The following is a 70,684-nucleotide window of genomic DNA, read 5'->3' on the forward strand; positions in this document are numbered from 1 at the left end:
CTCAGAGATGCTGCTGAAGGGAAGAGGGAGGGATCACCAGTCCCAAACCTGTGGTGGGAGATGGCGAAGAGTGAAGCGAAGGCTGGGAAGGGGTGGGAGGTGATGTGAAAGGGAGATGGGGCAGGTGGGGAGGCAGCTTCTTAATATACTGGCGAGCTTTATGGTTTTTATTTGACCTTTTATAGTTTTCATGTCACCTGTTGGCTGTGTGACAGCCAAGCTGAGCGGTGTTGAGCCTGGAGATCTCCTGGCTGTGATATTTTTTTGTGTGTGTGTGTGAATCCTCAAAAAGGAGCAGACAGCAGCCCTGGGATCTTGTGGGCAACCAAGTGTGGAGGAAGTCTAGCAAAAATTACAGATGGTGGCTGGTTTGCATCTTTCTCTGGCTGGAAGCCAGCAGGGTTGTGAGCCCACTGCAGCGTCCCCTCTGCCACCCGCTCCCCTCTGTGGCGGGGGAAAAGCTGATGGAGCAGGCTTTCACGTCAACCCTCTCTAAAAAGGCCTCGCTGTTATTAGGACAGGGTGACCTGGAGACACCCAAAGCCTCCCAAAGGTTTAAAATAATGCTCACCACCAAGAAATAAACTTGGACTCCAATCAAGCTTAAGGAAAAAAAAAATCCCCACCCGCAATAAAAAGTGGCTTCAATGCCCAACCCTCCCTCTGCCCCTGACTCCTCTCTGCACACAGACCCCATAAACCAGTCCAAAGTGGAGCGAAGCCTCCAGGGACACAGTCCCCACCATCGATTTTTCATGGAAGGTGCCCAGAAGGGCCGGTGATGGACTGCGGGGGCCACAACCCCCCAACCGCAGCAACCGGTGCCGGGGGGAGATGAGCGGGATCCGCCGGGAAAGGGCTGCCACTTCATCATGGTTGTGGCTGTCGGAGCCAGGACCGGGCTAGAGAAAAAAGCAAGCGGAAGCCATCAAGGTGGAGAAGAGGAAGAAGAAGGGCCGAAGGACTCGGGCGAAGCAGCCATTAGGAAAGTGCTGATGCGGAGATTCTCTGGTGTCTACGGGCAGAGTTGGAGGAGTTGCTGTTCACGGACAAAGGCGGTAGGAGGGAGTGGAGCTTTGTAGAAGCCGGAGCTTGTCTCACTGGGTGTCTGTGTTTCATTCCCTGTCAAAAAGGCTGGGAACTGAGGCGGGGGGGGGGGAGTGGTGGAAAGAAAAAAGGCAGGGAAGCGGCGAGCTGCAGCGCTCGCTCCGGATCAGATAGCGAGAAAACCAATAGCAGCGAGAAAAAAAAAATAGAAAACCAACCCACACCAACCAACCCACCCACCCACCCTCCACGCTGAGCTGAAACAGGCAGGTCCCTGCCAACTCCACCGCAGGCAGCCAGCCGGGAAGACGCGCACCCTCCCCGGGCAGGAGCGGAGTTGAGCCCCGAGGATATTTGATGACACTTTGGCGACAATGGGTCCCCCAGCATCTTCCAGAGCCCATTTGAGGGTGAAGGCTCTGAAAGCGCAGAGGGAGTTTGAAGCTAAATTCACCTGAGTCTGGATCTCTTGGTCACTGGGATTTATCTATTTTTTTTTTGCTTCAGGAGGAAACTGAACCAAGAAAAAAAAGGTGTTGGGTTTGGTCCTTTTTTTTCTTTTTTTTTTTTCCAAACTCCCCCCCCTTTTTTTTTTTAATTTGTATTTTATTTCTTTTGGAAGAAGATATATTTTTTCCCTGTGGTTGAAATGGAGGGGTTGGGTCTGTGCCTAAGAAGCAGCAGCCGAACGTCGGTCCTGGGAGAAACCCGAATGGATCTGGGGTCCCTCGCCAGCTAACTCTCCAGGACCCGCAGCCCCACGGCCGGGGGGGGGCTGGATGCAGTGAGAGGTAAGTGACGGCACCACAGCTTCTCCGGCTCCGTCTTAATCCCAAGTCAGAGGCAAAAACAGCAGTCTCATAGTGAGTCAATCACTTCCACCTATTGCAGCCCTAATGGAGAAATAAGACGGGGAAGTTTCGCAGCAGCAGCTTTGCTGTTGAAGTTCCCCCCCACCCTCAGCCCTGCACCCGAAATGCCAGGTTTGGTGGGGGGTGGATTTTGCAAAGCTGACCGGTGTCACCGTGCCAATGCCGTGGGTCCCCTCCCTGTGTGGCGAGGGTTTGCTGCTGCTTTTCGGGGAGCGCCGGTGCTGTGCGGGGCTCCCGCTCGCTTCCCCCAGCCCGCTCGCTTTCTTGGCCAAAACTTTCGCACATTGGATTTTTCTTCTGGCCATACCCATGCGGGGTTATGCCCCTATGCATGTGCATATATATGTATACACACCTGCGTGCGATGCACGCTTGTGTGACCTCCCCACCCCGATCCCCATCTGCCCGTACTATGGGTCATGCCTGGGCTGAGCCCGGGCACTTGTTGGGGTAAAATGTGCTTCGAAGGCAAACTGCAAAATGCAGGGGGGGGAAAAAGCGAAGCAAGCCGGAGCCGACAGCAGCAGCAGCAGCATAATTGCATCACTGTAATAGTATCGGCGCTGAGCGGGAGCCAGGCGAGTAAAAATTGTCCAGAAAATGAGCTGTACTAAAGTGCCTCCAGTTAGGAGCACCTGCATGCCTTCACTGGGTGCTGGAGGCTATTTGTATTTTTAGAAGTCTCTCTTAATTATAGAGCAAAGAGTGTTAGAGGGAAGATGGTGCGTATTTAGCAGCATTCGTTCCCGGACGGTTTTGCAGCAAATATGAGCACAAAATCACCAAAAATGGGTTTTTCTTCCCCCTGCTCTTGTGATTTTGAACCACCTGTTTTGCAGTGGTGTTGGCAATCGAGGGCTGGATCTTTTCTTTCCTGTTCTTAGAAAGCGTGGCGATGGTTTTGCTTGTGTCTAAGAAAAGATGGGAAGCGACCCATTGCCTTCCCACAGCCCCCCTCTGCACCCCAAATCTACCCCAATCTCATAAAGAGCTGAGAGACTTCCCAGCCTGGGAGTGACACCGGTGGGGACAGGGGACACGTGCTGGTGCTGGGTCTCCTGCAGGCACCAAAGAGCTGGGGTTGTTTCATAGCTCGCAATAGAAAAAACCCCAAAACCTATACAAAAAACCCCACCAAAACAAACCCTGCAACAGCGCGTTTTGCTTCTGTAAAGCTTCTTCCCCTCGTGCCCTTCTCTGCAAAACTTTCCGAGGCCTTTTGTTCTGAACAGCAGGTGAAATTCCCTTTGTGTGAGCACAAAGCAATGAAGCTACCAGAAAATAATGAAAACAAGACTTTACAAAAAAAAAATAATAATATTAGAAATCCTCGCCTGCTCCTTTCAGGCCTGGAATAACAGCGACTATGCCTGAACACACTGGAGAGGCTTAATGAAACAATGGTTTTGCTGGGGAAGGCACCTTAAAGGCCACTTTATTTCTTGCCTCTGATCGGTGACATACTTTGAAATCCTGTATTGCCTCTCTTGCTCTTTACCCGAAAGACTTGCTGTACCTGCGAAGTCAAGGAGGATTTTTTTCTGAGCCCTGAGATGACCCCGGGGGATACGGTGAGTCCCCTGGGACCCACCGGGGTGGGATGGCAGCGGTTCCCCGGCCGCATGGTGCCGTGATGCTTCGTGATGCTCCAGGCACGGCCGCTGTTTGCCGTGGGTTCCCCCCTCTCTCCCTGCTGTGGATAAACTTTGGAGGAGCTGTCAGGGAAACTGCATGGCGAGCTTAAACTTGACATTTTCTCCCCACTCAGCATCAGGTTTTGGGGTGTAAATGTGCTTGAGAGACACGGGAACCTCATCCAACCTCTGTGCCAGGGGGAAAAGGGGACGAGGTAGCAGTTTTTTGAGGATGCTGTCTCTACAAAGAGCAAGAGCGCCGTCGTGATGAAGGATTGCTGGGGGGATGGATCTGTCCCCCTTTCCTGTCACCACTCGGGTGTGTGACACATGGAGCGGGCACCTTATGTAAGCGATGTTGGCAGTTCTGGCCATGTCGCACTATCCTCCTCCGCCACCACCAGGCCCTGTGCGGCCTTGGCCACCTCCTTTAGCCCCCATTCTGGGGGTTCCCTCAGGGTGCAGGTGCTGTATCCCCATGGGGGGAGCAGAATCCTGCCCAACAGCCAGGGGGGCCAGACTGGTGAATGGCTCCAAGCCCAGAGGTTTGTCTGTGGTTTCTGCAGAGTTCACGGCTACATCTTTCCTGGTGCTGGTTTTAGGGTCCCCAGCCCTGGGGAGGTGGCACCTGGGCTCAAGCCCACCCATTTCCAGGCTCTTCTGTGCCCCTCAGCTGAGGCCCAACGTGGTTTGGGTTTGATAACACAGGGCAAGGGTTGGCTCTTGTGGGCGAGAAGGGGGAAACCAGCCCGGCTTGCACCCGTTCCTCTTGCTGCCAACTTGCTGCAGGAGCTGGGAATTATCCTCCAAGCGTGGGGATACTGACTGGTGAAGGACCTGTGTCCCTGTTTCAGACCATGAACCTGTTCCAGACCATGAACCTGTCCCTCTGTCCTTCCTGTGGGCCCCCAGGTACCCCAGTGCCCACCCATCTGGTTGCCCTGTACCCAACATGCCTGAAATGGAGGAAAGGTGAGAAAAAATGAGCATTAAGGGGCTCAGAGAGCCCCAGCGCCCTGAGGAGCAGAGCACAGTGGGTGTTTCACCACCCCAGCCCCATTTCTGAGTTGGGGTAGAAGGGAGAAAGATGGGGGAAACTGAGGCAGGGGCTGTGACTCCCTGTGGTGAGCAGGTACCAGGGTCTCTGGATGTGGATGAGGAGATGGGACATTACCAGCCCCTTGAATACCCCAGGTGACTGGGAGAGTGCTGGTGCTGCCCCCACAGCTATGGGTGACCATGGACCTGTCACCTTGCTGGGACTGCCCCTCTTTCCCCACTCCTGGCTTGTTCCATTGTTCTAGCTCCGTCCTTTGGTCCCAGCTCAATCCCGATTCCCAGCTCCCTCCCTCGTTCCCAGCTTGTGGCGAGGCAGGGCTGCCGGTGGGCGATGATTTTTTGCAAAGCTCGTTCAGATTCCCCCGTTGGACTTCTGAAGCATCTGCTATCACTATCTCAGTGTCATTATGAATTAATTAACATTAATTCCTTGTTCTGGTATCTCCTATTGCTGGGAGTCTTAGCCTGGGCTTTTTTTCTCCCCACCTCCAAATAGAAATGGCCAGATCCAGACTGTGCCTGGTAAAAAGCCAGAGAAAAGCCGTGTAGCTGGGGGGCCATGGGCTCTCCCCATTGCGGTCCCCATTCCCCATCGTGGCAGGGGATGCTGCCAGGCCCCTGGCAGTCCTTTAGCCAGGGTAGGGCTTGATCCTGCGGGCAGCCCCGGTGCTGCCAGCGCTGCCCACCCGCTTCTCGTGCCACTGGCACAGGTGATGCCGGCTGTGCTGTCCCTCACCTCCGCTTCCCTGCAGGGTTGTGGGGCAGGTGATGCTGGGGCTGTCCCTCAGGGGAAAGATGTGTTCTCAGCTCTGGGGAGCCCTGATCCTGGTTCCCTGGCCTGGGGGATGATGACCCAGGGATGCTGAACCTCTAGAGATGCAGGGATGGGGATGTAGCCGTGGCAGGTGGATCCAGGTTGGGAAAGGGGTTGGGATCTTTTCCCTGCCTGCGTTTATCCTGCTCCCTGAGTCACCCCAAGAGAGGCACAACCCAGGAGTCACCTGGCCACCCAACTCTGTCCCTGTGCTCTCACTTTGTGCGGTTGGGCCCTGGTAAAGTCACGGCTGAGGGCTCCAGAAGGACTCAGTGGGATGTGAATGCAGCATCTGCCACCTCTCAGCCCCATACCATGCCATTCCTGCCCCACTCCCTGTCCCACAGCAGCTCAACCCTCCTGCACATTTATGTCCCTCTGCTGCTGCCACATGCTACCACTGTCTGCCCCATGGCAGGGCCACAGCCACCCCCGGGGCCACCCCAAACCCCCCTGCGCCCCTTGCAGCGTGGGCTGGGTCAACGAGGGGTCCCCCCTCATACTCTGTGAGCTGTGGGGCCGAGTTGGGGTGGGGGTGGCGGCCCCTGTGTGGGATGGGGGGATAACCCCGGTGTCCTACATCCCCGGAGCCTGGTTCGGGCTTACGTAACGGCCGTGCTGCAGTCTGCTCTGCTCAGCCACCGGTGCCACCGGCAGAGCTGCAGCGCAGAGCCCAGCTCCCTGGATGTCTGCATTTTGGGGAGAAGGGGGAGGGAAGGGGACAGTTAGGGGACAGGTTAGTCCCAGGGGGTAGCCAAGACCTGGAGGGGATGGTTGGCAGGGTGGACTGGGTGTCTGCTCCCAGTCTGATTTGTCCAGTGACCTTGGGAGCTTAAATTCCCCTGGGGTGTCAGCGCCCTGTGGAAGGAAGTGTTGGGGCGGGGGAGCGGAGGGAACCCTGTCCCGACCGTAGATGAGAGGTCAGGTTAGAGACCCTGCTGGCACCGTCTGCCAACCACCCTCTCACCTCTACCCTCCTCGGAGGGCACAGCCCTGCTGTGAAGATGGGGAAACTGAGGCAGGGGCTGTGACTCCGCGTGGGGAGCAGGTACCAGGGTCCCACTGGATAGGGAGGAGAGATGGGACATTACCAGTCCCTCAAATAGCCCGCAGCTGGAGGTGCCCTGGCCCAGGTTGTGCTCTGCCCGCAGAGTCGGTGTCCCCGCTTGCGTCTGGCATGTGGGTACAGGGACTTGCTGGTGCTTGGTGCAGCATCCTTGCAGGGAGCTGCAACTCTGGAGCTTGTCCCACACGCCATGACCTGGTGACATGAGACGGGGGACAGCAGGCTGGGTGCAGCACCCTTCCTACCCCCAGCTTGAGTCCCCAGGGAAGCGCAGGGAGCCAGGGGTAGAGACCTCACTATCAGGTCGTGCTGAAGCTGTGGTCTGATGGGGAACCAGCATGTCACTATGCCTCCTTGTGAGTTCCCAGTGCAAAAAATGTGGTGTCACCCACCAGTGAGAGCCAGGACTCCTGGCAGGGTCCCTGAGACACCACTCTCCCTCTCCCCCTTTGCCCCTTGTTCCCAGGCTCGGCTGGTGTTTCTCCTGGGGCTGGGTGGGACAGAGCCCAGGGGGTGCCCAGCCACCCCTGGCATGTCACCAAGCCCACTGGGACCCCCCAGGCACCCCCACCAGCCCCAGCACCCGCGGTGCACGGCACAGGGACCCTGTACCCTGAAGCCGGGGAGAACCGAGGACACTGGTGAGCTCATCCCTCATCCCAGGCCGGGAAAATCATTGCATTGTGCTCACTGCGAGAGGCTCAAAGGCGTTTGGTTCCCTTCTAGGACACAGCTGGAAAGGAGCCACCGTAAAAAAATGCCAGGAAAAATGAGTCTTCAGTTGTGGCTACTTTCTTCATGGGTTTGGAGGGATCCGAATGCAGATCCCTCACTTTGGGGAGCCCTTTGGGGATCCCCCAGTGCTCAGCCTGAAGGGATAAGCCTGGGCTGAATCAAGCCCTTCTCTTCTGAAGTGCCAAATCTGGGTGATTCTGTTGTTTGAGGAAGGGGTGTTGAATGCTGCCCCATTTCCACAGAGGAGCCCTGACACCATGAGTACCCCCAGGACACCCAGCACGGTTGGGTCCTGCTCCCCAACCCTGGTAGCACAGTTCTAGGCTGGGCTGAGAACACCCTCCAACTCATTACACACAGGGGCCAGCTAATCTCCATCTGACAGCGAGTCATCCTTCCTACCGCGCTGACGGCTGTAATGACAATGTATTTAAAGGGGCTGATGAATTAAGTGCATCTTATAAATGCATCAGATATTAAAATTCCCGTATAATTACAGTGCGATGGATTATGTGTGGTGCTGAAGGGGAAGCAATTCAGTGAAGCAAAGGAATTACAGTCAGGAGAGCAAAGCATAATTACACACAGCTCTGCTCCGATGGTGCTGTAAAGCTGGTCTGGAGCGGCAGTGGGAGCGATGCCGAGCGGCACGGGGGCTGGTCCGGCTGCTGCAGGGGTGATGGGAAGAGAGTGGGACCTGAAGGGCTTTGTGGAGCGGGACATGGCTTTGCTCTGCCTTGGCCCTTCTTTTCTGGGGAGGAAAACACACAACACGGGCTGGCTCGGGGTCTGGGGGCTTTGTCCATCACTTGCCCCAGCTCATACAGAGTTGTGTGATACAGTCAGTGCTTGATCAGATCAAAGATGAAATAATGAAATTCCCTTTTCCCCTTTTTCCTTTTCCCCTTTTCCCTTTTCCCCTTTCCCTTTTCCCCTTTCCCCTTTTCCCTTTCCCCTTTTCTGTTTCCCTTTTTCCCTTTCCCTTTTTCCCTTTCCCTTTTTCCCTTTCTTTGTTTTCCCTCCTCTTTTCCTTTCTCTCCTTTTTCTTTTCCCTTTTTTTTTTTCCCTTTTCCTTTCTCTCCTTCTTCTATTTCCTTTCCATTTTTCCTTTCCTTTTTCCCTCTTGCCTGCTCGTCAGGGTCAGTGTTCCTCGGTGGTGAGTCCAGGCAGAGGCTGCTGTCTCACCCCACACCCCAACTGTCACCGAACAGGACAGCTGGACACTCGCATCCTCACTCCTCCATATCTTGGTGTAGTGGGGTCTCTCTGGTCCTTTTAACCCGCAACCCCAAGGGACCTGGGGGGAGAAATGTCCCCAGCACAATTTGGCTGTGGGGAGCAAAGGCTGCCGGAGCAAAGGCTTTTCTAGAATGAGTTGGTGCTGGTTTACCCATTAATTGCATGGAGCAGTGCCATCATTGGACAATTAAGCAGTGTTGTCCCAGCCTCTAATAAGGATGTGGAGAGAGTGGGACGTGGGACGCTGTGCGATGTCATGGTGCAGGGCTCATCGGGGGTTTGGGTGCTCTGTTGAGGTACCCACATGTGGGAACCAGCTGAAAACCTGTGAGCACCGTTTACCTGTCCTGCCACACCTGGCACTGTCATCTCCTCCTCCCCAAAAGGGCTGAGAGTCCCTTGGGACCACTGTCCCCATCATGTCCCCAGCTCACCCTCAGTGGGGACCCGGGGCCACGTGACACCTGCCATCGCTTTTGCAATGGTGCTTGTTTGCTAATTAGCAAAATCTGGCAATCTGCACCGTTCTCCCAGTCATTAATTATTATTAATTATTTGTTATGCAAATAAAGTTGAAGAGTGCAGCGCTGTAGGCAACACAAATGAAAACAGTCCCGGCTCCAGGCAACTTACGTAACGGCGGGTGAATGGGCAGCACAGGAGCCCCCAGGGCCATATGGTGTCCATACGCTGTCCCCTGTGTAGGGGCTGCTGCACGTCAGCGTCCCCTGAGATCTGGGGACACGTCGATGGCATCAATGGTGATGGGCGTTGTAGGGCTGGTGCTAGAGGGGACTACAGGGTCAAAGGATGTGGGATGTGATGGGGAAAATGGCACTTTTTAGGGTGATGGGGGATGAAGGCAATGGGGGGACCCATGAGTGCAGGGGGAGTATGTCAGCGATGGGTGACCGAGGTGGGTGCTGCTGGCAGAGGCAGGAAAGGTGGTTGCTGGGTGGGTTTTGGGGGTGCTATGGGGTTTCTGTTCCACCCCTTTCCCTGCTGCCTTTCCCAAGGGTGATGTCTGGGGAGAAACTGGGATGTTTCACTGAATGGTGCCATTTCAATAAGTGGCAGTTTCCTGCTTCCATCCTCCCAGGGTGGATGGGGCCAGGACCTGGCTGTGTGTCCCCCCACCCCGTTGTCTGGCTGCTGAGTTCCACATCAACCCCAAATGCAACCACCCATCATGTTCCCGTGTCATGGAGTGACAAAGCCTGTGGCACCGTGCCACAGGGACACAGGCTGGCAGTGGTGGGGCCTCTACCCAACCCCTACCTGAGCAATTGGAAAGGGAACCGAGAAAAAAATGGAAATTAAAGAGAGGAAAGAATTAATAAGGATCCTGCCGCGACCACAATTGCTTTGTTTAAGGAGAGCTGATACCGCACACTCACTAATGCTGTTCCTCAGAGGCCGTCGGGAAGCGGTGGGGTTTTGGCGATGCTCAGTGGGGTTTTGGCGATGCTTGGCTGCAATTTTGGTGTTACAGCTGTGCTTGGTCCCTGCCCAGCCAGTGATGTCCCCTGGTGTCTGGCTGCTGTCCCCAGCCAGGCTCTGCAGTGTGAGCAGTCGATGTTGTAAAGCAACAACCTGGCAGAGCGGAGGTTTGGGGTGAGAAATGTGTTTTCACAGGCTGATACCTCTCCTGCTGGGCATGGCTGTGGGGCGATACCCTAAAAGGCTGGCCAGGTTGGCAGGGGGGCTGCTCTCACTCCTCTGGTTAGGGGATAGATTAGAATCATAGGATCATTTTGGTTGAAAAAGACCTTTAAGATCATCAAGTCCATCCTATAGAGGCTATGCAGTGCACCCTGAATGCCCTGCGCACAAGACAACCTGCATACTTATAAAAATCCTCTTTTGCTGTACACAAAGCACCATGCAGTTTGCCTGCACATCCCTCCCCAGCACCTGGTGTTATTTGCTTTTTTGCACTTACTAGATCCCCCAGTTACAATCCCATAAACCTTGTTTAGAGAAGCTCTGTATTTCCTCCATCCAGGGGTACTTGTCACGGACAATTCTTCAGGGGGAATTCAAAGCAGAGAAGGGAGCCGGACTTTGCACAAGCCGATATCCCACAAAACTCTCCCGTTATTTCTGTGCACGATGTCCGCAGGGAGCTCGGGCTTTTTTCTTTTCCTTCTCCACTGCAGGAATCAGCTCCGTTTGCTGCCAGGGTTATCTCCATCCTCCAGCTTGCTGCACGCTCTGTTAGTTCACCATCCCTCCGAGGGCTGGGGCTCGACCCCAGCTGGGCAGCACGTGCCCCTGTGCAGGAGGATGAGGTCTTTATTTTCCCACCGCCAGTTTGGAGATTAAAAACCTGGAGAAACATTGGGAGTTTGTGGAGGTTCTCCGCCTGCTGCCACAGTTGCCTGGTTGCTTGTGTGTGCTCATCGCCCCATCCTGAGCCCAAGGCTGGGCTGGAGGGGCTGGGGCGCTATGCCTGTTTCTAATAAAGCTCAGCTCCTGCCGTGAGCTGCTCCAGGTGATAACAGCGGGGATGCTGGCGCTGGACGGACCTTGTGGTAAACACAGAAAGTGGCTGAAGGTGAAAGGATTGGGCTCCAGCTCTGCATCTGTGAGCTTGGCCAAAATCAGGATTCTCTAAGGAGCTGGAAAAAAAATCTCTTGCCCAGGACCTGTCCCCAGTGGGGGGGATGTGGGGGCACAGCAGGAAGGAAGCGCTCGATGAGGACACAGCCAGCACTGCGTGCGCGTCCTTCCATATGTGCTATTTTCAGCTCGACGGGGAGCAGTCCAAGTTCTCCAACAGATTGAGTTTGGAGCTGAAATCCTCCTCTCATCCTCCCAACATGCCCAGCACCCGCTGCCTGCAGGCATGGGGAGCCCGAGTGCGCCCAGGGCACCTCGCTCTTCCCCACTCGGTCTGTGTTCCCACTGGGGAGGTTCACCGGCGCTGCATGCATGATCCCAGCGCCAGCAAAACCACAGGATCTGACCCCGCTCAGGGCGGGCAGCGGCTCCAACTTCTCCCCTTCCCACTTTGTGCTGGTCCAGACACCGGCACCAGCATCCTCGCAAACCCATCTCTGCTCCATCATGGAGCTGCACCATCTCCTGCCTTCGGCTTCACACATTTGTGTGCACTCCCACCCGCTCTCTCCTTGTTTCGTTGGGGGTTTTTTTGCTGTATTTTGTTTTGTTTTGTTTTCCCAAGCAGAAAGTATCCCTCTTTCCTCCTCTCCCCAGATCCCTCCTCCTGCCATGTCCCTTCTCCCCCACCACTGTGACCCCTCCAGAAGTGCAGATGCTTTTGCAGCCGTGTCCTTGCCCTGCTTGAAATGCAAGAAAGAAATCCATGTGCAACTTACTGTCTCGGTACCCTGTAATCATTTTGTCAGCCAAAAAGCACTTTTGTCAAACCCCCACAGGCAAACTGGGAGGGGATGGATTGGGGAAAGGCACCTGACACCAATCTCTGTTTTCTTCCCTCCTCTGTTTTCATTCTGCATTTTGCTCTATGGGTGGGACGAGTGTTGGGTTTGTCTGTCCCTCTCTGGGTGCTTTGGTGACTGTCCAGAGTGAGTGAAAGGAATAAGGAAAATGTCACGGGAGAGCATTGAGGATGGAGAAAATGCATCGCCAGCGGCTGGGTTTGCTCAACAAAGTGCAATTACACAACGAGAGGAGAAAGCTGTTTGGCTTCAGAGGGTTTTCCAGCAGGAACTAATGGAGCCCCGGGCTCCGTCACCTGGGATGGCCCCAAGAATGGCCCTGGCCCCATTCAGGTGCTGGAGGACATTAAATGGCTCCTGTCCCATGCAAGAGCAGCTCTGTGGGATCTTTTCAGCGGGAGGTTAATGTCATCGGTCCTGAAAGGAGCTGAGCTGGACAGCAGCAGCTGCCCTGCCCAAACCTGGAGCGGTTCCTTTCTCCCGGGCTGGGTCACCGAACAGGACGTGGTTGCCCTTGCTGCTGACTCTTCTTCTCTTGAGAGGTCCCTTTCTCAGCCTCTTCAGCATCCCCACTGAGTGTCTGGGGTCACAGCAGTGTGTGACACCAGCCCTTGTCCTCCGGGAAAAGGGTAATGGAGCTGGGGAAGGGGCTGGAGCACAAGTGTGATGGGAGTGGCTGAGGGACCTGGGGGGTTCAGCTGGAGAACAGGAGCTGAGGGGAGACCTTCTGATCTCTGAACTGCCTGAAAGGAGCTTGGAGCCAGGGGGGTCGGGCTCTGCTCCCCAGGAACAAGCACCAGGAGCAGAGGAAACGGCCTCAAGTTGAGCCAGGGAGGTTGACGTTGGATGTGGGGAACAATTTCTTCCCCAAAGGGCTGTGGGGCATTGGAACAGGCTGCCCAGGGCAGTGCTGGAGTCACCATCCCTGGAGGGTTGGACAGACGGAGATGAGGTTCTCAGGGACATGGGCAGTGCCAGGGTTGGGGGAACAGGTGGGCTCAATGATGGTGAGAGTCTCTTCTAACCAAAATGATTCTCCCATTCTGCGACTCTTGGAGCAGACAGCTCATATGACCTCGAGGACAGACTCTGCTTTCCCCCACTGTGGGGTTCCCAGGGACAAGCAGATGGGGTGGGGCTCACAGGACCTCTGATTTTGGCATCCCGGCATGCAAACCAGGAGCATGGCTCCCCTGCCTTGCTTTCTCTTTCAGCTGGCCCTTGCCCGACCATTGGCTTGTATCACACAGGCACCTTGGTAATTTTGCATGGAGCTGATCCATTCTCCCCAGCCCTTCTACTAATGAGCAAGCGAATACCTGGGATGGCTGTGGCTCAGGAAGGTCAGAGACATCGCAGCCTGATGGCCCCATGGGCCCATCGTCCTCATGACTTTCCCATGTCCTTAGTGATGTTTTGGGGTGCAAAGAGGGCCTGGGAACAAGGTGCTCCATGGAAATATTGCGTCTGGGCTGGTACCGTCAGCTGGAAAAATGATCAGCCCTAAAGCAAAGAGCTCATGGATCTTTGCGTTCCAAACAGGCGGTCGTTAACTCTGCATGAAGTATTTGCAGGTCTCAAGCACAGAAAAAAACATTCCAAAAAACCACTTGCAAAATGCTACTTGGCTAATTAGGGTACAAGGAAAGACTCATCCATCCTTATGTGTCCGGTGTGTCCTCATCTACGCACGTGAAATTCAGGCCATCAAACACTCGCAGCAAGGCGCTCCCGTCCGGAGACAGGTCTTTAAATCATCCCTGAGCACTGGGAAAATTGCAGACAGCTCAAGAGCAGAAAATGAAAAGGCGAAACATTGTTCCTGGAGCTTTTGCCCTGAATTATTTGCTCAGTTTTAATAATAAGTTACACACAAGCAAAACTGAAGTGACTCAGATGATTGTCTGGGGAAAACTAGTGCAGTGGATGCTGTGGAGTGGTACCCGATGCCTTCAGGGATGGGAACCAATGGGCTCTGGGTCGATGGGCTGCGAGAAGAGGGAAAAAATAAACCCTCTTTAATATGTTTCGGTGCAGTATCCAGGCGTGGGAGCTGGGACTGAGGCTTTTTCATTTATTTTTTGGGAGGCAGAGGGGAAGGCAGTGGTGGGATGATCCTGCTCTTCCTCCTCTCCACTGGCCCCATCGCTTCCATGGGCTGATACCTGGGAGGCACCAGCAGGGCCAATCTGGGCTGTCTTCCCTGTCTTATTCTAGACTGGTTTGACTAAATCTAGCATGTTTACGATGAATCGCTCCAGCACTGCTGGTTGTGACCTGCTGGGCACTGTGCTTGCTGAGCCTCTACAGTTCCCCTTTCATTGGTAAAAATGAGAAGTTGCTTTTTTCTACATTTTTCTCCAGGATCACAGGCTGCAGATAATGATTGCCTTAAACATAGGCTGTTTCACAGCTTGCTGGCGCTCTCGGGGATGGCCTTGCTGGGTGTTCAGTACTGGTGACACCAGGAGCCAGGCCAGTCCTGTGTTGGTATGGTCCAATGGGTGCCTTAATTTAACTCGCCTTAATTTAACTCTTCCTTTTCTCCTTGTTATCTTTTTTTAGTGAAGCAGAGTAGATGAGGTCTTGCCACAAACTATGCGTTGTGTCCTGCCATACCCAAACCCACCTCCTTGGATTTATTGGTTTCTACTTGATGCTTTTCCTCCCGCTTCCTTCCCATGGGGTTACATATAGCTGGGCCAACTCTGCTCCTCATCCTCCCCTCCTACCTCCCCAGATGCTGCCTGGAGGAGGCAGGTACCTTGTTCCCAGCCGAGGATGCTGTCAGGGCTTTGCCCAAGGGCACAGGTATGAAACTTCCAGCAGGAACAAATTGCTGCAGAAATTATGCTGAACTAGCCCACTTGGGTGGTTTTCAGGGCAGCAACTGGGAATGCACTGAAACGATCTCCCTTGCTTGCTTCCAGTTTGATTCCGCAACCCAAAAATATTCACAAGGAAAATCTGAACTGCCGATCTTCGCCCTCTGGTATGGGACCTGGTTTTGGTGTTTCTGGCAACTGCAAAGCATCATGTTTTCCCCCAGCTCCTTCCCCACATGACTCCCATAAAACCCCCAAGGATTTTGCCAATGCTGCATCTCTGGAGACCTTGGAGGGTCTGGGCACTTGATGGTCTCTGGGAGCCTGGAGTGCGGCTCAGCATCTGCCTGGCTGCTGGCAAGATCCAGCAACCTTTTCCCCAAATGGAAAGCGAAGCGTGTTTTTAGGGTAAAAACAAAAATTAAAAAATCACAACGAAGTCAGTAGTTGCAATGTCATCTGCGTCTGTAGCATCGCAAGACAGGGACAAGCCGCCTGAGCAGGGGATGCTCTGCTATGATGGGGGGTATGAGCCTTCTTCCTCCCTTCCTCCCCCTCGGAGAGGAATGTCCTGCTTCTCTGGGGAACAACATATCTCCTTGGCATCTCTCTCTTTGGGAGCTTTGATTTCTTTTCCAACTGTGGCTCTTGGGCCTCAGCAGCATGTCTTGGATATTTTTTTCTCCCCACGGTCCCTGTCCCACCGATCCCAAGGGGGACGCTGGTTGGGAATCTCTCTGGCAGCCCTGGCTGGAGGGGATGGAGGGCTGGGGGCAGCGAGTTGCCAGTTCACTTGTTTTCCTCGATGGGGCTTCAAAAAGTGATGGGCTGATGGGTTTGGAGTCTCAGGGGGGCAATTTCCCTGGCAGCATCCAAGTTGTGTCACCTCTCTGCCTGGCTCTGTGACGACAGTGTTGATTTGAATTCTTCCAACTTAAGACTGATTTAAATGATGGTGAAGTTGGGGGGGTGGCGTGTGGGAGTAGAGCACTGAGTGCTATTCTTTTTCGGTTGTCATATGCCTCCATAAAGACTTCTGCCTTGGGGATTTGCATAGATCCGTGGTCCAGATTGCGCTATGAAAACCACCGGTGGTCTGCACAGCTTTAGCAACAGCTTCTGCGCCAGCTCCTGAATCAGACAAAGCTGGAAAGTTTATGTGTGTTTGCAAGTCTTTGTGCCACGGCCGTTCTTCTTTGGTTTGGAGGCTGCAGCCAGGACTCAGAGGGCAGTGGGGAAACCCTCCCCACTCCTGATGGCTGCATTCTATATTCTATTCTATTCTATTCTATTCTATTCTATTCTATTCTATTCTATTCTATTCTATTCTATTCTATTCTATTCTATTCTGTTCCGTTCCGTTCCGTTCCGTTCCGTTCCGTTCCGTTCCGTTCCGTTCTATCTTATTCCTATTCCTATTCCTATTCCTATTCCTATTCCTATTCCTATTCCTATTCCTATTCCTATTCCTATTCCTATTCTATCCTCCGCCAGCGTGTGCTGCTTTGCCAAGTGCTCCCAGCCTCGTGCTCGAGACCACTCTAATTTCATGGTGAGGTCAGGAAAAAAACCTGTTCTTGGAGCTTTTGTGAAAAATAGGTGTTTGGGTAACGACCTCATGGGGAGAGAGGCTGCGGAACGAGCTCGTCTCCTACCAGTGAAACCGCAGGAGGAGAAGGAGGGGGATTGTGCAAATGTCCCAGCCACGGGGAAAGCTTAATTTGGCAGTTGTAATTGCTGAGGACACGCACATCTGTAGGAAAGCAGGCTCCCTTCCTCGCCCTGCTCCCAGAAAGCCTTGTTTGTTTAATTTTATCTCGCTGAGAAAATTATAAAAGGGAAAAAAAAAAAGAAAAGGCAAAGCACCACGCTGTGGTTTTGCTCAGCTGCAACACAAAAACAGCCCAGCGGAGCCCAGAGAGCAGCAGGGACTGCATCCCTCCCCTGCGCCTGGGTGTTTCCATCGGTGCAAGGGGCAGCAAGGGGACCATGCCCTCCTGGGACCCCCCTGGCCCCCACCCCAGGGCCGGGCAGGATGGACTTGGCTGCAGCAATCACCAGATCTGGAGAAATCCAGACATCGCGCTTGCCATCCTCCCCACTTTCCACATCGTGCCCATCGAAACCTTGTCACCTAGAGCAGCCGTAACCGTCAAAGAGGGAGATGTCTGCCCTTTGTGGGGCTGGAGGAGGCTTGGGAGACCCAGCACAGCAGCCTGGCTTGCCCAGGTACCAGCAATGCACTTTTGGACCAAGTAGAGTGGACAAGGTTGCATTTTGGGGCAAAAAGTTGAGATCTTTGAGGTGGTCAAGCTGTCATCTAAACGGTCATGGCTAATCGGGGCTGGTGCGGCTGGGTAACGTGGGAGCACATGTGCTCTGTTTTCAGCTCATTTTCTCCATTGTCATTAGTTTAAATTTCTGAGGGAGTCCGGACTTGGCATCAGACGCTGACATCCTTTAATTTAGCAAATGTAAAAATGGGACATTTTCCAACCGGAGCGATTAGAAATGTCCTGCTCTGTTCCCCAGCGGCGGTGTCGGGCGCTGGCCAGGCTGTCACCCCGCACTGTCAGCCGTCCTGTCCCCCCCACCCCCGTCGCTGTGACTGCGGCTGAGACCTCCCACACTTGTCACACGGGTGTGACAACCTGTCACCACCGTCCCTGCCCGCTGCTCAGTGCTGCCAGGAGCAGCCGATGGTCCCGGCTGGCAAAGAGCAATGGAAGGGCTGGATGCAGGAGGGGAGCTTTTTGGGGGGAGGGATGGAGCTGTGCCCCCCTGTGACACCCCCCGCAGCACCTGCTGAAATCCCATCCCTGCAGTAACACCCCTTTGCCCTGACAAGGGCCTTCTCAACCTCCGGGTTTGCGTATAACGGTGCGTGTCCCCCCCTAAGCTGCTTAATGAGGATTAAGAGGCTAACGGGCTTATTACCAGCAATTATTTCCACAGCCCTGCAGGTGTCCCTGAAAACGGCCCTGTGCCCCCCAGGAACATCCTGCTGGCATCGCTGCCAGCCTGGGGTGCCATGAGCTTGTCGGTGCTCAGCCGAACTCAAATCAGTGGCTGTTTTCAGGGTGTTTTTACACTGTTACAACCATGCAGGCTGTGGTTTTGTTATGGGAGGGCGTGGGGGGGTGGCATCCCTATGGATACCTCCCCCGGCCCTGGTCCCTCTTGCTCTGCCTCCGGAGCGGCTCTGCAGCATCCCCGGGCGGTCGCCTGGAGACGGCCGTGGCGGGTTGCCACAGCGACGATGCCTTCGCTCAGCATCCCTCCAACTCCGCTGCCTTGGTCAAAGTTGTGTGACAGAAAAATATCCCAGGGAGGGGGCACTAAAAACCCCCTCCCCAGGCAGCAGGAGCAGGCTGGGGAAACTGAGGCATGTCTGGTGGAGTTGGAGGCAGCTGCGAGGTAATGGACAAGGTTTTGGAAGCTGCATGTGGGTGTGATGGAGCAAAAAGTGGGGGAAATGGGACTGATGGAGGGGAGGGGGCACCTGCAGTCGCTGGGGGGTGTCAGTGTTTTGTGGGGGCAGGTGCTGGTGCAGCATCGTCCTCCCAGCGTCAGCAGCTGATTGTCACCATGGCGATGTCACAGCCCTGTTCAGGCTGTCATCTGCTCTGACATCCCGCGTGTGCCGGGATGTGCTGGAGGGGTGTGCACACCCCGGGGAATGATCACCCCATCAGCCACCCAGAATCCAGTCAAAAACCTGGACCCCCCCAGCACAGGGCAGAGGGACCGGCTACGACGCCACCAGGAATGGCGTCCCATGGGGCCACGCGATGGCACGGGCTGGTGCCTGGCCCTGGGGACCTGCTGCGGTGAGAAAGAGGAGGCTGAAGCCCTTTGGGGTGACACTGGTGCCCCCGCCACCCTCTCCATGGAGCTCTCCCCGCCCCACCGAGCCCTTAATTACAGATGATGTCCGGGAGGGTGAGGAGAGCTTACGTAACTTCAGCGTACGGAAAATTCTTTCTGCTCCCTTATCGGCTTTATAAATATCTCAAACTCAGGCCAGGGCAGGCTGGGGTGAAGGCGATGACATGGGCTGCAGCTGATCCCCGTGCTCAGGCCCATGCAACCACTGTGCCTCAGTTTCCCTCTCTCTACAGACGGAAGCATCCCCGCTGCTGTGCTAAGGGGAGGGCTCCTTGCTGCTGGTGTCAGCCACCGACTGCCTTACCCTAATCTAGTCTCACATTCCCCGGGTTTTAATTTGTTGCACCCTTCTTGCTGGTCCTTCATGTCCTAAAAACCCGTGGGTTGGAGCCGTGCAGTGCTTTAGTGCTTGGTGGAGTGCTGGTGGCGGGTGCTTAACTTGTCCCCCCTACACTGTTACACCCTCCCAATCCCCCACCATTGGTGCGGCCGAGCCAGGGGACATTGGGACACGGGCGAGTCCCGAGCATCACTGGCAACCACTGCAGAAGCTCTGGAGTTGGAGAAGGGGCTGGAGCAGGGACCCCCGCTCACACGTGTTTGCATTTATACCTTTTGCAAAGTTATCCTCCCCCACGGGGATGTCGGAGGGCGGCTGGGGCCATGTCAATAGGAGCTCACACAACCAAGGGCGGCCAGGGTGGCGTTGTGTAACTCTCCGTGCGGCTCATCACCGGGGGCATGTCACCATGTCCCACTCTCACCAGCGCCACCAGACGGGGACGCTGCCCCAGCCGCAGGGCACCTTTGCTCCACGCCCACTCGTTGGCACCCAGCTGGGCTGGGATGCTATGGGACGTCTGGCTTTACACCTCCCAGGGATGCTGGAGGGCAGGACCTGGGGGTTTGGTAAGCCGCTGTGGCTGGCAGTGACATGCCACTGCCTTTGTCCCCCAGAAATCTTCCTTTGACAGTATTTTGGTTTTGTTTGTTGGAGAAACAGTCCTCTCCTCCTCATCAACCCATGTGTGCATGCACAGCGGTGCCCAGGCTCATCAACCCTGGGCTTTGCACTCGCCTTGTTTACTGTAGGGTTGCCCAGGAACACATGTGAGGGTTATTATTTTAGGGCTGGCCAAAAAAAATAAAGGGATTCCTGGCTACTCCTGTATTGCTTTCGCGATCCTGCAGTGTGTGCCTGAGCGAGCTGCCCATCAGTGGGTGCACCTAGGCTGTGCGAAGGAGAGGACGGGGGAACACAACCGGGTGTGCGCCGAACCTCGGTGGTTTAAAAATGATTTCTTAAATGTCCATGTCTCTCCCTGTGAGGTCTGCGGCTGCCGGACCCCTTAACAAAGTGACGTGTGACAGCGCCTGAGGCTGGGGCACAGCAATAATGAGAAGGGAGTTATTTTAGGCACTAGCTCGACTGCCCAGTGAGTACCTGTGTGGCCACCCCTGTTTGAGCAGGGCTTCCCAGACGAGGTGGGTGACTTGGGTGGTGGCAGTGGGGTGGTCCCCAGGACCTCGCCCCCAGCTTGTGGGGTACCAGTCCCTATGGATGTCGACGCTGGGCAGAGATTTGACTTCTTGCTGCTGGGGCTGGGCTGAGAGGGCACCCAGGGCTGGTACCCACAGGCAGGGAATGAGGAGGATTAATTGAGTCGCTGATCCCTGATGGTGAGAGGGGACGGGGAGCAGCGAGCCCCCCCCGGCATTACGCAACGCCTGTGCTAAATCTTCACTGCAGCAGATAAAGATGGTCCCCAAAATACCCTGCCCTGCCTTTGCTGCCCCTGCAGCTACTTGGGGTTGGGGTCGTGTCTGCAATCTGGGAGTGTCTGGCTCCCTGGTGACATCGGAGCAGGGTGGAAAGGACAGAAACCTGGTGCCACAAAGCTGGTACCCCTGGGAAGCAGATCTCTGCCCAGGCTGAGCTCGAGGAGAGTGTTAAAAGGAGCTCTCAGCAGATTTAAAAGACACCGAAACTCTTGAACTGGTGTGTGTAGAGCCATGAGCTGCAGGAAAACTAGTAGCAGGAAAGCAGTGCAAAGGCCTCTTTCGTCTTGAAGATGCTGGGCAGCATCATGTGTGTGCCGGGGAGGGTTGTCACAGAAAAGAAAGGGGATTTTTCTTTGTCCCTTGGGAAATACTTAAATATGGGTTTGGATCATAGCTACCGCTAAATAGCAAGATCAAAGAACCAAGGTCTTGCCAGGTCTTGCCTTGGACCACCGACTGCCTTGTCCCAGTCTAGTGCCTGATCCTCCAGGTTTGAATTTGTTGCATCCTTCTGGCAGGTCTTTCACATCCCCAGAATCTCTGAAATCCCCTTCGAGAGGCTTCTCTTCCAGTCCCCTGAGACCACGAGCATATCTTGAGCTTCCTATGCTGCAATGACTGCAATTTGCTCCCTACCTCTTAGAAACATCACTGAAGGTGGATGTCCCCTTTGCTGGCAGTGGCTCCTCACGGCTGCAACCGAGGTGCCAGCTCCTGTACATGTAGGGAAGAAGAGAGGCTGTAATCTGAGCTGGGGAGCAATTAGCCAGGATGGTGACGTGCTGCCCGGCAAAGTCCCCGCTGCCTGCTCGCTCGCTTGGCTGCCGACATCGGGCTCAGCATCTGCGGCTCTTGGTGTGATCGTGGGGTAAGTAGAGCCAGGAGGGTGGCTCTGCTCAAGCATGGCATGTGCTTCCTCCCCATCTCCTTCCTCCTGGGGCTAAAAGTCAAGTTGAGGGCTCTGCTGACACCTTCATCCATGGCGATGATGAAGGGTGCTGGAAATGGCAGCTTTACCCCGACATGGCCATGGAGCCAGGAAAATTGCCTGGGATAGTGGGACATAGGATGTATTTCTTTCTGAGAGTTGAGCAATCTCTAATGCTCAGCTGGAGCAGGAATAACTGAGTTTAAAGCCCCAAAAAAGAGTGGTGGATGTTGATGAATGGTTGATGGCTCAACTTCGCTTAAATCCCATCTTCCTTTGCTGGACGGGACTTGTGCGTCCTAAACTGCCTCTCATGTTCATTCCGCTCTTCTCCAGCTGAAATGTCACCATGGGGAGAGCAACGCCGAGCGCCCGGGCGCTGGCTGCAGCCGTACGGTGCTCAGCATCGCTCTCCCCACGGCTCACGGTTCCACCTGCCGCACGTCTTGCTTTCAGGATAAACACTTCCCGGGCGCGGGCTCTGCCCACACATACACACACACATAAGATTTCCCTTGAGATGCAGCTCCTGCAAAGGGGTTTTGCATTGGGTGAGAGCAGAGCTCCGTGGGAAAACCCGCCTCGGGAGGGATGGGATTTGGGGAAGGGATGTAGACGGGAGCTGCGTAAGCGGGAAGTGGAGGATTTGTCCTGACACAGGCAAGCTGGGGCTGAACAGGGTCCAGATCCATCACCTTCTGCCTCTACCCCTAAGGTGTAGGTAGAAGTTGCTCTGTGAGAGGGGTTCTTGAAAGAATTCACGCCTGTGATACCCCAGGGGTGTTGCTGAGCGCTGCCCTGGTGCTACCTGGAGCTTCTCCGTCTGGTTGGTTGATAGAATTACTGGAACAGGTTGTCCAGAGAAGTGGTATATGCCCCATCCCTGGAGACATCCCAGGCCAGGCTGGACGGGGCTCTTAGCAACCTGAGCTGGTGAAGATGTCCCTGCTCATGGCAGGGGTGGCACTGGGGGAGCTGGGAAGGTCTCTTCCACACCAAACCATTCTACGACTCTATGATTCTATGAAAATCTGCTTGAAGACATTTGCCTGTTTAGTTCCCCTTTCCCTTTCTTCTCACAGTGCTTTCTAGCAGCCAGGTGGTTGCTCTGAGCTGGGCCAGGGTTGTTGCCTTCCCCTCAAGCCCCTTGGCACATGTTGGATGGGAATTCACCATCCCCAATGGGAATCTGCATCCCTGAAGGCCCCAGCAGTGGCACAACAGGGACACAGGGTTGGCAGGAGTGTGACCAGCTGGTTTCAGCTCTACCATTGTCTGCCCACAGCCCCATCACTGGTATTTGTCTCTGGGATGGTTTGGGGCTGGAGCCTGGCACATGTCCAGATTTGGGAGCATGCAGGAGAGAGCAGGTCCACGTGATGGTGGGGAGAGCACGGGGGGGTGCAGGGACACCCCAAGGTCACCCATCCATAAACACCGTTTGGCCCATGAAGGGATAGAGCTTTTTGGGAGGAAGGAGCCTGCTGCAAAAGGGGACCTACCTGGGGACTTGCACATCCCACCAGCACCCCAAGCACAGCTGGCCCTGACGATATTTCAATTCAAAGCCACAGACACCAAGTCTCACTCAGGGTGAGGTCATCTTCATCCTCCAAACACCCCACTGACTCTGTATCCAGCTCCCTCCACCCAATACAAGACACCTCCATCACCTGTGTCCCAGTCCCACCACCTCCGCGACACCCTGATCACCGTGGGGAGAGGGGACAGGGCATCGCTGGCACAGAGATTTAATTCCCAAGGCCATGGGGCTGTTGGGAGCAGATCTCTGACGTCCTGCAGGACAAATCCTGCAAGGTGCGGGGGTCCGGGGCATCAGCAGGCTGGGAAAGCTGCCCTCCCCCTTGCTAAATCCCTTCCCTGGCGCAGGACAGTAGGTTACGGGACTCGCCCAGAGGTTGGATTTAAGGAGATTACAACTTCTCCTCCAGGATAATCTAGAAATTCAATTAAAACTCTCTGTCTCTCGCCTGGGCTGCAGCAGGGCCACGGGGCACCCTGTGCCCCGCAGCCATGGCTGGGGAGCGCTGGGGAGACCCCCCGGGCTGCACAGCAGGTAAGGGCTGACACCTCTTCCCAAGGTCTGGCTGGACCCGCCCCTGCTCACGGGGGCGGATGGGGCTCTGTCCCTTCCCGGGGCGATTTGCTGGGGTATTAACACCTGTCCTCTGAGCCGGGGCAGCTGGGGGGGCTGCGGGGGAAGCTGCGGGGAAGGGGGTGCAGGGAGGGGGGTGCGGGTGCCCTGGAGGTTTGTATAAGGGTGTTGCAGGGGCAACGCAGTCTGGCTGCATCCCTGGTGTTTTGGGGCATCCTTTGGCAGCCCCTTGTGCAGTATGACCCTGCCAAGGGCCTTGGCCCCCCCTTGCCCTTATCCTCACCCCCATCCATGTCCTGCTGTTTGGCTGTGAGGATGTGAGCGGACAAACAACCAATATTTCCTTGGTACATGAGATGGGACTTCAAGACCTGGGCGGGTGGCAGGGCTGGGGGCACCCTGGGTGCTGCTGAGTTTCCCAGCCCCCTCCTGATGCAGCCCGGCTCGGGGGACATCACTAAGGAACGGTGCGGGGAGATGTACAACCCTGGGGTCCGACCGTTGTGGCATGTGGGTGCTGGGTACCGGTGCTGCTGGGGCTGAAACGGGCACAGAGGTGGCTGGATTGGGACACTTGGTCACCGCATTGTGACGCAGAGCTGGGGACCAAAGGCATCCTCGGTGCAGCCTCTGATGGGATCTTTCCCAGGATCTCCTCTGATCCAGGATGTATTTAGCAATATTTTTGGGGTGCTTAAGCACAAGCTACCTGGCCCAAGTGGTGCCGAGTGCTGCATGTGTCCCCTTTTCTCCTCCTGTGCCCGCGGTGGCATCTGCACGTGGCTCGAGGGGATGGGGATGAGCCAGCACCTCTCCAGGCACCCTGTCACCTCCGGTCTCTCTGTTTAGGGCCTTCCTCGTCCCTTGTGCCTCAGTTTCCCTCTTGTGTGTGCCATTGAAGCTTGCAGATAGTGAGGTCTCAGCCGCTTGCTGGCACTAGGGGGTGTGGGGGAAACCAAGGCAGGGGTGCGTGCCTGTGGTGGTTTTCTACCCGTGTCCCTGCCAAAATGGAGCAGATATTTTTATCATTAAGAATGCACTGTGGTGGGAACTTCAGCTGCCCCCCTCTCCTCCCCTAGTTTGTGGGTGCCCAGCGCCGTGTTGCTCTGTTGGGATGGGGTGAGCAGGAGGAGTTTGGGGACCCGCGGCTGTGCTGGGAACCGAGCTCCCTCCTCCCCGCTGACATTGCCGTGTGCTGCTGGGGCACGAAGGGCATCGCTGCGGAGATAGCAGCGTTATCTCCTGGTGCAGGGACGGCAGCAGCGCCCAGCGTGACCTCCTCGTGCCGTCCCCTCTCGGACGGTCATCTCTCCTGCCAGGGGACCTGCATGCCTTGACTTGGCTCTTCCAAGCCCCCATCTGGGTTGATGTGACCCAAACACAGCCTGGTTCCCCATATGCCTCCATAAGCTGGGAGAAAATCCACGCTGGGAGGACGCAGAGTGGGGACAGCAGCCTGGTTGCTGCTTCCCTGGTCCCCAAACTCATCCCCTCCAGAGTTACAGGGAAAAATGTGATGATAAATCATATCGACATATTCAGCCGGCTCTAGCTAATGACCTCTCTGGCACTCGACACGTTTTCCCGGCACTCTGGCTGTTCAGAATATTGTTTTAACATTTAACTCCCTTTTAAAAATAAAGAAAAAAAATAAATAAAATTAGCCGTGCAGTTGGGAGATTGCTGGAGACACTTGGGTTCTCTGCGGGAAACCACTCCACAGTAGGAGTTGTGTTGCTGCAGTTCAGTGGCAGGAGTCATCACCGCTAATGTCAGCTCATTAGCCGGGGTAGTCCAAGGCACCGCTGCGCTCAGCGCCCGCGGGGAGCTGTGGGCCGTTCCTTCCCACTATTAATATTATGAGCCTGTTTTGTTTCTTACATGTTTAACGCTGTTAGTGCTGCAGAAGACACGTGGCACAAGCAGCAGGAGATGGTTGTGGTCCTGCCCCACACCCAGCATGGGCCTGTCTGTGCCAAAGCTGGGATTAAGGGGCTCTGGGTATTAGGGGAAATTTAGAGTTTGTTCCCAGAGGGTAAAATTGTGATGGTCATCGGTGCAAAAGTCCTGGGAAGGAGGCAGGGAGGGGATGTAACCTCCTGTAGCACCTCTGCCAGTGCCCTGGGGCAGCTCTGGTTGTGGGGAGATGCCGGGGTGATGCTGCAGGATGGCACTTGTGACCCACGGAAATGCAGGGTGGCCATGGGGACACCATCCCCAGCTGGTGCCCGCGGCAGAGCCCATCTAGCTGTGTGTTTTCACCAGCCCTCTCCCATCCCGAGCCTCCCGCAGTGGCAGCGTGGGGCTCCAGCCTTCAAATTAAAACCAAACCAGAAATTCAGCTTTCAGCGAACTCAAGAAAACGTATTTCCAAACAAAACTGTGCTAAATAAAGTACGAGCTGCAGGCGGCCGCCTGCTCCAACAGCTCCACTTTGCTGCCTTTATTTAGCTGCTGTCTCCCCAAGCTGCCGCCACCGGCCTGGGGCCGGGGGGGTTTGTCCCCCTCAAGAGCTTTGATGCTTTGTGGGGGACTCAGTCTGGTGGCCTCAGTGAATGCGGTGTGTTCTATGGGCTGTGTCACCAGAGCTGCCTTGTCCCCGAAGCAGTGTCAGCCCCTCAGGTCCCACACAGCGGGGGATTCCCCCATGTCTGGGGGACTGGAGAGGTGGGGAAAGGGAAAGGGAAAGGGAAAGGGAAGGGGAAAGGGAAAGGGAAAGGGAAAGGGAAAGGGAAAGGGAAAGGGAAAGGGAAAGGGAAAGGGAAAGGGAAAGGAGGCAGGGGGGAGAGAAGGAAGGAGGGAAGGAGGGAAGGAGGGAAGGAGGGAAGGAGGGAAGGAGGGAAGGAGGAAGGGAAGGAGGGAGGGAGGGAGGGAGGGAGGGAGGGAGGGAGGAAGGAAGGAAGGAAGGAAGGAAGGAAGGAAGGAAGGAAGGAAGGAAGGAAGGAAGGAAGGAAGGAAGGAAGGAAGGAAGGAAGGAAGGAAGGAAGGAAGGAAGATAAAGGAAGAAAGTAAAATTTAAAAAAGGAGAGAGAGGAGAGGAGAGGAGAGGAGAGGAGAGGAGAGGAGAGGAGAGGAGAGGAGAGGAGAGGAGAGGAGAGGAGAGGAGAGGAGAGGAGAGGAGAGGAGAGGAGAGGAGAGGAGAGGAGAGGAGAGGAGAGGAGAGGAGAGGAGAGGAGAGGAGAGGAGAGGAACTAATAGAGAAATATGAAGAACAGGAAGGGAGAAAGGAAGAAACAGCAAAAGCCAGAAAGGAGGGAAAGAGGGAGGGCAGGGGGAAGAGGCAGGTGGGGGGAGCAGTGGTGGTGGCTGGGGGGCCCTGGTTCCATGGAGCGTTCCCTGGTGAGGGCAGCACCGCTGCCTCCGCAGTCACCCGGACACGTCTCCCCTCCCCGCACAGTTAATCCAGACCCCAGCTAATCCTCTCGCAGGTCACTGGGAGCTCATTGCATTTTGTTCACTTCTCAAATGCATCTAGAATTAATTAAAAACAAACAAGCAAACAAACAAACCCCCCCAAATAAACAACAGTAAATTCATCCTCTGGCAAAATTTGTTCGGCATATTCCCCTGGGGTGAGCTGGAGAGGTGATGGAGAAGGAGCCTTTTTTGGCTCCAAATTCTCAGTTTTCATTAAAAAAAAACAAAAAAAGGAGAGAAAGCCTTAATGACTGTGGCCAGCACGGCCAGGAGGAAGACTTGGGATGGGTGGACAGGCTGGGGTTTGGCAGCCTGAACCTTCAGCCAGACGGACATGTCAGGTCTGCGAGGCCACTTCGGTCCCATTTGACTCCTACTGACCACGAGGTTGTAAATATTAACTGTTAATATTGACTGTTCCTGCCTGTTTTCCTCTTCCCTATGGCTGTAAGGAGGGAGAGGATCTCGTGCCAGCTGCCCTTGAGGGGTGCTTGAGCTCCCGACACAGCAATGAACAACTGTGGTGCTTGAAATGGTTGTGCTTGTATTGCAGCAGGTGGAAAGATGTTCTTCGGCATGTGTGGGTCTGTGTCCAGCGCCTGGGAGGTTTGTGCAAGTTGTTAGTGCTCCTGCTTGTGGTCTTGGGATTCTTTGGGGATCCCCAAGTCTCAGAGTGGATTTGGTGAGAATTTCTATAAAAAGGTGATCCAGCGTATTGTTGCCGGCTGAGGTGATGCAGCCCTGGGCAGGCTGTGCCTGGCACAGCTCCCCAGTGCTGAGCTGGCCCTGGTCACTGTGTAACGGAAAGGGTGTTCTTGTTGCAGCGTGTCCCCGGGCGCTCGAGCTGATTGCAGGAATCGACCCCATTGACAGGGCCAGAGGATCCGACACAGCTCGTACAGCCTGGCGGGTTCACCTGCACCTCTGGGCACCTACCGGGCACCCCTGTGCTGGGGGGACGGGGTGTCACGGGGGGTCTGCACCCACCCCCCACCACAGCGCTGCCCTGTGCAGGTCTCAGTGCCAGCAAGGGGTTTGATCCGCAGGGAGATGGTTGAACCTGGAGAACAGGAGCTGAGGGGAGACCCTCTCACTCTCTGAACTGCCTGAAAGGAGGCTGGAGCATGGAGGATGCTGGTCTCTTCTCCCAACCAAAAAGCGACAGGACGAGAGGAAATGGCCTCAAATTGTGCCAGGGGCGGGTTGAGCTTGAATATCGGGAACAATTTCTTCCTGGAAAGGGTTGTAGGGCATTGGAACAGGCTGCCCAGGGCAGTGGTGGAGTCACCATCCCTGGAGAGGTTGAACAGACGGAGCTGAGGTTCTCAGCGACAGGGGTTAGTGCCAGGGATGGGGGAATGGTTGGACTCGGTAGTTATGAGGGCCTCTTCCAACTAAAACAATTCTGTGATTCTCTGATCTCATGTCACTAAAGAATAGGACGAGCGGTGGCAGGGGGTGGTTTGGGGAGCACTCCTGCAGTGCCATGTCTTTGGGGTGCTTGTGCTGTGCCATGTGGTTTATCTACAATCCCAACCACTGCCTGGTGCAGCCCCATGTGCCATCACAGAGGCACTGGGGAGCACACCTGACCTTGCCCATGTCCATCCTGCTTCCGCCGCTCCCAGGCAAAGCTGAGTGCAGGTCCCTGCAGAAGGGACCAAAACAGCTCCCCGTTCCCCAGTGGCTGCTGTCCCTTCAGGAGACCCGGACAGTAAAACCCATCTGTGACCGTAGATAGCTCCATGTCCCAATGGATGTGTTGGGAAAGTTATTCCTCGGGACATGTGTCCCAAGCGAGTGCCTTCCCTCAGCGTTCTCCAACCAGCTGCGCGTTGGCCATGTCCTCTCCCATCCCTGGGCTGAGGGATGGAGGTTAAATCCACATCTCTTGTCGTTTCCCTCGGCCCCAGAAGAGCTGGTGCTCGAGAGGTCAGGCGATGTGCTGGGCAGCGATCCATCTGGCACGGGCAATGTGAACCGAAGGAGCTGCTTTCAGGCGTACCTTTATTAATATCTCTGTGCTAAGGAGAGCAGCTTGGCCTTTCTACTTTCCTCTCCAGCGGCCTGGACCCTGCTCTGACCATGGAGCTCATGAGAAAAGCAAAGGGGAGAGACTCCAGTGTTACCCGATCTTTTTCATCCACCTGTGTCATTGAGGTCCCACAAATTCCACATCTCCCCAGCAAAGCGTGCTCACTCGCTTTGTAGTATGAGAGAACAAACTCTAAGACTTTTTTCCCTCCTCCCATGTGTTTCTGGGGAAAAGCCTTAGCCATAGGAGGGAGAGTTGGGGCAGTGTCGGCGTCCTAACTCAACATGCAGTCACCCACCTCACCAGACCCAAGGCCAAACACCCCCTTGTGTCCCTTTGCCGTGAGAGGTAACATCCATGTCTTTGTTTTCTCATTGCAGAGCCCCTCACGGGATCCACGTGGTGACGTGGCAGCCAAGACGTGGAAGCTTGGGACGTCTCTTCCACCACAACAGAATTTGGGGGGTGGGCAGGGGTGGGCCAGGGGGTCACTGGGAGTCACAAGACCATTCACCTTCACTGTGGGCTTGGCTCAGGGATGACTGCGGGCAGAGTCAACCCTTACAGCATCGTGTCCTCCGAGGAAGACGGGCTGAGGTTGACCACCATGCCAGGTATTAACGGCTTTGGCAATGGGAAAATCCATACCAGGAGGAAATGCAGGAACAGGTTTGTAAAGAAGAACGGTCAGTGCAACGTGGAGTTCACCAACATGGATGACAAGCCACAGAGGTACATTGCAGACATGTTCACCACCTGCGTTGACATCCGCTGGAGGTATATGCTTTTGCTCTTTTCCCTGGCATTTCTGGTGTCCTGGTTATTGTTTGGGCTGATTTTCTGGCTAATTGCACTCATTCATGGAGACCTAGAAAACCCAGGTGGAGATGATACCTTCAAGCCTTGTGTTCTGCAGGTCAATGGCTTTGTGGCTGCTTTTCTGTTCTCCATTGAGACCCAAACGACTATTGGTTACGGTTTCCGCTGCGTGACAGAGGAGTGCCCGCTCGCGGTCTTCATGGTGGTGGTTCAGTCCATCGTGGGGTGTATAATTGACTCTTTCATGATTGGTGCAATAATGGCAAAGATGGCCAGGCCCAAAAAAAGGGCGCAGACATTACTTTTTAGCCATAACGCAGTAGTAGCAATGAGAGATGGAAAACTCTGCCTGATGTGGAGAGTTGGGAATCTCCGGAAAAGCCACATAGTAGAAGCCCATGTACGAGCTCAGCTAATTAAGCCCAGGATCACAGAAGAAGGGGAGTACATCCCTCTTGACCAAATAGACATTGATGTGGGGTTTGATAAAGGCTTGGACCGTATCTTCTTGGTGTCTCCGATCACCATTCTCCACGAGATCAACGAAGACAGCCCCTTGTTTGGGATCAGCCGCCAGGACTTGGAGACAGATGACTTTGAGATCGTGGTCATCCTGGAAGGCATGGTAGAAGCCACCGCTATGACAACGCAAGCTCGGAGCTCCTACCTGGCCAGCGAGATCCTCTGGGGCCACCGCTTCGAGCCTGTCTTGTTTGAGGAGAAAAACCAGTACAAAGTAGACTATTCCCACTTCCACAAAACCTACGAGGTCCCATCCACCCCTCGTTGCAGCGCCAAGGACTTGGTGGAGAACAAATTCCTCCTGCCCAGCACCAACTCTTTCTGTTACGAGAACGAGCTGGCCTTCATGAGCCGTGATGAGGAAGAGGAAGATGATGACAGCCGGGGTTTGGAGGACCTGAGCCCAGACAATAGGCACGAGTTTGATAGACTTCAAGCCACGATAGCGTTGGATCAGCGGTCGTACAGGAGGGAGTCGGAAATATGACTCTTGGTCCTTCCATTGACTTTTCTGAGGGTATTTTTTTTCCTCCTCTAATCTCTTCCCCTACAACCCGCTCAAATTATGCAGAACAATGCAAGTGCCATAGGAATGCTTGAGAAATTAGTATCGTTCATAGTTTTCAGTTTCATCGCAATAACCACTGAGCGGTCGGCAAGAGGGGACGGCGACAGCCCACGGCACGTCCCCCGCGCCCGGCGCCCGCGGAGGGGCTGGTGGCTTTGGGGGGACGGACGGACGGACGGACGGACAGATGGATGGGCGGAGAGAGGAGTGTTCGTGGGGCACGGGCAGGTGCTCGCCCCATGCGGCCCCACAGGGCTTTGCTCTCCCTGCGGGGAAAACGCCAGCGTTTTCGTGGAGCTGAGCACTGCGAGATCCAAAAAGAGGAAATATCAGGAAACAAATCTTTCTCTCTCTCTTTATTTTTTTCCTTTTATCTTTTAACCGAGCAGCAACAACGACAATAATCGCTCCTTCTGGCAGGTGGTCTGATTCAGTTGCACAAGAACAACACTTGAAATAACATGCAACACTAACATACTTCTTTTTAATTAGGGGAAAAACAGGGGAGAGGGCAGGTGAGAGGGTTTCTAATTTTTTCACCATACAATTTGGGAGACTGTTTACCGAAATAATAATAATAATAACAACAATAATAATAATAAATCTGAAATAAATGATTCAGTATTTTTTAAAAAATAACAAAGGAATGAATAAGCCACTGGGGTCTTTCAAGGGGTGACTTGCTGGGTAGATACAAGAGAGAGAAGTCAAGACTGCATCCAATTTTGGGGTGTGGATTTTTTTTATAGGCAGAAAACAAACGTAAGTGGCTGGAGGTCTGTGGCAGTGACAGTGAGTAGCTTAATTATTGGCAAAAGTAGCTAACAAGGAAAAGGAAGGCTGTAATAGAAAGATGCATTGTAAACACAGTAATTAACCAGTTTCTGGAACTATTGATCTTCAGGGTGGAAATTGTGTGTGGGGCACCAGCTGCTGAAGTGTTTAGTCTAGCCCAGCACCTCCAATGGGGAATTCATGTTTTGCTGTAACTAGGATGAAATAGCAAAAAGCACAAAAAGGAGAGTGGAAAGCTCTCAAATTTGGGTACTTTTCCCACTTTTCCAACCCATTTGGTATTTTCTCCCTTGAAAAATCATTTCAAACGTGGAAATCAATGTGAAAGTCATCTTGTTGAGTTGCACTGCTGGCACAGGAGCTGTCTCCCCGCCAGGCTGGGCTTTATGTGTTCCCCATTCCCTGGTGAGTGCTGCTTTGGAGGTAGATGGTTTTCCAAAACCTACAGATGCCAGTCGAGAAGACCCCCCCTGTCTTGCACTTCAACCCCTCCCCGTGTCCCAGCCTCAAGTTGGATTGTGCCTTAGAGATGCAAACTCCTCCTGCGCCTGTTGTCCCTTTTGCTCTACCCCTGCGGCAGCGCCTGCATCCCACTGTCCGCTGCGTTTTAGTCTGGCCTTGGTTTAGGATGGCACATTGGTTTAGCTTGTGCTCAGGCACAAGGCAACCCCCTCTGTGCACAGGAAGCCTTTGCTTCATCCCTGCTCCTGCCTTTGCACAGAGGGAAGGAGCTGGAAGATGTAGGTTGCAGGTCCCTTCATCCCAGTTGTGCTGCTCATTGGTGCTCTGGGAGCCAAAATTTGGCTCCCTGCTCCACTGGGGCTCCAGGAAAAGCCTTCGGTACCTGTAGGCATCCCGCACCCAGCCCTGGGTGTGGAGCCCTGGCAGCACCCAGCCATGGGGAGAAGCGGTCAAGAGTGGGGTCCTTGGCAGCATTTTGGCTGTGATGAGCTCCCGGTGCTTTTCCCCCCACACCCCCACCAAGGGAGACGTGTCCTGGGTTAGAACTTGCCGTGGCATGTCCAGACATTGGTGGCAGAGGCAGGATTTGTCCTACGCCTTCATCTCCTTCTTGCACAGGGCTCTGGGAAGCGGCTGCCCTCGTGTCCCCCCCCGCTGCCATATGCCCCTCAGCATCGCATCTCATGAGACGGGGACCGGGGTCTTTGTCCCCGCAGAGTTTTCTCCCCACCCTGTTCCCACCAGTGTCCATCACCACGATCCCGTGCTCCCCACCAAGGGGCTGCTCTATTTTTGGTTTTCCCCTAAAAACCGGGGAGAAAACATCCCTGGGGACAGTACCAGGAGGGTGATGGCCATTTCAGCACTGAGTCCCCTGAATGGGCTGTCCCCAAACATGGGGACACACAGGGATGTGCCATCAGGCTTCAGCCACAACCCGTGTGTTTCTAGGGCAGCGAATGCAGACGCCATCCCATTGCTGGTCCCTTTGCTCCCAGGGGAGATGGTTTTGGCACCTGCTTTTTGCCCCATAGCATCTGGGGCGGCGGGAAGGACGGATTGGGGTGCAGAGAGATTTTGTGTGCGCACTACTCTTTCTTTTTTTTAAATGCTTTTAAGTGATTTTAGATTCTTTTGAATAAACAATAATTATTTAAAAAGGTGCACATCTTGCTGCTGTAGAGTTCTCAGAGGGTTAATTTCTTTATAAATATATATATATCTCACAGTAAATATTTGTATAAAAACAAAAGAGAAATAGAGATGTCTTTAAGTAAATTATTGCTTTTAAAGAAACTTCTATGATTGTACAGTGTTACCTGGGAGAATAGACTAATACATACAGATGTATTTTTAAACTGCTGCGTAGGAGGCTGTGAACTGGGCTGGGGAGCACCCGTGGCTGGCACAGCGAGGGGGGTTCGGACCCTCCCCAGCCCCCGTTCATGCACCCCCTTCCCCAAACCCCACTAGTGAGGATCTAGCTCTGGCAAGTTGTCATATATATACTGTATAGTGCTCGTCCTGGCCATGGACCACGCTGGTACATAGTGTATAAATCTTATTTTTGCCTACCTGTGAGTGTGCTGAGCTACTGGTCTTTTTTTCCTACCATCAGGGGGCATTGGGAAGGTTGCCCAGTGGTCGTTTTAATCACTTGGATTGTCAAAGAAAAGGGGGGAAAAAAGAAAAAAAAAGGTGAAAATAGCCAAAAAGTGATGTTTGTTCAGTGCTCAGGTTCCCCGGAGGGACTGGAAAGGCACGAGGATGCTCTTGGGGTGCGGGTTGTGGTGTTGGTCACAGGAGGGATGGAGCGGGATCCCAGCGGGAAGGGGCTCAGTGCTGAGCAAGGGGACACGTCCCACCCCCCCCCCCCCCAACAAACAGCCACCGAGCAGAGGCCGCTCTATCCATGGAGTTAACTCCAGTGTTACACTTGATCCTTGGAGGATGGTGGGAGTCCAAGAAAGGAAAGAACCTCTAATCCTCTTGGCCAGCATCCCGCAGGGATTGTCCTTGCTCAGGGCAGCTCTGGCAGCAGCAGCTCCCTGACTGGGGACCAGGGATGGGGGACCAGGGACTGGACCTGCTGTTGCTCCCGCTTGGATTCACCCCAAAACCATTGGCTGGAAAGAGCATCCTCTGCCCCCCGAAATGTGTGATGTGTCCCATTCAGCCGAGCAGGGGTTCGCGGGGGTTCCCAGGGGCCATCAGGATGAGTTTGAGCTTCTCATAACCAAATTTAGTGCACTTAGTCTTTTAGGGCTGGGACAATCACTTAGCGCTTAACCTTTCGCGATTCGGTGCTTGCTTGACCTTCAAACCTTTTGTAGGAGATGAATTCAGAGCCACCTTTTCTATCTTTAATAAGGCAGAACAAATACATTTATTTTTAAACCCTCCTGCTCTTTCCTTTCCTCTCACGCTGACAACCAAAAGAATCCCCTGTGTCCCCCCCCACCTCATTTCTCACATGACAAAACGAGTGTGTGGCGCTCCGGCCGCATCCTGCTCTCCCACCCCCCCCAATTCAGGGATGCTGCCACGGGGGGGTTGGTGCAGGGTAGGGGTTGGAGCAGGGAGGGGACACTGGATGGTGCCCGACCCAATGTCACCCATCACCTTGCTGACCCCTGTGCACATCTGTCCCACTGCCCCCTCCCGGGGGCAACATCTTTCCTCCATATCCCCCCTCAAAACACACCCCAGTGCTCCCCCAGCCTTTGCCCCAGGTGGTTTGGGGACTGAGACACAGCACCGGTTCACACGGGCAGGCTGGCAACTGGGAGCACTGGTTTCCCAGGGGGAAAATGCTGAGTCCGTTCGCTGGGGTGATGGTGATTTGCAGCGATAGAGGAGCTGATGGATGCAATGGAAGTATCCGTACCTTTCCCACCTCCCCTGTTTCTCTGTCTCATTGCACATATATTTGAGATATATGTGACAATGTATATATATATTTGTAAAATGTATTTCAGATAACAAAACTGGCCAATTTTATGTTATTTTAAATATATTATATATATTATATATAAGAGTCTCCAAAAGATATAAATAGAATAGAGAAAATAATATAAATATGTAATAAATGTATTTTGATCTATTTAAAATATCTTGCGTCATGCTGTATATTTTAAAGATCATAAGGAAGTGTGTGCCGGCATCAAACTTCAAATGTGGTTTGGAGGCTGTCACTTGTCACACGTATAATATATATGTGCAGCAAACTTCGAGCAAGACTGGGGTCCAGCAGTACAAGTACAGATGTTTTTCAGGAGCCTTCCAGCAAATGTCTGTCTTGCTGCCTCTAGGTAGGAGCAGGAAGCCCAAATTTGAATTTTCCTCGTTATTCTGCAGGAGAGGGTAATTTCTCCTCTCTGCTAGGGAAGGGGCTGCAGGGATGCTCGACAAGATGGGATGGGATGCAGGATCCCACCCGCCTGCACAGCCCCGCATGTGGGTACCGCTTGTTCTGCTGCATCCCCCTGATGGGCTTTAACCAGGGGACCGGATCGCAGCGTCTCAGCCATGCGGGGAGCCCGGAGATGGGGAAAAATCCATGTCCGTAGCCCAGGCAGAAAGAGCCCAGCCATCCGAGACTGACCCAACAAATCTTCCCTGAGCGACCTTGGTCGCCCTTGGGCTCCACAAGGATCTATTTCCTACGGGCATCGCCTCCTGCGGGGACCTCAGGGGACACCGTGCTGCGGCCAAGTGACAGTTTAAATGTCTTTAATGGTACGTCACGGTCGAAGGAAAGCAGAGCAAGTCTGTGGATGCTATTTATGGAGAGGTTAATGGCCTGCTGGACACAGAGCCCCTGGTTTTGCTATTCTGGATTTTCCTCCTGGTTTTCGCACCTGGCTGCTGCAGGGAACAGGGTCCCTGTGCCAAGACAACCTGGAGAAATAATTCATCATCATTTCCCAGGCTGGTCACAGGTCTGAATCCAGGTTGGTAACTGGTGACTGATAGCTTCCATCCACTGATGAGCATCAGTTTGGTCCCATCGGCTCCATCCCTTCCACCATAAGGGAGCATTTTTAGTCATAAAAAAGAAATCACTACCAGCCACTCAGTCTGATCACCAAAGATAGGTCCGAGGCTAAGCGTGATTCAAGAGCACGGCCCGTTTAATTTATCAAAGCGGGAGGCTGAGAGGTGACTTGATTACAGTATTTGTCACAGGAAGAATACACTGGTATAAAGAGGTAACTTAATCTACCAGGGAAAAGCATAATCACCAACTCTTCCTGGAAGCTGAAGCCAGACAAATCCATCTTGGAAATAAGGAGTGATCTTTTAATAATTATTAGCTATTAGAACAAGCTACCAATCTCTGTCTCTTAATGCCTTTAAATCTGGACCAGATGCTTTTCTGGAAGCTTTTTTCTTGCTGACTAGAGGAGCTGGGGGTTATTGAGGAAGGTAATGGGTTGTTACAGGCAGGAGGTGAGATGGGAAAAACCTCCCTGCTCTCCTCCAAACCAGGAGATGGATCTCGAAAAGGAGGATGCAGGGGATGCTCTCGCAGCATCTCTCCTGGAACAAGCACTGGCCCGTGCAGCAGCTTCCCGAACTCTGGTGGCTCCGCTCCTGGGGTTTGCTTCTTGCGCAGCAGTTTGCACTACAAAACCCATCACTTCGTTTGTGGAAGCATTTAATGATTCGGGAGTCGGCAGCTCCCTGGGGATGGTTTCCGCTGCCTCCAGAATTCCTCCCTCAGTGGCTGCTTGTAGCAGAAATCCCTGGGGAGCCAAGCTGACGCTGGCACCCTGGGAAATGTGCTACCGGGACATTCAGTCCTTGCTTTACTTCCACTCCGACCATCCTCATCTTCAGGAGTTAGAACTAAACTCTGCAGGGAAGGACCTTGCTTATGCCTCGCAGGCATGGCCAGGGTGTTTTTGGCAGGGATGCTGAGGTTGGGGCTGTTTCTTAGCCGGCAACCTCCACTTTCAAGACTCAAGATGTCTTTAAATACTAAAACCCTCTCTAAACTCGGCATTACCCCAGCCCTTGCTGACTGCCCTCCTGCCTCTTTCCCTTCGGCTTCAGGGGACCTGAGGCATCTCTCTGTGCCCTTCCAGAGGTTTCTGGCCAACCCAAAAGCAAAGTGTCTTTTCATGGATGGGTTTGGCTCAAACACATCGATGTACCACGTCTCAGAGATGCAGGGGCAGGAACTTCGCCCCGTCAGCACTGGAGATGCTGCTTCTCCACCCAGCCTGGGTGCATCCTCTCTCCTGGCTGCTTTGAGAAGCTCAGACCCTACGAACGCCTCCGAATTTGTTCCCCTGCCCACTCAAATTGTTCCAGTTCCATTCCGGGTGGCCGGGAGCAGCTCGGGTACTGGTACCCAGGGATGCTCTGTGTTCTCTGGGGGTAACCATAGTAACAGCGCAGTATCTCCGCTCTCCTGCTGGCAATTTGCTTTTTCATCCTGCATTAAGGTGGACCCTCTCCAACTCCTTTCTCCCCCTCTGCCTGCCATGAATGGCAATGCCAAGAGCTCTCCGATTCCTTGTGCCACATCCCAGGCCATCCCATGCCGGGTTTCATCCCGCTTTATAACAGGAAAGTGCTGGGGAACCAGCCCCCAGCATCTGGGGGGAGACTGGGACAGTGGCTACTGGAGTTTCTCCTTAACACAGATTAATAAGTGTGAGTGGGACAAAATTAGGGGTTTCCTTACACTTGTTGTTAAAAGGTCACTGTCAAGGTTAAAAACCTTACCTAGGTTTGTTGGCTTGGTTTTGTTTTTAATTATAAAAGGCCTCTATTAGTAATAACATTCCGTCTTATTAATATGGATTTAATTTTTCAGTGCTGAATGTAATTATCACTCGTTACGTACTTCGTTCACCTTTCACATTTCTCCCTGCTCGGGAAAGGCAAACACATGACTTGGTGTCCCTTTTTGTGTCGGTTTTAGGCAGTTTCAGTGACAAGCTGTCATGAATCAGCACAACGCTGCCAAGTTCAGGTCGTGAACGCTCGCCACGACACTGCTCTCCGAGAAGAATAGTGATTTAAAGGAGGTGAAGGAGATCCCTGTCCTGACCCCAGGTTTTGGGGGAAAAAAAACCACAAATGAATAAATTTGGAGTCAAGCTGGGCATGGTTATGCTGCTTTAGGGGAAGATGCACAGAAGGGTTTCCAATGGGATATCAGGGCTGTGGATGGAGAGGCAAGAGAAGACGTGTCCAAGCTGGCAGAGCAACAGCCCATCAATGCTCCCCCGCCTCCTCGCCTGCAGCTGGCACATTTAATTTGGCAATAACTCATTTGCATGTAACTAGGCCTTGCCCTCTTTGCCAGCCTCTCCTGATGACCCCAAGCATCACACCTGTTGCCCAGGCTGGGGCATTTCTCGCTGTCCCCTTCCAGGGTCCCTGCTCATCCTGCACAGGGGCTGGGTAGGGGTGCCAGACTCTCAGGGATGGCATTAAGGGGGGGATGGCCCCAGAACCCGGTTATCTGGGGGCTGGCATCCCTGCCTGGTGGGTTTGCTGTCCGTTTGGGTTGGTGGTTGACTCAGCCCCAGATGGTTTCTGTGAGCGTTTATATAATGGCGTGTTTTGGTGGGGGCCGTGGTGAGGAGGTGGGCGCGGGGGCGAGGGAGGGAACAGAGCTAAAGATAAGCCTGGCAGCTCTGGCACTGCTTTGCCAGGCCCCCCGGGAGCCGGGAAGGAAAAGGATGTTGGAGATCGGGCACTGTGGCCCAGGAGAAACAGCTTCACATCCCACTGCCAGCAGCTGCTTTCTGCTCCCCAGTACCCACCAGTGTTCAGCCACATTTCAGCCTTCCCAGGTTCATCTTCCTGCAGGTGCCACTCGCAAACAGACCACAAACCCATCCCTTAAACCAGATTTTTTCCCCCGCCCCGTGTTTCATGATGAGGGTGCAGCAGGGAAACTATTCTGCCTGGTTGCAGGACTGAACCAAACTGCCTAGAGCTGTCGTCCACATTCTTCACCCCCATCGTTCCCTCTCTCCTTCCTGTACCCTCTGCTTCACCGATGACTGCCGACCAGCACCAAAGCTCGTGATCGGATCAGAAAACTGATGTTTATTTCTCTTACAGGGATGTTTTGGATGACCTTTGACCTCTGTAGAAGTCTTCCTCTTTTGCCGAGTTTACTAATTCAATGTAAACGTGAAGATGACCCTTGTTTTATGGGAGTTTTATTTTAATGCTCTGGAGATTTGCTAAATAAAAATGATTCTAATATGAAGGATGCACTGGGTGTGATGACTTTTCTCAAGCAGGACAGCTGGGGAGTTTGGGCCAGGTAATTAAGGTAATTAATAACATGAGACCCTGCTTGGTGCCTGGGTGGGTGCTGCATGTTCCTCAGCACCAGGGTTAATGATGAAACCCCCCAGGATGGTTTTTATTTGGCTGGAGCCATACGGCAGCACCATAATGATGCCGGTGTGGGGGCGATGGCAAGAACAGGCGCCCGGTGTCGGCAGCAGGAGCGCTGCGGGCTGGTGACGGCGCTCAGATGGTGGGGGGAAGTCCGCAGCTCCTGATAATTAGGAGAAAGACTAAATAAATCTCTTTTTTTGACAAAGACAATGAGGTGGGGGAAGAAGCTCAGGTCTGGGCTCCTGCCAGCAATGGATTTGCAGAGCGCTGCCACCCACGCTGGGTGGGAGCAGAGAGGGACATTGTCCCCACAAGGTCAGGGTGACAAGGCTGCGGTGGCAGAGGTGACACCCCGTGTGCAGAGGGCTAGTGGTGGCCATGGTGGTGACAATGGGGTTGGGTGGTTGCTTGCCCAGGCGGTGGGTGTCTGGGTGTCCTCTCCATGCAGGTCTCTCCATGGTCCCCCCCCAGGACAGGTCTCCATTGTGCAGCCCCCAGCACAGAGAGAACTAGATTTAAGGGGAGCAGGAATCTGGGGATTACACTGCCGGAGTCTGACCAGCCAAAAATTGTTAAAAAGCAGAATATCCGTAGCTCAAATCCAGCTTAAAAGTCAAACCAATCATCCAAACCATCTGCCTCACCACTGAAGATAATACTACTTTTATTGTTTCCATAATCTGCTAAGCAGCTTGTCAGCAAGAAAAACCCTCTCTGCTGGGACATTTGCTGCAGTGGGATGGCACGGTGGGCTCCCCAGTGATGGTCACATCCTGCTGGGATGGGGAAGCAGAGAGCGATGTGGTGACAGGGAGGATCCCCAGTACACATCTCACATACACCACAGCCAGCTCCTGTGGTCAGCTCAGTGTTAAACATCTGCAGGATTTCACCCAGCAGAGCAGTTCAGCAATCTTCCCCATGTGAAGACTGATGGGCAATATCCACAACTTTGCTTTTCTGCGTGTGTTCGTGTCCTTTCTGCACACAGCAATGTCAGGGCTATGCTGACAGTGAAGAGAGGATGGTACTTTGTGCCTGTATCTCTTCCACTGGGTGTTTTCAGTCCTGTGGATGAACACAGGCTCTTTGATCTCGACATCGCAGACACCCAAATGTGGTGATCCAGGGAAATGTGGCTGGGTCAGTCCCCTGGAGCTGTTTTAGACTCAGTGTGACTGCTGCCAGAGGGGTCCATAGCTTTCCATATGCCACAAGCCATAAAGCATCGCCTGGGGGCCCAGTGTCAACAGAAATCATCTGTTGTACAGATGACAAGAAGCCACAGAAACCACAGGGAACAGCAGGCAAGGCCAGGATTGTCACCGTGTCCCTGCTGCATGTGAGAACCTGGTCATGAGCTCCCGACACAAGAGCAGGTATCACTGCCTCCTGCTCGGCGCTGGGCTGGCAGAGGGGGCTGCTCCCGCTCCATCCATCCTCATCCTCCTGCTGCAAGGGGTATTTGCTGCTCTGAAGCACAGTGAGCGGCTCCTCGGCTGACGTTGCTGTGACTGGGCTGTAGATCACACCGGTGCCATTTCCGAGATGCTGGCAAGTATCCCCATGAGAGGAAAGAAGCTCAGCCAAGCCTGAAATGACCTGCTGAGGCAGGGCAGGCTCCTTCAACTTTTGCATCACATGCTGGGATTTATATAAAAGGGGATTCTTTGCAGGATGGCCTGACCCATGGAAGGTGACAACATGCCACTCACAGACTGCAGCTTGAGTTCCCTGGGATCAGGGTGACCCCAGCCTCTGCCACAGAGCACTTGGCTCCCTTCAAGGTCACAATGGACCCATCCACTATCTCAGCCACATCTGCGAGGCTGGTGGCTCCTCTGGGACAGCACAGGGACACCGGGGACAAACTGGGTTCTCAGGCACTGCTCAGACACAACCCAGTATGGAAACTACAGGGAAAGGATGCAAACTCAGAGATTAAGACATTGCACCAGCCCTTGGGAAGCTGGGCTTCCCCAAATCTGCCACTGTCCTTCGCATGTCTCCTTGGTCACTTCCCTTAATGCCCACAACTCAATTCCATCACAAACTGGTTTCCAGGCCCTAATCCCATTGTCAAAGCTCAGACACTGATTTTGATTCCCTAGACTGAGTTGCAAAGCTATAAGTGGTGGAGTCACCATCCCTCGAGGTGTTTAAAAGGCATAAAGATGAGTCTCTTAGGGACATGGTTTACTGCTAGATTTAGCTTATGGTTGGACTCGATCTCAAGGGTCTCTTCCAACCAAAACAATTCTGTGATTCTATGTCAGGCAAATAGGAGCATCAGTGGTCCCCACACTGCAAGAGAGCATCCCTTCTCCTGCAAACTGGTCACCAGAGTGGGCTCAGCCAAGAAAAAGGGATCCAGTAACATGACTGCAGCCACTCTGCGTGCCAGGCCCTGTTCCATCATCCCTGCCTGCTCATCGCTCCCGTGGACATGTGTACACAAGGTGGCAGGACCAGGCGATGCCAAACGCTCCTCGGGCGCTGTCACCTGATCTCTGCATCCTGCTCCAAGCCTGGACAAAAATAAATCCGGGTGCTCTGCAGCGAAGCCTCTCTGGCAAGGCAGGCCTGGGCTGAGCCCATTGTTCCAGCGATAATGCTGGTTCCAGTGACTGATCAGGGAGAAATGCAGATATACCCCCTTGCGCCCCTCCAGCCTCCTGCTGCAGAGAAACCGCGGCTCAGCATCCAGAAGCGGGTGGAAGCATTTGCTGCTGAGCAGAAAAGGATCTTTTCCCCCCCACCATGTGGATTTTCTTGTTGATAAAAGGTTCCTTCCTTGTGGGTGATGCTAAAGTTTTGACAGGGATTATGTTTTCCTTGGAATTTTTTGTTTAAGTAAAAGGGCAAAAACTTCTTTACCTTGTATCCTGAAAATTAAAAGTCTGAAGGTCCAGATCCCTCTGTTCTGCCAGGGTACATGACCCCTTGTTGTGCAGCATCCGTTTGTTACATTAAATTGGCATCTCCTTGCAGCTACCATGTCATTTCTGAGCACATAAAGAACTACCCATGGAAGGCCAAAGAAACAGAGAATCATTTCAGTTGGAAGAGACCCTGAGGATCATCGAGTCAACCATAACCTAACCTAACTCTAGCACTAACCCATGTCCCTAAGAACCTCATCTAAACACCTTTTAAACCCCTCCAGGGATGGTGACTCCACCACTGCCCTGGGCAGCCTGTTCCAATGCCCCACAGCCCCTTTCATGAAGAAGTTTTTCCCCGTATCCAATCTGAACCTCCCCTGGGGCAACTTGAGGCCATTTCCTCTCGTCTTATCACTTGCTACTTGGGAGAAGAGACCAACACCCTCCATGCTCCAACCTCCTTTCAGGTAGTTGTAGACAGCAATGAGGTCTCCCTTCAGCCTCCTGTTCTCCAGGCTGCACATTTTGATTTCTCCTGTGATGCAGAAATGCCGAGAGGCCCTGTCCCAGAGGATCTTCACCTGCACCCACCCCAGCACAGAGCATGGCCGAGCTCAGGACATGCCCCAGCCCTGCACAAATAGCCCCATGAAGGCTTTGCCACAGAAGTCTCCCACCAGCAGAACAGAGATGTGGGCGTCAGCTGCACCTCCTGGTGCTCCAGCTGGCCAAGTGGCTTCCAGGGCTCCTGCTCGGAGGTGGACACATCAAAACCCCACATATGCACCCTTCTTCCCAACAGCCCAGCGTGCTCACAGCCTGGCATGGTGATGAAACAGGAGAAAAAAAGCCAGATCTGAGCAAAAAGCCAAGAGAAGAGAGTGCAGCAATATGGTCCTGGGGAAAGCAGGAGCACAACCCCTTGGCTTCCCTTTCCAGCACGCCTCAAGCTCCAAATATCTCAGTTTTGCAAAGAGCCAATCTCCTGGTGTTTGCTGGGCCACTGCCACATCCGTATCACGTGAACTCTGGTGCATCCACCAAAGAGCCTCCTGCCTCTCCCAGCAACAGCCCAGGGAAACCACAAGGCACCCGAGTGAGCAGCTCTCCTTGTCCCAGCATGTCCCCATCAGGCTGGCTTTTTGTCCCTCTCCCCCAGCTCTGACTTCTCTCACCCTCTTCCCAGGCCATACCTGGTTCTTCTTCTGAAGGCGTCATGACTTCACTGTCTATTTTTACCCAGCCCACTGCTAAGTGAAAGCAGAGTTACACTGGCTTTTGTAGAAAAAGAAAAAAAAAAAGGCATTTTTCTTATTGTGTGGGAAAAGATCCATGGGTTGAGTTTTCTTTTTCTTCCCCCTTAACTTGGAGATCTCCCAAAGCAAACAAGTGCAGTTAACTGGAAAATAGGATGATTCACCAGTCCCCTGGGCAGATGGTACCCGGGTCCTCTATTCTCCAGCTCCTGGTAAGGGAAAATGCCCCCTATAAAACCTAAAATAAATAGCTGATCCTGTAACCATCACGGGATCTGTTTTACAAGGCCAGCGTCTCTTCAGTGACCTCCTGCATGTGCTCAGACCACTCTGTTCATTCCATCTTGGTGTCCTGTACCAGAGGGGCAGCTTGGGGTGTGCAAAGACAGATAGGGGGTACAGGAGGTTTCCAAAGGTTGCAGAATTCCCACGGACACAGGAAACGAAGCAATGCACCAGGTTATATCCCAGAGTAAAGGGATGGAGCAGCCTTGAGCCGCTCAGGAGCTGGAGCAGATCTGTTGCTGCATGACAAGGTGTCTCCTCCTCCACGGAGCATCTGCCATGCGATGCCCTTGCTCTGGGGTGGTGAGAAGATGCTGACACACACAAAAGCCAGCCAGAAGATCCCTGTGGGTGAATGAACAGTGGGGCCAGAGCAATGAAGCAACATTTATCTTCCCTGCAGCCTCTGACATGTGCCACAGGGAGACAGTTTTCTTCACAGCGTGACTCAAATCCCATCTGGATAGCTCAGGAATCAGCTGTCCTTTCCAGAGATGGGGAAGGTCTGTAACTGCCCCCTGAATCCTTCCTCCCGTGGGCAATGGGACCAATCAAACTCATTTATCCTTATTACATTTCCCTTAAGGAGATTCACATTCTGGTCTCACCGGCAGCAGTGCTGTCACAATGAGGTGCTCTCATCTCATAGGCGTCCTGAGCCAGAGACACAAGGTGAAAGGCTCTTCAGGGATGTTGGGGCATCACAGCCCCTGAAGAACATCCCACAGGGCAAGAGTTGTCCATCACCTGTGTCCTTCCAAGGCAGGAGCTGTGACAGTGATGACGGTGCTGGAAAAGACTGGGGTGAAAAAAGCACCCGAGCAGGTCTTGGGGGTGACCTGGGAACAAACTGGTCCCTGTAGAGATGCTGGTTGCTGGACACCAGGAGCAGGGCTGTGCTCAGGGTCTGTCTTTCCCTGCCTGGGACATTACGACAGCAGAAGAGCCCGAAGTACACGCTGAGAGGCCAAATTCCCAGCACTTTAAAATTCCCCCTTGGAAGCTTTTTGGCTGCTGGAGGCCTGGGTTATTTCTGGCTGTGCTCGGCAGGAGCGTTTTTCTCTTGCTTCGTAACAAGTCAGGGATGAACAAACTGCTCAGCTCTGTTTCTGCAGAGAGAGCCCGACCATGAGCTCTGTGCCCTCTCCCCAGGCCAGGGATGAGCTCATGAACTGCTCACCAGAAACACATCAAAGTTTCTTCCTTCCTCTCACCTTGAAATCAGACTTTTTCCATCCAAAGAGGTCAGCCGCCCCCACTCCTCTCAACAGGTCCTGTCCTGCTCCCGGGACTTTCTCCTGCATCACTGCTGGAGCCAGATCAGAGACCTTTGGGCTGAAGAAACACTTTAGCTCCTAAGAGGGCTCTTGGGACAGAAAGAACAAGGTTTCCGAAACAAGTCAGAGATGATAAGCCTCAAAATAAGTGACAGCTAATTGCCGTGTCACTTCATTGTCCACATTGCCAAAGCTGCTCTGGGCATTTTTATCAGCCTTGCCCTCCTCCTCTTGCTTCAGTATTTTACTCAGATGCACCCACTCACCCCTCTTCATGCCTTAGGGTGGGCAGCAACCTGCTGCCTTGGTACCCACTCCTCCACCTCTGCCCAAATACAAGGCTGTGGCAGCCACTAGGTCACCTCTGAGCACGTCTGGCAAGGGATTAAGAGGAGAAATCCCATTTTTGATGCCAAATATCTCAAATAAATGGTGCTGTTACAGATTTAGAAAGAAAACACAGCCACCACCCTGGAGTTCTGGTTTGGAAGTGATGTGGGCACCCTGGGGGCAGGAGGTGTTTGGGTCTAGCGGGGGAGGAATGGTTATAGAGCTACAATCACTCCTCTGAATGTTCCCCCAGCTCCCAGTGATGGTGCTGGGAAGCGTTGGCTCTGATTTTGCACAGAGATGTTCAACAGAGCCAAGCTTGTCCCGGAAGGGTTAAATCCACCCAGTCCACCCACTCAACTGGTCCCATTTCGCTCCCCAGCTCCCAGCGGTCTGGTGTTCAGCTGCAGCAGCAGGAAGGGGCTGTAGCCCCTGCCTGCTCCTCCGGCCAGCTGAACAAGCACCCGGCACTGGGGGATCCTGTCCCGGGGGCAGAGCAGTGAGGGAGGTTGGAAAGGCACTGGGCAGGGGATTTGGGGGCGAGAAATGCAGCAGTGACCTCAGCTCTGGCAGGTAGATGGGACGAGGTGGGTGGTCTCTGGTCCACATTGCATTCCTGGAAAGGGCAAAGAATGTCCAGTCCAAGCTTCTCCATTCTAGCAGAAGTGCAAATGTCCCAGGGCTGGGATTTGAGGTTGTCAGGATTCACTCTGGTCACAAATTTTTTTCTGGCTTGGCTGCAGCTCAGAGCACAGTGATCTGGTGCCCAGGATCCCAAACTGCCTCACAACCCCCCCACCAAACTCAGCCCTGTGCTGAGGGGTCAGGATGACATCAGGCAGTTCCAAACCCCTGCATGTCACTGTGATCGCCCCAGGGGAGCTGCTGCTTTGGCCCTTCCTCTCCCAGACCTTGCTCAGAGGGAAGGGGAATGGGGGTGTGAGGAAGGACAGAACAGGCCATTTTAACCCAAACTTCTAGTGCAGACACACATGGAGGACATCATCGCTGCCACAGGCTTCTCACAGACAGGGACCTTCTCCCTGTAATAGCCCTGCAAGCCTGAAACAGGGTGCAGCACCAAGTCCTACAAAGTGCAAAGAAACACGGGCACTGTCCTCGTGTCCCTACCCCACCACACCTCTCGCCTCTCAGCTGCTGCTCTCCATAGAAATTTGCTATTTTTCCCCGATAACAAACCCTGCCCAGCAGTGGGTCTCACTGGAGCTCCCCTGCAGCGCTTCAGCCTCCCAGCATCAATCCATCTCCCGGACTTAGTGTCACAAATGCATCATGGAAAACAGTATTGATCCAACAAGGTGGTGACTTAATTTGAGGGCTCTAATGAGACAGTGATTTAACCTTATTACACAAAGGTAAGTAGAGCTGCTGGATGCCCCGTGCTGGAATGAGGGACCTGGTTAATCTGTTGCCCAATTCCTTATGTGGGAAGGTGCCTCCAAGGACATATCAGTGCCAGGGAAGGTCTGGGGTTGTGGTGTCCAGGCTTCTGATCATGTTCAAAGTCACAGGGGAGTTCAGATTCTTCATGACCCTCTGTGAGAGCAGCATCTCTCAGCATTGCTCCCTTTAGTGCTTCCCTGTATCTACCGGCTTCTTCCTCCCCACGTGCCTCTAGGAAGCCTCTTAGCATCGAGTTGATGCATTGTCTGAAAACAGCATGTCCTGGCTTCACAAGAGCGTAGAAAACCCAGGGCAGAGCACCCATTAGGAGGCTTTCAGCCCCCCACCAGCTCACTTTACAGCCCTGATCAAGTCCTTTAATTAATTTCCCCATTAATGCATCACAGTAACACAATCACCCCTTAACTCAGATGCATTGTCTCTCCCTTCCATCAAGCCATGCATCTTAGCTGACTGGATGTCTCCTTTGGGTCTCCACAGCTTTTGGGAGACAGCCAGAACAGACTTGGGGTCCCCAGGACAACAGCACTGCTGTGGGATGGGGCCAGAAGCTCCAGCTGGGCCCAAAAGCAGCCGTGAGGGTGATGAAGGAACCTGGGGTGCTCCTCACTTAGAATCATAGAATGTCCTGAGTTGGGAGGGACCCACAAGGATCATCAAGCCCAGCTTCAACTTGTGAGCAGCCAGGCAGCAGGTAGTGCAAGGAGGGAAGATACAGCCTTTCCTGACCCATGGGCTGGGGAACAAGTCCTCAGCAGCTCAGTTCTACAAATCATCAGGGTGATTACTTCAATTCTGAGCACTCTCCTGCTGACAGCAATGATTTTTCCAACCACCCTGACCACAAGCTTGCAATATCAATCTGTACCACACTAAGTCCAACAGAGCCCTGGTCTTCCCCAGACTCCTGGGACACCACCATCATCCTCTACCCCTTCCAGAAGGTGTCTCTCCTCAACTGGAATCATGTGCAGGCTCCTGATAATACTTATTTCTGTTCACAAAAGAAACGGGGCATAAGAACAACCCTGTCCAAGTGCAGGGTAACAGTCCAGCTCCCACTGATTTCACTTAAACCTCCCTAAGCCAACGATCCCATCCATGTCTCAGCACAACCTAACAACTCATCCTCACAGCTGGTGGAGGCAGGACACAAGCTCATGTTGCTATGACTGTCCCTGCCAGCTGAAAGAGCTCTCAGCACATGGAGAGCAGGTTATTGCTCTCACCAGTGATGGAAGACGCTGTTATCCCTGGAATATTGCTGAGCAATATTGTCCTCAGTTCTGGATGTAACCAGTTTCGGCAGCATGTGAAGGCACTGTCTTAATGGTCTCAGGAGCTGGTGGCTGGATGCAACATCCCGAGGTTCATATAACTCTTTCCTGCTGAGTATGAGCATCTTCCTGGCTCTCCTGCTCCAGGGAAGGAGGAAAGAGCTTTAGTCCTTCGGACAGTTAACATCTATTATGGACCCAGATCTCCTCCAAAACCTGGGCAACTTCGTCCCTTCTCACATCTGTATGCAGGATGAGTGGCCCACCAAGGAGAGGGTCAGGGAAGGATCACCTCCTCCATGCTTTCCTCCCACCCATCACCAGCCCTGGCTGGCGAGGACAAGGACAGGGTTTGTGGCCTTTCTCTAAAAGCATGGGCTGGAGACACCACGTTCTCGCCTGGTTAACCACCCAACCCAATCCCCTTGTCGCTGCACATTCCCCAAACAGTCACTGCTTCAGAGACACGTTCTCCCAAACACCCTCCCCTCACTGCCGCCTGCGTGCAGGGACTCGCACGTCACCGATGTGGGGGAGAACCGGTGGGTTGGGACCGAACTTTGGTCTGTGTGGGAAGCTCCCCGCACGCAGCAGTAAGGGTGAAGTTTAACAAGGATGTTCAACGGGATCCAACAGTTTAAGAAACCCCAAGATCTCTCCCATGATGACTGAATGCTTTAATGCAGCAATAAATCATTAGCAACATAGTAATGCCAAAAGGAAAGCCAGGGGGTGTATGGGGAGGGGAAGAGAGACTAGAAGGGGATGAAGAGGCTGGAGAAGTGCCCACCCCTGTCCTTTCTCACCCTTTGTAAATCACATTTCCCTTTCAAGGAGCAATGAAAAACCTCTACATCTTAGCCTGGTCATTCCAAGCCCTGCCAAGTCAGATCCATGGAATAACTGCCTGCTGCAGCCAGCCAAAAACTGTACCCGACAGCGTATCACACACTCCCGCGCATCCCCAGCAACCCCCATTTTAAACCCAGTCAGCACTAGGATTTCTTTGCAACCACCGGCATTGCAAATAGGTTGCCGGGAGAGACGGATGCCAAGGGAGAAAGGTTAAACAGACATTGGACTCTGAGTGGGGGAAAAGAAGGATCCAATTCAGCTTTGCAGTTTCTAAAACAGTCTCATTAGATCCTGAGTGAAGTGTACGCAAGCAGCTTTGGCAAGGAGAAACAAAAGACCCGAGAGGAGCAAGAGAAGGGATGAATAAACAAAAGACAGGAAAGCTGCACACGTTTTCAAGTTCACTTGTCTCTCCTTTAATGCCCAAGCACTTTTCTTCATGAGGCACCTTTGTAAAAGGTAGAAAGTGGGGGGTGGGAGATTTACTACTACTGGTTTTGTCACCAGATCCTATTAAATAAAAAAGAATGGGAACAAGGGGAAATTCCCAAGACGAGAAAAAAAATCCATCATTAATTGAAGGGCCCCTGAGGGGTGGAGCGGAGATGTTGAGCTGAATTCAATTACAAACCCGGTCAGAACCGGGCAGGAAGATGTGGCTTCTTTCACTCTGTCAATTAAAGAAGTGACTGGGAACGATAGACTCTGATCCATGAGTCAAAACGTGCTTCCATCTGGCACTGCCTGATGGCTCAGTGGCTCCCACTGGGAACAGATGGGCTCCTGGACAGGGCAGGGATGCCAGAAGGCATCTTTACAGGCTGGGCACTCCACAAAACCAAGCCTTGTGCCTTCTGCAGAAATCGCTGTGCTCTGCAGGGAAGTGGCATCATTACCAGTAATTAATTTGCAGCCACTGTGCTTTGCCTTTGTGTTACCTGAGCAGAACCGAGCGCGCTGCCTCTCTGCGCTGCAGAGCTCAGTGCAGCAGAGCACCCCAGCCTGCTCATGGGATTTGGGTGTATGGTTTCTTGGGTCCCTGTTTAGCATTTCCCTTAGGGGACTAGGAAATAGCTGTCCACACTCCCCTGTGAAAAGGGACAAGGTAAGACGCTTTCAAGTGGTAAAGAAGCAAAGCATCAAACCACACGCACCAGGGAATACCACATCTTTTCCCCTTCTCTGTCCTCCACCTCAGGTTAGGTTTGGCTATCCCCAAATTTTCAGTCTTCCATCATTTCCCCTGCAAGACTTCACAGCGTGAGGGATCCTAGACATGCAGAGTTGTCCTGGCTCATTCACTTCTTTCTTCCTCCAGTGCCCTGATCTTACTCCTGTGGCTCACCTCTAGCATCACAACAGGCACTGATAGAAGACAAACACCTCAAACAACGCAAAACCAAAGCACATGGATGCACCTAGAAAAGGGCTGAGAGAATTTGCTCAGTGATGCCTTAAATGCAAAGCAGTGTGCAGGTTTCAGGGAAAACAAACAGGAAAAAACACCGAAAAGGGAGAAAAGCAGTAAGGAAATTCCAGGCTCAGCACAGTCCAGAGAAGAGACAGAACCAAAGATGCCTGAGCTGCAAGTGTGGCCATGTCCCCTTCTTCTGATCCCTGCTAGGTTCGGGTGAACAGGAGCACGTCCTTTCTTTGTAGGACCGGAGCACCTCAAAGGAACCTCCACGCCATTGCCACTTTCTCCTCCTACCTGGGGTGACCTGCAAGTCCTCTCATTTTCAGCTCACTGCTCTCATTAAAGGAATAACAATATGATGTTCCTACTGACACCATTTCACACTTTAAAAGGATCTCTCTTTCTCCAGAATCCCCTTCAACAGTTGAAAACATCCTTTCTCCTGCTGGTTCCTGCTACTTTCCTTCTCCTTTGAAAACATTTATTTTATTAAACAGTTTCTATTGCAACACATACAGCTTATTTCTTACCATAATGGATCCATCGTGTCTGAGCAGGTCACTGGACACTATGGGTTGTTTCAAAGCCTTCCTGGCATCCTCACACAGTCCTTACAAGAAAAATAATGGCAGAAAGGTCCAATTCCCCTCTGGCAGCACACCCAGAATGCAGGACTCCTCACAATAAGGATATGGGCTGATCCTCAGCTCTTTGGGGACTGGCTGAAACCAGGAGCACTATAAAGTTTGCAAGAACAAAGAGGTCCTACAGAAGCACTTATATATGTATATATAGCTCTTGAGTGCTCCTCTTTTGTTGGTGCTAAAGTGGCATTGCCAGCACCTGGGGAAGGAGATAGTCAAGAGACGGGCTGATTGATGGAATTACTCATGGCTAGTTAATGGCTAACTGCTAATTAGTGGAAGAGGCTGAGCAGGGTGGTGTGTTGTTGGAAGAACTCCTCTGAGGCCTTAGGAAGGAGAAAGAAGCCAAGAACAATGGATCTGTGGAGTGTCAGGCAGGGCCAGGGACAGGAGGAATTTCTACTTCTCATGTTCTTGGCTTATTTACAAAGATTCCCAAAACTCCTGTAATGAAGGGATGAGCAGGATGAGCAATGCCTCTTTCCCGGCGCCGGAGCGCGGTCCCTGCAGCCAAGGGAGAGGTTTGTTACAGCCAGCAAAATCTAGCAGTGTGGAGAAAAAGGAGCTTTTCTGCAGCAGCTCCAGATGTTGCCTCCAGCTCTACCTTTGCAGCGACCCAAGCCAGACCCTCATCTTTTGGGTGGCTGATGTTGTAGAGACCACAGCCTACATACAATATAAACCAAATCAACTAATATCCAGTATAAACCTCCCCTGGTGCAACTTGAGGCCATTTCCTCTTGTCCTATCGCTTGTCAGGCAGGACCAAAGGGCTGCCAAAGATGACAAGGCATAGATCACAAACAGTCCCAAACTCGTTCCTCTGGTCTGAGAACTACCACGGCACCAGCCAAAAAGCAGCAATTTCCTCTGCCGGGAGGAAGGGAAGGAGTGAAGAGCACTTAGCAGGGAGGTGTAAAGGGAAATTCTATTTTATAAGAGTCCAGTCAGTCCTGCTTGTACCAAGTGACAGACCTGACAGGAGCATTTGGTGACAGAACACACACAGTGTCTGGCGGGCACAAAACAACAGTGGGGACCCGGCGATCTCTGCCCCAGCGGGTATTTGGATGCTGAGAGACAGTTCCCAGGTAACACATGGGGTTTATTATTTGAAAACTGCTCCTTTTATTATTATCTTTCCTCCCACTGCAAAAGGCGAAGAGGAAAAAAAAAAGACAGGGAGAGGGAGAGTTGTTTGACAAGCTGAAAACTTTTATGGGGGAAAAAAATGAATAAGTGGGAAAAAAAATGAATAAGTGGGGTGGGAAGAATTGAAAATACAAGTGACTTTATAAAGAAAGAAAAATAAAGTCAAAAGGCTCAAGGCTGAGTCAGTGTGTTGCAGGGTTCGTGAGGGAGACTCTCTCTTTTGGAAATCAGTAACCCGAACGGCTCCGCGTGTGTGTGTAGTGCTATTGACTGACGGCATGACATCCACTTATCCCCCATTAAGCAGCAGGCTTCAGCTTGATCCCAAACAGCAAAGAATTAGTGTAACTCTACCCTGCGTTGCTAGCAAGGTTTCCATTTCCGAGGAATCCCAAGTGCTCCAGCAGCCTTCCGGGGAATGCGGGACTGACATCCAGGCTCTGCTGGGGGGGTTGGGGGGGCCAGGCTGCTGCGTGCGGCGGTGGCGGGAGGGAAACCCTGGTAATTCTGTAAAACGCTATAGGATGTCTATTGTGCAAGCGAAGTAGAAAAAGGGCTGGCTTCCGAGGACACAGGATAAAATTAGCTGATCTCAGAACAAGTAGCGATTCCTCCCCTGTTAAGCGCCTCCCAAGCAAATCTTCACTCTGCTGGCTGTGTCACCACACACAAGAACCAGACAAGCGGCTATAGGTCTCCATATGGGTACAGAACATTTTCAGCAGAACTGTCTTAGAAAGTTTTTGTTCCTTTCTGCCCCCACTTCGGTTTTCCACCCCCTCAGCTGTACTGATGCAGCTGCTTGTGGATCTGTGGGGAAATCAGACCACAGAAAATATCTATTTAAAAAAAATTAAATTTAAAAAAAAAATATATATACATATATTCTTTGCTTTTTGAAGACAGATTCACTTGCATCACTTCAGCAGAACAGGTTCCTTGCAGCCCCCAGCCATAGAGCAGCACAAAGTTAAGTGAAGAGGCAAAGTTTGGTGGGAAGAAGCTCCCAGGGGTGAGAAGGAAAACAAAAGGGACCCCAGAGTCCCTGCATCAGGTCCTGCTACCCTGAGATGCTCAGCTACCAGCTCCCTGGTGATCTCCACAGCTCTGCTGAGCCAGCTCCATCCAGATGTCCCTGCAGCTGGCACCGGGTGAGGACATTTGCACACTCTTGTTTCAAAGATCTTTGCTTTCTGTGCTTCACTGCCATGCCCAGCTGACTTCTAGTACAGCAAAGCCGCTTTGTAAGGGATGCCACTGAAAATGCTGCTTCTCATGGAGCTAAAGAATCATAGAATTGTATGGGTTGGAAGAGATCTTCCCAGCTCCCCCAGTGCCACCGCTGCCATGAGCAGGGACATCTTCACCAGCTCAGGTTGCTCAGAGCCCCATCCAGCCTGGCCTGGGATGTCTCCAGGGATGGTTCATCCACCACCTCTCTGGCCAACCTGGGCCAGGCTCTCACCACTCTCAATGTAAAAAATGTCTTCCTCATGTCCAGCCTGAATCTCCCCTCTTCTAGTTTAAAACCATCACCCCTTGTCCTATCACAACAGACCCTGCTAAATAGTCTGTCCCCATCTTTAGGAAGAGCAAAGTACAGCTCCCTCCAGGAGAAATCGAGTAATCTGAAAGTGCAGGCTTTCCAGGTCCCAGATCTCTGGGGTAGAACTGGGAAAAGACCTTGAAGGAACAGATGAAATCTGAGCATTTAACCCCTGCTGTGACAGCAGCCATGGAGGTCCCAGCACCTGCACCCTTCACGCCTTACAATGCAGATGGAGCTTTGCTTCTGCTACAACACACAGCAGTGGTCCTCAACTATATCACCTCTGTCCTGCAACACTCCCCAGATACTCCCGGTGGGAGCTGGGGATGATTATGTCTGTTGCCTTGAAAATAGCTGGTGTCCCAACGCCAAATAGCAAACAGGGAGCTGCCAAACTTCCCTGTCCACCCGCTGCACCCTCCAGACAGTGCATCTGAGAGGCACCTTGTTTACGGGCTTGACGCTGGGTATGACTTAACCAGCTTTGACAGGGGTGATCCTATTTATAGGAGGAGCTCCTAATGCCTCTCATTCAATGTCATGTTTGGGAAAAAGTGAAAAATGAAACAGAAATGACCCCTGAGTTTCTACGCTCCATAATGGAAATTTCAGATGCTGACCTGGTCAGGATGGGCAGCATGGAGCCATTTTCTTCAAGGTCACCCAGAAGTTCACATTGCAGTCCAAATTCCCCTCTTGGAATGTCCTTCCCATCTTGGCTTGGCACTCCTGATGCTTCTTGAGCCTGGGTCCCTTGCATTTTGGAGCCTCCCAGAAATTCAACCCTGGTTCAACCCCGTCCATAAGGACGGGCACGTGAGAAGCTGAAGGAGAGGTGTTACTGTCATAGCTCACCCCTCAGAAGTTGCACAAATGCTTTGCTGTACACCCCTGAACACAGGTCAAGCAGAGGAATATCCAACCGACTACCTTTATTCCTCCATACGCACCAAAGATTTCAGCAGAGATCTGCAAACAACTCATTTTCGTTTTCCTGTGGGTTTTTCTAGCATCTCAAAGGATGACTGGCCACCAATGTCGGCCCTTTCAAAGGCCTACGGTCAACTCCTGCCTCACAGGGTGGTATCCAGAACCCACAGAAGGTGCACTTCTCTGTGATGAGCGGTGCCAGGAGGCAGCACGCGTGCAAGGCATCTCCAGCTCCAGGCGGCTCGGATGAGTCAGAGAAAGTCGCCTTTTTCCCTGCGGTGCAATTGTACCGGGGCGCTGAGAGCATCAGCTGGCTTTTATCATTGCTCCACATCAGAGCTGTCAGTCCTGAAGACAATGGAAGGTGTGTGGAGGGGGAGGAATTGAGCATCTCTGCACTCCCGTTGCCTTCCCAGAATTATGCCAAAGTGGCGAGCAAAGAGTTTTTGATTAGCAGATTGCTGCCGCAAGAGGATTAGCGAGGACGTCAGTGACTGTAGCAGCACTGAAATTAAAAAGCAATACTTCTTGAGCTTCCTTCGCTACTGTTTTTTGGGAAGAGCTTGACTGACAGTGATGAGAGCTCTGGAGGGCACGTAGCCACTGGAAGGTTCACCGATGCCCGTGGCCCTGTGGATGGAGAGCACCCGGCTTCTGATCTACTGGCTTCAGTAGGGTCTGCAAAGGAATCAAGTCACCTCCTCAGTGCAAATTCATCTTCCCCTGCACACAAATTCTCAAACTCACGTGTTGCTGTGGCTGTGACAATGAAAGAGAAGGAAAAGAGCCTTGAAAAGCAAGGTCCAGGACCTATAAGGGGGAGGGGGTGGCAAAAAGAAAGGTGGGGACAGATTTTTATAGCAGGGCCTGTTGCAACAGGACAAGGGGTGTTGGTTTTACATTAAAGGTAAGGAGATTCAGGTCAGATGACAAGAAGAAATTGTTGGACCTGAGGGTGGTGAGAGCCTGACCCAGGTTGGCCAGAGAGGTGGTGGATGAACCATCCCTGGAGACATCCCAGGCCAGGCTGGACAGGGCTCTGAGCAACCTGAGCTGGTGAAGATGTCCCTGCTCATGGCAGGGGTGGCGCTGGGGGAGATGGGAAGGTCCCTTCCAACCCGAACTGTTCTGTGATTCTATGATGTAGTGAACAAACAGAAACCCTCAAGTGAACAAAAAGATCAAATCTTGCCAGCTGAGCTCCCTGCCAAGGAGGGGGCTGTTTGTGCCTCCCTCAGGCACATCACGGAGCCTCCTGTCCCCCAGCCTTGCTGGGGAGATCACCCACGTGGATTCTCAAACCGCCCCTCGTGTGCCTTGTCCTCTGCCTCTCCCTCACGCTTCCTGCGAACGCCCACAGAGCGAGTCGAGCGATTCGTTATCTCCCCGCGCATCCCTGACGAGATGCTGATGGAAATGCTGACAGCAGCTGGTGGGCAGTGCCCAGGGTCTATTTGCCCCTCAGCTCTCCCTTGTTTCATTCTTTCCCATCAGACTTGCACCTGCCTGTTGTCCCCATCTTGCACTTACACACTGTAGTCCCTCCAAAACAGAAATCAGATTTTTATTCTATTTGCAAAGCACAGAAAATGATGACTTTGATGCCATATAGATACTATGCTTATCCTCCTAAAATCAGAGGTAGGGGAAGTGTGTTATCTTGATTATTTTCCAGATGCAGAAGTTATGTTCAAAGCAGGATAAGTGATTTGATAGAGGTCTTGGGAAATCCGTGAACGGTGTTAGAACAGGGTCCCTTTCTCCTGGATCTCAAAGCAATATCTGAAGCACGAGTCCATCCTTCCCTTTAGAAAGGACTTAGAACAGCTCTGCTTCCCTAAAGTGCTGAGGAATTATGTAAAATAAATTGGCTTGGTCTGTGCAGGACCAGGTACAATGGGCTTCTAAATTAAACCCTTCTAAATGGAAATGGTAAGACAGGTGTGAGAGAAGATACCTACAGGCTGGAAAGCTTAATCAGGAATGAAAGCTGCTGAATGGGCCAGACACAGTCATTTTAGCCAGAATTGCGTGGTGTGGCTGCAAAACAGCAATTAAACCAGCTCCTGTTTTAATGATCCCATGCAACCTGCTCTCCCCATGTCACAGAAGTACTCAGGTCACCATGTTCCTGGGGGCTGCTGCAGTGGCAGAAGCGGTCAGTTGTCCTAGAGCCCTGTCTGGTCCCAGCCTGTGACCTTGTGTCCAGCCCCACAGGTAAAATGCCCTGTGATGTCTGCGTGGCATTTTGTCTCCATGATATTCCTCTGCGAGTGATGCATGGGGAAAGAACACATTCAGCATCAGGACAAAAGGTACAAAATAAGCAGAAAAGGAGGAAGTTTAAAAATTTATCAGAGCTCAAAGTGCTGTTGAATTTCTCCTCCTCCCTCCCTATGTGGACACAAAGCCATCACCAAAGATTAAAACTGATCGACTGCCCAGGTCAGGGCAGAGAAGATGTGATAATAATGCAGTCATCGGCATAGAGTAAGAAAAATCGCAGTGTCCAGCATGCAGTGCAATGAACAGGTACCACACATTCGTCATGTGCTGTGCTGGGACCAGGTAACCTGAACATAAGCTCTCAGCAAAAGGCACTCAGAATAAAGGCTTTGACTCCCATGGATAGAATCATGGAATAGTTTGGGTTGGAAGGGACTTTTAAAGCTCATCCAGTGCCACCCCTGCCATGAGCAGGGACATCTTCACCAGCTCAGGTTGCTCAGAGCCCCGTCCAGCCTGGCCTGGGATGTCTCCAGGGATGGTTCATCCACCACCTCTCTGGGCAACCTGGGCCAGGCTCTCACCACCCTCGTTGTACCATGCAAAGCCAAACCTGACCAGCTCTCAGAGCCAGGCGTTAGACTCTCCTAGAAGACAATTTACAGATCTCTCCCTCCCCTCCTTTGTCGCTGGTTCCTGTTCCCTTGCTATGAAAAGTTTGGTTGTCTTCTTTTTTCTGGGTGAATCTTTCCACGGCAGTTAGCTGCCATGGTGATAGAAGTTACAGAAATTAGTAAGAAGAAGAGTCATGATTAACAATTGACTGACAGTCCCATCTGACCTGAGACAGTAGCTGAAAGCTGCCTCCCACTTCAATCTGCTTGCCACAAAACAGCCAGGAACATGCAGATTTGCTAGCCAAGGTGGTTTGGCTATTTGGCTACATTCCCACAGTGGCTGTCCTCCGCTGATTTGGTGCTCAGAGCATCAGTGAGGATGTGTCACCATTGCCCTCTTCTGGATCATCAACCAGGTCTGCTCCAAAGCTTGGAAGTTGTCACCGTCTGGTGTTGGCAGCACGTGGTGACTTCAAGGGGACTGTTTTGCAGGTGACCACTGGTACCTGACGCAGGTGCTTTGCACTATTTCATTCAAAGATCTTCAAGTTCTTCTCCATTTCTCCTTCCAGCATGGTGACTACACTGCAGCGCAGATTTACAGCAGATAGTGGATTCAAATGGATGGAGCAAGTAGACAAACTTTACTGTTAAATATCTGGCTAATTCAAGATCTTGTGAACGTGTATCACTGCTAGCTAAAAGTTTGGTGGTTCAACACCTCCTGGGAACACGGGGATTTCAGGTTCAGATGGAAGGAGATGTGTGGTTAAGCTGAGGAACTCCTTGCCACATGATACTGAAGAGGCTAAAAAATGTACATGAACTTAAGGAGAGTCTGGAAAAGTTTGTGGAAGATAAATCCACTGAAGGTTACTAATTACATAGAACTTCTAACCATTTATATAAGTTATATTTCCAAATGAAATACATATTTATGGAACAAAAGTCTGCCTAGTCTTTCCTAGACACCCTCTTTGGGGCTATATATAAGATAAGGACACTGAGTCAGCCCTTTGCTGACCCAGAATAAGCACACTCCTGTTGTTATGAATATGGAAAAGCACACGGATCTAATCAGGGGTCAGGTCTTTGGCTTCTGTCTCAAGGTTTTATTCAGCTTGAGGCAGGCGAGGAGGCAGTAATTGCTTAGTGACACACTTGGGGCCTGGCCCACCATCAAGCTCTTGAGATCTGGTGGTTTTGTAATGCACAAAATTATGCAGAAACTGCACTGTTTTATATGGGGAAGAAAATTAGCTCAACTTAACGAAGCACATTACTTATGGACTGAGCAAGGCAATTTTTCACACTCAGCTGGGGAACATTTCTCCACTTGTCTGTTTGCTGGAATATGCACAATATGGTAACACAGAGCACCAAACCGAACCGACACTGGAAATTATGGGGCTGTTGTCAGCATCCAAAGGCTAAAAATATGCAGAAAACATGAAACTGGTGAGGAGTTTCAGCAGCTTAAACCCAGGTCCATAATGGACTTCAGAGTCAAGAGCAGGTTGGTGACAGCTGTAAATTCCTTCTAGCACAACCCAGTTTTCCTCTCAGTTCTGCCTGTTTTTATGACTGTTTGAATAATTTACCTCCCAAACAGGGAGAAAAAATGGGAGTGGGCATTTCCCCTTTCACCCAGCATGGGAGAAAGGAAATATGGGGGGAATGGTGAGCTCCTGACAGCAGGGGAGAAGTAGAGAGGGTGATGGGTGAGAGAGGCAGGGGATGTACAGAGTGTCTGGCACATGGAAGGAGAATGGTGGACCCTGGGTGAATGGGGACATAGTAGGAGAACACATACAAACTTGAGCCAGGGATATAGGGGAAAAGAAGGCACACAGACCTCTTGATGGAAGGGATGGATCAGAGGGATGTAGGGTGTCTCTGATAGTGATCAGTCAGTCCCAGCTTAAAGCCCTAACTCTGAACACTGGGACAGGAGGGGCAAAGCCAGAGCTGGGGTATCACAACATCATTTCCAATGTGTCACTGCACTGTACTGCAGAGGTCTACAGAAGAACCTGTGAGACGGAGCTGTTCTCTGTCGTTTGTCAAGGGTGATAAATGGGATACAGGACAAGTAGCACACAACACACATAAAAGACACTCTTTAGTGTCTGGATGATGGAGTGCTTGGCAGATGGATCAGGGACTAAAAGTCAAGATTCCTGACTCCTGTTTAAACTCTAGCACGTGTGAATTTACATGGGACGAAAGATACACTCTGTTCCAGTTCCATGCTTTCCAGCAAGTGTACCAGTCATCGCCTGCCCCAGCAAAACATCATTCTTCATTCAGGTTGGGGAGCTCCCGGATAGCAGCAGCTGTGCTAGTGCAGAGCGTTATCTCCTCAGCATCCTGCAAGAGCATCGCAGCAACATTTAACCTCCCTTCAAATCCAGTGGCAGGTCACAGCGACTGGCGGGTCTCGCGTGTGTGTGACTGTGAGTCACCCAGTATTACTGATCTTCCTATTAATCTATTGTTGTAAATGACTCGGAGCTGCCTACAGACAATTCTTCAGAATACGGAACAATGGGGAACTTGCACATCTGAAGAAAGCCTCCTCTGCATGGCAACTTATTGCCATCGTAACCAGCATCAACAAGAGCAATTAAGACAATTTCAGAGCATCACCTCCTCCCTCTGGGGTCTTAATGAGAGCACGCTCAGAAGGGGGCTGGAGCAGAAGCAAGCGAGGGCTGGGAGTTAACTCATGTGGGAAAAGAAGGGCAGGAGAGTTTTAGATTCAGACCATTGATTCCTCTCCACCCCATAGCATAATGCCGAGGACATGCAGGAGGAGAGATTTGACTGACTCTGTGGTAGATGGAAAATGCTCAGAGAATCAGAGCTTTTCTGCTGCATAAGCCTCACACCAGGTGTCAGCACCCTACAGAAGTTTTTGCTGACATCCCTGGGTAACTAGAAGTAGGTAGAGTGGGTGAGTGCCACGGGCATCACTCAGAAGTAGGAGAGGGTTCAGAGCCATATATTTTGGTAGAAAAAAGGGTTCGATTGGACTGATAACCTTTTAGAAGCAAGGTGTTAAAGAAGAAGCTCTTCTGAAGGTGATGATCATCCATCCCAGAAAGTAAAGACAAGCCTCAACACGGTGCTGTTGGATCAATGTATAGGTTGTATGCGCATGCTAGTTTTGCTATATGCTAGTGATCTACGAGCATTCAGATGACTGAAAAGCTGTTTGTGGGTGGCTGTGCAGTGAGAAGCAGAATTCGGAAGCTCTACTAGGAAGAAACTGCCAGAAGACAAGAGCTTACGTGTGAGAGGGGCTGACCCGTACAAATCCTCCAGGGAAGGAAGGGACCCAGCTCCTGTCAGCTTGGTGAGCTTTGGCAATCCAGCCCCTTGCAATGGAGGTGAAATGGATGGGGTTATAGGGTAGAGCTTTTGTTGAGGTTTTCATATGATCTAGTACTGCTGGAACTAAATGATTGTCAATTGACTCTTCTCAGATTTAAGGCAAAAGTTAGTAACCAGGTTCCTGCATTGTCACAGTGTATAAATAGCCCTGGTGGAAGTGTATTAGGAGCTCAGTCAGGTTTTACCCAGTATGGCAAATGATATATCATGGACTCAAGTATTTTGAGGCCGGACGGGACCACCCATCTGGTCTGATATCCTGTATATAAAAAGCTACCAGCTACCCTCGCACCAAGCTCACTAGTTTAGTGTGTGTGAGCTGACAGCCACCTGTGCCTCAGGTGGATCACAAAACTCACTCCAGAGCCAAAATGGTTCTTTCCATTCTCTGTAAGGACAATCTTTTCCTTTCAACATGAAATTTGCTATCACAGATTTGATTGTCTGCTTAAAAAAAAGGAAGAAAAGCGGCACATTAACTTGCAGAGAGAAGAGAGGAGCTAAATCTGAGACCTCTTATCTGAGTCTTCTTGATGCCTAAGTGCTGGATAATTAGAATTGCTGTCTGAGCCATGAACACTGTTTTGCTCAGATGTTGCTAACCTCATGTAGTCTTCTCCTTTCTGCTTTTCTGGCACAGCAGAACCTTGGTTCTAGGATCTCAGAAGACAGATAAAATCTGACCTTCAATGGAGAGAGATCATACAGAAATGTTCTATAAGCCAGAAGGAGATTAGTGCTTTACAAAATGGGAAAAAATAAGTCGAATGCTGTTCAGAAGCAAAGCATCACTCAGCCAAGACATGTGGACCAGCTCTCCCTCAGCTGAGATTTTTGACAACTGCAGTTCAAAACCTCTCAGCCAAAGGACTTGCCACGGTCAGGTGTGTCTTTAGGATGGATGTGTGGAATAGTCAGGTCATTGTAGTTCAGGAAAGTGAGGGCTGTCTGCTGTGGTCCTCCTTGTCTTGTGCTGCTTCTGCGTGCACCAGATTGGATGGGTGGAGAGAGCTGGGGCCCACCTGCAAAAACTTGTACGAGTGTATGAAGAGGAATAACCGTTAGCAGTTGCTATTAGTCAAAACGAGACAGCTCTCCCTGTGGGTATTTTGTTTCGGTACTGCCTGGAGAGGAACTAGTGGGGACTCAGCAATTCCGAACATCAGCTTACATATTTAGGAACCTTCTAAAAAACAGCAAAAAGGCCATTTGACAGAGAAATATGGGGAGAGGCGAACAGCTGAAGCTGTTCTCTATCACTGACTCACCAAGGGACATGGAACAAGTCACCTTATTTCCCATGATTCAAATATTCCCTTGTAAAATGAGGCCAACGGAGAAGCAGATACAGCATTTTCTGTAGCCCTGTTTGTACCTGCTGATGCATGTGTCTGGACGGGCTGGGTCGCACAGGAGTTCTGGGTTCAGAAGAAAGGCCTGTAGAGACACATCAGTGTTTGTTACCCTGAGCTGTATCTCGTTCTGACATCTGGAAGGGTGGAGCAGAATCATTACTGTTAGGATGATGACCACTGTTTCTCTTATTAAGAATAAATTAAAAATAGGAAGTGGTTATAATTATCATTTTGGACACCATTCCAATGGCATCATTCTCAACACGCTGTCAAGATTATAATGTAACAGCAAAGTGAATGTCATCCTATAATTGCTTTTTTTCACTGCGGCACAAGTGCGAGCCAGTAAGATCCCCGCTATCTCTCTACCCGACATCCAGCCGTGCATTTCCCAATACGGCCATCTCCCTCTTTCTGAGATCCATTGTAACATTCACAAAGGCAGCCAAGTGGTATTGTTAACATCCAAATGATGGAAGGGGACACAGGAAAAACAAAAACAAACAAAAAACCCCAGCACCTCCAGACATGCAAGCAATCAGCTTGCGCCATTCCAGAAGGGGAGAGAATAATTTCCCAGACAAAGATTTATCACCGTCCCCATCACCTGCTCTAAGGCAAAGTGCTGTTGTCCCCTTCTAAGCTCAGTGGTTTTGCTCGCTGCTCCACGCAAGGAAGAGAGAACCCGTTTTTGGAAACTGCTAACCTTTTCCTACATGGAAAACCAAACAAACGCACTTTGTTTGGGAAAGGCTTCTGCTAGGATTCATGATAAGCCATCATCAACGTGACAGACCTTGTGGTTGACTTGGTGCCAAATCTTGAGGTCCTTGCCTGAAGGATCAGAAGGATTTGACCCCAGGACTGTTATTAGCCTTGACATCACCAGCTCCTGACATGGGATAGTTTTTCCAGTGAACTTGCTTGAGAATGTTTTAGAAATGTCAAGTGGCCGAGCCGCGAGGACACAAGAACGAGAAGGTGTCAAATTCGCCCAATTGAAGGGGAGAATTTCTGTCCACCCCCTTGCTCTCGTTGGCGATAGCGGCGCTGCTGACAACGTACGTCAGGGTGACACGGCGGTATCAGACCTCCTCTCAGCCCAGGCATCCTTTGTCAGCACAGCCCACGTGTGATGTCCCTGCGAGCGAGCGCCACGGGGTCCCGACATGGGCTCAGTGACCCACAAGATCACCTTTTGCCCACTAATTATATTGTGGTGGATGGGGCAAGACTTCTGTGTTCGAACTCAAGCGGAGGAAAGGCTGTGTGTTAGTTAAAACCTCTTTCTCTATGCTGGGAACTCTCTAATACTTGCAGAACAACCTGGTTCACCACGGTATAAACCAACTTCCCAACAACCTTTTCCATTCTCCATCTTCTTCACTGTGTTTCGTGCTGCCAACTTCCCTTGGGTACATCCACAGCCTGGATCATACACTAAATCTTACTCTTGTACTCAAGGATTCAAGCTACCATTCTGGCTGTTGACACTAGTCAAGGTCTAACAAGATCTACCATTCATGCCTCCAAAAGACTTATACCTTCAAGATGCCATCATCGAGTGATACTCACATTGTTTTATGTAGCTAAAATCAGTCCCACTAACAAAAATGATAATGGATCAGAATCCGTATTGATCATATATTCACCCATCTACCTTGCCATCTCTCCACAATTTCCTTAATCCTTGAGAGCACCACTTGTTAGTGTGCTGCAGGAACTCATCCAAAATGCTTTAAGATCCCTAAATTAATCATGGAAGATTCACCTTCCCTTCCATCAGGGAAAATAAAAGCATGAAATTCAAGGGGAGGGCTGCAACCTATTCGGCTGATTGGCTGGAGGATGCTTTCTAGCCCACACGTCCTGCTCAGTAACATTTCCAAATATTTTTGAGCAAGCTGAAAACAATTGTGTTGGAGGGGCAGAGAGGTCCTGCTAATACCCTATCGGTTTCACATTCTTAGGAGAGTTCCCAGCCCACCGATCTGCCGCCCTATATCAGGCAATGAGCCTTCAGCTGGAAACTTTACCCTGGCTCTACCTATTGTCCAATGTTTTCCTTCCTGCCAGATGATTGGAATCGCACCAGTTGTTAATTTTACACCTGCTGTTTGTGAGAATATCCCTGGGTGACCTTTCCAACAGCAGCGGGCACGGGGGATTTCTTGGTGGAGAGATGCACATACATGCACGCGGGACCAGACAGAAAGGGAACAGGAAGGGGCCTCCTGATGAATGATGAGGGATTAAAATAGCTCTTGCTGGGGCCATAATGGGATATTGGACAGCAGGAATGATGAAGCGGATGTTTGAAACAGAGTGAAGTGTCGATCTAAGCATGGAGGGCAAAATAGCGTTATCAGATCCCTTCCTCTTTCCAGCTCTTTCCTTGTGCCCAGTTGGCTGAGAAATGCTACCCCCAGAGCTTCTCACAACACAACAATGTCTCCCTGAGATGCTGAAGCCAAGGTCTGGAAAGTCTGAAAATTTTTTCATTTGAGAATCTGGAAGGAATATCTGCTCTACAGCCCCGTTCATCTCTTCTTTACCTTGGTGTAACCGACCTCAATGCCATCTCTGGAGGGTATTAATCACCCCAAGAGGGATGTGTCAGTACAGCATGAACAGGAGAAGCCATTGGCTTCGCAGTCCTAAATTCTAGCTGGTCTGAGGAAGTCACAGGTGCTCAGATATCACTGTGACCAGCTTTAATACTCAGATTAGGTTAAACAGATCTAGCCCACATTAGAACTGCTGCATTAAGAGCACTCTGGTTATTAAAAATGATTTATGGGGCCAGAGATAGATCAGAGGAGAAAGTGGCTGTGGGCTATAGCCAGGTCACCTCAGCATTTCCTACGGCAAGGTGGTACTCGGCTGTGGAAAGTGGAGCTAGCACATATGTAGGAGCAGGAGATGGCACATTTCGCTCTGAGGGAATACTGAATATTGGATAAATATCTCAACACAGTGGTGGATGTCTGCTGAGCGGCAGCAGATGTTCGGGGACAGGCAAGCCTGACCCTTGCAGAGAAAAAATCACTAATGTGGGTATCAACAGGATTCTGCGTGTACGCTGCTCAGACACGGGCTCCATCCTTCCCGGCACAACAGCTATCATGTGCCAAGAAATCCCTCTCCCAGCGATCTCAACTCAGAATAACACACTCTTTCACTGGAGAATGGCTCTGGCTCAAGAGCCAATTCTGTTCAGAGATGATGGGGCAAATCTCACTGTTTGCACAGCTTCTCTGCCTTCTAACCTGCCCAAGCATTACTCAAACGGAAAAAGCCCTTTCAGATCTGAAGCCCAGGTCCAAACCAAGCTGGAAGAGCCTGGGGCAGCAGCCCCCAACTCTTGTACCTTGGCATGACAGGATAAGAGGGCCCCATCCTGTTCTAGATACCATCTTGCAAGTGAAGCTCTCACCACATCTAAGCCAATGATCAGTCCCACTGTATCTTGTGCAAAACAGGAACTCTGAGAGGTGGCCACCTCCCAAACTGAAGAACAACCTTCTGACAATCTAAACTCCTGCTGTAGTTTTAACACCAGAAGACATTGCTCACATCTTCTCATCAAGCGTGGAAGACAAGGGCATTTCTGCAGAAAGCTTGTCTGCAAGCACCGGGTGAATAATCTCAACAGGCATGTGACAAGCCTCTCAGAAGAAAGGATGTCCCTGACTAATCGTTTTGCTATGGTGTTCTTGTGATTCCTTCTTCTGCGACTTTCAGGCCAGTAAGCCACCACTTTCTAAATACTCTTGGCCGGGAACTCACTCAAATTCACGGACAGCTGCAAATAGGATGATGCAGCGTGGGCAGTGTCGGAAGTGGTCTCTGTGTCACGTATCTCCTAACCCCTGGAAACCAGGAGAACAATAGTTGTTATCCCAAAATAACAATCCCTCAGCTAAGTGAAACCCATCTTTGAAGATCAGAGATGGCAGATGAGCTTCTGGCTGCAGCCTCACAGATGTGCTAGCAGCCATCTGCATCTCTGGATTCAATCCTGTCCTTGGCCAACTCAGTTTAGGAAAGGTTTTGTTTTCCTTGGGCTGTTTTTATTTACAGCTGCTTGACCAAGGCAGAGAGTTCAACGGCAGCTGAATGCAACCCAGGCTCTCCCAAGTGCAAGTTCTCCAGCGAAACATCTGGTTACAAGGCAAGGTCAAGCGGGCCTGAAATGGGAGAGGGCCACAGGCTCCCTCCACAGAGATGCAGCCAGCTGGGAAAAGAACAGGCTTTTCTGGGCATGTTTGAGCATTTGGCTGGGAAAATGAAAAAGAGAGAAAGAAACAGATACTGCAAAAAAAGCCAGGGAGCAAGAAGCTGGTTCAAGACCACCCTAGTTGCCACATGAATTGCTGAGTCTTATTTAGGGAGGAACTCTAGTTATTCCCAAATAGACAGAAGGTCTCTTCAAGTCTCTCATTTATACATATTTACCAGTGGGTATATATGAATTTCACTACTCCCCTCTATCCTGGAATTACCTCAGATACATATCTCAGGCAGCAGACCTTCTTCCCACTCTGTTCTTTCTATTATTTACCTCTCACAACTGCACTAGAGCTGGAAGGATAAAGACAGACCTGACCTGCAACCTTCGTCTCATCAGCTCCTTAGGACAAGGACCACCCGGTTGCTGGTGCCCAAGTCAATGTCTGGTTGCAATAGCAACACAACAATGTTGTTCTTGGACAGTGAGAGAGCTGCTGAGAACCAAAGAAACCATTCAGGAAGCCTGAAGAACGAATCTTTCTGCACAGCCCCAGCAGCGATCGAACATTTAGGATTTCCTTATTTTTTAAAAAAAAAGCCTCGTTCCTCTGAACAACAATCAGAAAAACCCTCTTGTGAGCCAATGACCAACCATGCACACAGAAAACCTAAGAGAGAAAGCTTAACCTGAAGACACAGTGGGAACTGCTTGGTGAACTGGGATTGATTCATGGACCATCAAAAAAACAGTAGAAAATATTAAATTATGATGTTTCTACAGCATAAGCTGACCTGCCATAATAACAGTAATCCTTAGAACACTATTTTCAATGAGAAATAAGTGAAGAATAATTGTCTGAGCATGGGACCAAGCACTGTTTCTGAGCTATGATGCTTCCTCCTTTAGGGACCTCCGCTAAATCTCTCAACCTTTTTGTGCTTGAGCATCCTTCTCTAAAAGGATAAGGACCACAGCAGTCCCTCAACTACTCCACCGGATAATGAATGATTCAGATAATTCTCATCGACCTCTTCAAGTCCTATACATGATATCCGATGTGTCATGCAGCAGTTCCCATCAGCCAAAAAGCTATTGGCTCCTAATGGGACTGAGTTTCAAGGGTGATGGACAGGGCAGAGCCTGTGGAGGGACCTCTGAAACCTTTTCCTCTGGTATCTCTGTCCAAGTTGGGGCTGGTTTGCAGAAGGATCCACTTTCCTGCGGAGGGAAGTAGGGACTGGGGACAGCCTGTGCTGAGTGTGGGGCTGCCACCGCACCCGGTCGTGCTGGAATCCGGATGTCAGGGGCAGAAGCATCTTTTGAGGCACAAGAACATCAGCTGCTGCCTTCACGCACCAGAAATAAAGGACTCCAAATCCGAACCTGGAAGCCAACCAAAATACCAGAAGACCCATCTTGGTTCTCATGTGCATAATCTGATGCCTAATTTGCGTGCAATGCTTGTGTATCTTAATCCCAGCTTTCCAGAGGATGCTGTCCTATCGCTGATCCCAGTAGCAGATGGACTACATCTGCCCAAATGAAAACCACCGTTTCACCCTACTCAGATTTTTTCTCACCAAACTGCTGGATGCAGCTGTTACCCAGCCCCTGCCTTATGCAGTCTTTGGTCTGAATGCAGAGATTTTCTTTCCCAAGCTCGTTACCATTTCATTCACCCTTCAGGCTGCCTGGACATGAGCAAGATCTGATATGGAGTCACTGTGCTCCAACAAACACAACTCAAACTTCTGAACACATAGTACTGGCTACAGTTTGCCTGGCTTGGAGCACAGACCCTGTGCAAAAACTCTCGGTTATTCATAACAGTCTGTTATATCCCCATGCGCAGAATCATAGGATCATTTTGATTAGAAGAGACCCTTAAGATCATCGAGTCCAACCACAACCTAAAACCAGCACTACCCCATGTCCCTAAGAGCCTCATCTATATGTCTGTCCAACCCCTCCAGGGATGGTGACTCCAGCACTGCCCTGGGCAGCCTGTTCAAATGCCCCACAGCCCTTTGGGGAAGAAATTGTTCCCCAGATTCAACCTCAATCTCCCCTGGTGCAACTTGAGGCCGTTTCCTCTGGTCCTGGTGCTTGTTCCTGGGGAGCAGAGCCCGACCCCTCCTGGCTCCAAGCTCCTTTCAGGCAGTTCAGAGATCAGAAGGTCTCCCCTCAGCTCCTGTTCTCCAGCTGAACCCCCCAGGTCCCTCAGCCGCTCCCATCACACTTGTGCTCCAGCCCCTTCCCCAGCTCCATTCCCTTCTCTCAACTCGTTCCAGCACCTCAAGGGCTTTCTTGTTGTGAGGGACCCAAAATTGACCCCAGGATTTGAGGTTTGGCCTCACTAGTGCCCAGGACAGGGTGACAGTCACTGCCCTGGTGGCCACACTGATGCTGATCCACTTCCACTGGCTGGGATCACACTGCTGGATTGCCACCCCTTAGATTGGACTGAGCAAAATCCTGAACCATGGAAACCGGCCTTAAAACTTGTTCCCTTTCTCGTTATTCACAGCAGGGATAAGTGAGGCCTCATCTATAATCACCTAAAAACATCACATGATTCATGCTCTCGCAGTTCAACAGCTGAGCACGCTGCAGGATACACAGCAACATACATTGGTGATGCACCATTACACACTTTCCCGTTGCAAGCCCTGTTGAAATGCTGCCATCAAATTATTTCAACTGATCAAAGTAGGAAAAAAAATAGAATATTAAAGCCCCAGATAACAAATTAATAAGAATAAAAGCATGTAGGTGAGAATTAAGAAGGCATTAACATTCTGATGGCATCTGCTGCCTAAATTAAACTACAGGGGAAAAAAATGAGTTCAGCTGACGCTCAGGATCAGGACAAATAGTTCTCAAATGGAAATTACAGTTTTGAAAATTATGCACCAAAAAAGGATCCAATTTAGGACATTTCTGATTTGTGAAGTTCTTTCTCCAGGTGGGGATCGCAGGCTTGACTGGAGGGCTGGCAACACGACTGGCGAGATGCTGGAGCTGCTCGGTTCCTGCATCCCGCAGCAGCACCGAACTGGCCCATTGCCCAGCTGGGCCAGCATCTTGTCCCCTCTCTGGTCCCTCTGGGACTCTGTGCCCTTTTGGAATTGAACCATATGGACACGGTGTGCTGTGTGCTTCATTCATGCAGACACCGACATGGAAAAGGAGGAGGAATTAGGCCTGGATTTCCAAAGGTGCTCAGTGTTAAATTATGTGGATAACTGCATCTGTAATGTCCAGGAGCAGTTACTGTGACAACTAATAGTGAGCGTCAGAAGTAGCCAGTTGAGCATGTAATGACCTGAGTTATATGCACCATCATGTCTCCTCGGCACACCAAATTAGGTGCGCGTACACATTTTGCATGCCCCAAAGCTCTTTTCCCTCAGCAAAGAGCCTAAATTGCACAGCACAAGCCCGACCTCCGCAGCCCAGTGCCGCACAGGCAGTTCATGCGATGCAAAGAGCTGGCACCAGCTCCACGGCCCAGGTTGGAATGGATCCTCAGACAGCTAATTAATTTTTACCGCTCCTTTGTGAACTGTAAATTACCCTTCATTTCCTAGATTTCTGTCCCATTTTTCGCCTGCCTTTCTCTAGTGAAGCAGTAAAAAGGGAAAAGTGCCAGTGATGGGCTCTCATTGTGATAAAAGCAGCCACGACTCGCTCGCACTTTGAACAATGCTCTGCTTCTGACCAGAATACAAAGGCAATTGGGATTCAAGAAACTGTCCAAAGATAATGAGTTTTCCTGGAGAAGGGAGGATACGAGGAATATTTTTTAAAAAAGAAGGGCAGGGGGAGTGTCTGGTTTTGTAGGACAAACAGAACCAAGTTCCTCTCTTGCAGAGGGTTAAAACCAAGATAACTAATTTTCACTTCGGGACCGAGTTCATCAGTATTGGCTGCACAAGAGCAGAGGGAAACTGCTTACAATGCTGAACCGCTAACAGCCTCTTCGTCTCAATCAGACAGCAAAGAAGAGCCTCTCTGCGAGAAAAAGTGACCTTCAGACCACACACACACACCCGGAGCCTTTGGAGAGCAGCCCCTGAGCAAACGGTGCCGGAACAAAGATGGGTGGATTTTTTTTCAGTATTAGCGTGACTCTGTTCAAAGACTAAA

The 70,684-nt window shown here is 51.8% G+C and overlaps 1 protein-coding gene across 2 annotated transcripts; it reads left to right on the top strand.

The window, feature by feature from the left end:
• Window positions 1-1,184: 1,184 nt before the first annotated feature.
• LOC136108785 (ATP-sensitive inward rectifier potassium channel 12) lies at window positions 1,185-33,622 on the top strand. 2 transcript variants are annotated; one of them, XM_071815118.1, is made up of 3 exons: window positions 1,185-1,838; window positions 21,030-21,254; window positions 29,263-33,622. In XM_071815118.1, exon 3 carries the CDS (start codon window positions 29,421-29,423, stop codon window positions 30,708-30,710), a length of 1,290 nt encoding a protein of 429 aa, XP_071671219.1. In that variant the 5' UTR covers window positions 1,185-1,838; window positions 21,030-21,254; window positions 29,263-29,420; the 3' UTR covers window positions 30,711-33,622. The 2 variants fall into 2 exon arrangements, with proteins under 2 accessions (XP_071671219.1, XP_065706979.1); XM_065850907.2 differs by lacking the exon at window positions 21,030-21,254 and having other exon boundaries at window positions 1,185-1,580; window positions 1,670-1,838.
• The last annotated feature ends 37,062 nt before the right edge of the window (window positions 33,623-70,684 follow it).

The sequence above is a fragment of the Patagioenas fasciata genome, chromosome 15 (assembly GCF_037038585.1).
Source record: "Patagioenas fasciata isolate bPatFas1 chromosome 15, bPatFas1.hap1, whole genome shotgun sequence".
Classification (NCBI taxonomy): Eukaryota; Metazoa; Chordata; class Aves; order Columbiformes; family Columbidae; genus Patagioenas; species Patagioenas fasciata.

What these genes read in the sequence shown, in the direction of transcription:
- LOC136108785 (XM_071815118.1), top strand. Translation starts at nt 29,421, where the DNA reads ATGACTGCGGGCAGAGTCAACCCTTACAGCATCGTGTCCTCCGAGGAA.